Here is a 72,089-nt window from a genome sequence, read left to right as displayed (position 1 = left end):
AAGTTTCTTTACGTTGTTTAAATAAGAATAAAATATAATATTAAAATCTTGTCATCTGCTACTGATAATCCAAAATTATATAGTAATAATAATTTCTTTATACTATGAGCTTTTTGTAATTGCCGTTAACATGAATATACAGAACTGAAGTTTCCACATACATATTGCCGTGCTCTCAAGTCACATACATAGTTGGAAAACCAACAGCCAATCGACACTGATGTATTCTTTCTATAATATATCGACACTTCATACGCAATAAATGTTGGAGGAATATGCAATAAATGCACGAATAAAAAGGTAAAAATTAAAGCGAATTAATTAATGAGGTTTAATGCGCTTTTGGTCAGAAATTCCAACTTCAAGTATTTACGCGGACATATTTGTGAACTGTAATTTTATTTAACTTCGCTGAGTATAACGATGAAAACTGAAATCCGAGTGATCTGCTGCGTTTTCAATACTCGCATGTGTTTTTTTTTCGTTATTTTTCAAGCGAAATATATGTGCATATATTTATGTATGTATGTATATGTGTGCATGGATATACAAATTGTATTGACTGTATATACTATATATATACTACCCTTGCAGACGCAACATTGTTGCATCAACTGCTTTGAGTGAAGGCTTGCACAATTGCATAATTAATCACGCAGGCTTCACTGAAAAGTAGAAAATTAACAGTTAATAAGGCATGTCTACGAGGATAGTGCGATAAGTATCTACTTGTTATGTTTCATCTCTTGGAAGAAATTTCGTTAATATTCGTTCTTTATTGGATGCTGCTAAAACTTTGCATTCTTGCGCAATACTCAACTTATAATGAGCGCGAAGTTTTGTTGCTTAATAATGCTAGAATTGAATAATAAATGTTAAAAATATCTCACACTCATAAAGCACATTGTGTGCACTTAGGAGTTTTCTGATCACAAAAGAAGAAATGCATATGGTATAATCACCTCTAATTAGCTTGATTCTTCAAGTTCCTTGGAACTGATTTGAAAAGCTTTTACTGAGCAGCTTGATTCTTCAAGTTCTTTGGAACTGATTTCAAAAGCTTTTTCTGTTCTTTAGAACTGACACACATTCCTTTTACGGAGCTGATTAACAAGTTAAACTCGCATTGAATAAACGTTAACGTGGTTGTTGTAAGTTATGTATGAATTTATGAGCATGTATGTTGAGTACAAGAAAAAACTTAAACTGTAATACCCTTCACAAATACCAAGGTTACCATAAAAGAACTTCATTTTGATCAGTAAGTTTGTATGGCAGCTATATGTTATATTGATTCGATCTGAACAATTTCTTCAAATATTGTAAAGATACTTTACACAATTATGCATGCCAAATTTCGTGATGATATCTCAACAAATAAAAAAGTTTTTCATACAAGGATATGATTTTCATCAGTTAATTTGTATGGGAGCTATATGTTATTGTAGACCGATCTGAGCATTTTCTTCAGATATTGTAAAAATACCTTGGACAATAATGGATGCCAAATTTCGTGATGATATCTCAACAAATAGAAAAGTTGTTCATACAAGGATATGTCTTTGGTTAGTCAATTTGTATGGCAGCTATATGTTATATTGGTGCCATCTGGACAATTTCTTCAAATTTTGTAAAGAATCTTTGGTCAATACGGCACGTCAAATTTCGTAACGATATCTCAACAAATAAAAAAGTTTTTCATACAACAACATGATTTTCATCGGTCAGTTTGTATGGCAGCTATGTGCTATAGTAGTCCGATCTGCACAATTTCTTCATATATTATAGAGATACTTTGGACAATACTGCATGCCAAATTTCGTGATGATATCTCATCAAATTCAGGGTATAAAAGTTTGCATCATTTGTTGATATTGCAGTCAGCAAATACTCAACAATAAGTAAGCGGAGAATTTACACTACACACTCACATGCTCTCATATATACATATAAACTGTATGTGTTATTAATATTATAAAAAGATTTTCACGAAGTAAAAAACGAATAACAGCCGCCTTTAATCGTAACGGGCAATTGGGTTTCAACGCACCTGCAGGCATGCGCATATAATACACTGCCATGATATAATAATGTAAAAATAATAAGCTCAACGTGGCCAAAACGTGACTTTTGATACATACACGCACACACACACACACACACAGTTTTCATCCGCTAGAATGATAGCAGCATCAACGTGATACATTGTTTGTTTGTTAATAAATCCATTGGCGGCTGTAAATTGAAAAGAAGGAAGAATTAAAATTATAAAGTATTCACTCAATCACTACACACAAGCAATAATATATACATACATACATATATGCGCGCATGTTTTCATATCCACACATGCATCCAAACGCATCACGTTATGATATTTGGTAATTTTTTGTGAAATCCGCCATATGATGGATACCACCAAGCATTGATTACACATTTGCTCTGTATGCTCTGTTTGGTAAAACAAAATATATTTTCGCGTATAATTACAGCAAGAAAAAATGAAAAATGGCTATGCTTGAAAAAGCCGTTATACATTTGATATCCATGCGGAATAAATCAGTGCGTTGTGCATGCCAATATTTGGCTTTTAATTGGATTGGGGGCAACACGCATGCGATCACCCACACATAGATACGCTGACAAGTGGGCGCAAAAGCCGAAGTAAAAATGTGCATATACATACGTACATTTTGTGCATAAAAATTTGTGCTACAGCGATTTGTTTTTTTTTTTTCTTTTTTTACTTATTGGTTTCCGCTTTGCTACGATTTCACAATTAATGCTTTAAAAATGCCGATATTAAAACTCATAAACCACAAAGCTATAAGCTTTTCAACGCTGCCAATCGCTAGGCCTTGCTTACATATTGAGGACAACCTTTAAAAAAATCACTTTCAATTTATTTGTGCAGCAAATTTTCTTGCATTTTTACTTCAGTTTTAGATGCGCTTGAATAGAACTTGGCGCAAAAAACGCATCTGAATTAATTGTGGCCATGAAATTTGCACGAATTTAGGTAAATTGTTCGTTTTCTATTTTTACCACACGTTCAGAGAAGTGAAATCTTAGTAATTAAATGCTTAACATTAGAAACTGCTGAAATCGAAGCCCTTGTATAGAAAACTTTTTTATTTGACAAGATATTTTCACAAAATTTGGCATGGATTATTTTTCAAAGCAAGACTTTAAACTCCGAAGAATTTGTTTAGATTTAGATACTATAACATATAGCTGTCATACAAACTGAACGATCAAAAGCAAGTACTTGTATGGAAAACTTTTTCATTTGATAAGATATCTTTACAAGATTTGGCTTGGATTATTTTTTGAAGCAAGGCTTTAAACTCAGAAGAATTTGTTTAGATAGGACTACTATAACATATAGCTGCCATACAAACTGATCGATCAAAAGCAAGTACTTGTATGGAAAACTTTTTCATTTGATAAGATATCTTTACAAGATTTGGCTTGGATTATTGTTCAATAAAACGCTTTAAGCTCCGAAGAATTTGTTTAGGTAGGACTACTATTACATAAACTGGCTGATTAAAATCGTGTTTATGCCACAAGAAATGCACATGTGCAAGTATTATAGCTCCGATGCAGGCGAAGTAACAAATTTTTGTAGCTTTTATTTATTATAACTGTATTGTACAATTAAAAAACCTTATACATTTAATGCAAAACCTTCTTTTAATTGGATAGCAGTAGAACAATCGACCGACCTCTATTGATTAACAAAAGCTGACAAAGGCACACATTAAAACAATACAAACAGCTAAACACTCACACTAAACATATTTACAATATATCACATTTGAATGTGTGTGTGTATGTGCAAATACATGTGGCACACAAATAGCTGCACAAGGACATGCGCCACAAAAGGCTCATCAATTGTGGACTTTTGTGTACTTAGTATCGTGTCAAATGTAGCCCCTTTTATACCTGAGTTGTTGTTGTAGTTGCAACTCATTTGTTGTGTGGTGTCCCCAGTTGTTTGTGCTATTATTTAAATCAACTTGTTGTTGCATAGCATGGGCACACACCTGCAAGCACCACACCGCCACACACCTAGCAGGGGAGGGGGCGTATACGTGACATTTCAATATTGCATCGATTTTCCATCTACAAACCGCCCGCCGCTACTGCCATTACTTGACAATGAGCCACGCTCACACACATGTCCCTTGAAGTACATATAGTATATGAGCAAATGTAATTGCTGCTTGTTACAAAAATAACAAAAACAATGTAGATGTATGTGTGGAAGGTAAACAGCACGTAGCAATCTCTTTTAAAATGTTGTTGTTGTCGCTCCCAGTGTTGCACAGGCGACAATGCACAGCAAATGAGGATGTTGAACAAAGTCTATATGATACCTTCGTATATTTGTATGCATGTATGTATGTGTGTGAAATGCAAACAATGGCGTTAACAAACTCGCATACAAACATTTTTATACCTCTAGATGCGCCTCCATACATAGGTGCAAAAACGACACGCATATGTTCGTGTAACTGTATGTGCAGGTTATTAACTGTGTACAAAGTGCTTTTTCGACAATGGCTTATGACTTGTTGTCCAAAAGCTTGCTGCTTGTTTGTCAGCTTGTCCGTTTGTCTCTGTTGTTCTAATGACTGTGTAGCTGTAGCTGTCTTTTTGTTGTTTTTGTTGATGTGTAGGCACTTGCATCCTTGCGGTGCTGCTGCTATTAGTTGGCAATGCCACATAACCTTCTCATCGAGTTTGTACCTTCTTGTCGGTTATATTCCTTCGGTTGAAAAATGCTGTCGGGTCCTTTTTGTTGCACACACACATGGATATATATATGATAACTATTAAATGTTTGTGTGAGTGTGTGTGAAAAGCTGAGGTAACATTTTGACACCTACTTAACTGTATTAAACGGCATAACCTTGACATGACAACGTCACAGCAGCAACATTTTTGTCGTTATCTCACTCAACTTTATGCTCATTGGTGGCACTTTGATGCAAATGCATGAAAATGTGTGTATAAAACTTCCTACAATTCAAATACTAACCAAAAGGAAAAGTCGGAGACGCTAGAACACATATACATATATAATTCATCAGCATGACGCGCTGAGTCGATTTTGCCATCCCGTCTATATATATGTATATAAATGAAATAATCCCTTAATGTCTGAGATATCGACCAGAAATTTTTCACACGTCCTTTTCTCACCAAGACGCTGCTCATTTGTAGCTACCGCTGTTATCAGACCACGATAACATATAGCTGTCATATAAACTGAACGTTCGGATTCAAGTACTTGTATGGAAAACTTTGTCATTTGACGAGATATCTTCACGAAATTTGGTATGGTTTAGTGTTTAAGGCATTTATGCAATATTCGAAGAAATTGTTCAGATCGGACCACTATAACATGTAGCTGCCATACAAATTGACTGATCAAAATCATATCCTTATATGAAAATCGTTTCGATTTGTTGAGATATCATCACGAAATTTGGCATGCATTATTGTGCAAAGTATATTTATAATATCTGAAGAAATAGTTCAGATCGCACCACTGTAGCTTATAGCTCCCATACAAATTGACTGATCAAAATCATATCCTTGTATGAAATACTATTCTATTTGTTGAGATATCATCACGAAATTTGGCATGCATTATTGTGCAAAGTATCTCTATAATATCTAAATAAGTTGTTCAGATCGGAGTACTATAGCATATAGCTGCCATACAAACTAACTGATCAAAATCAAGATAAAGATCTTCTTATACTATATAAAAAATGCAGCTGTGTAGGGTATTATAGTATGTATAGTATTTTTCTTGTTTTTATTTTATTCATAATCATAATCATTACAATAAAGGTATGCTTTTTTTTCAAATTATCTCTAATTCTTATACATAATATTATGAATAGTCCACAATACCAATTTTTTTGTCTTTCTGAGAGAATATATGCGTTGTTTACACATTGTCTGCAATTGGCAATAGCTTACTTATAATTTAGTATATTTTCGAACACAAAAAAAAAATAAATTCTTCTACAGCGTATACCCGTGTATGCCATTGCTATTTACCGTCACGACCATCGTCTACCTCCAATAACCCTATTTCTCTGGTTTTATGCGTGTACAGTTGTTCATCTGTTAATATTTGCTTTGCGCATTCCTTGTTGCGCTAACACACAGCTACTTCGGCTGCAACACATTGCTAGATAATGCAGCACATGAGCGGTTGGCTACTGCTCTTGTCACGCCTGCAACGCATAGGCCAACATTCACTTGACTTATTTTCTTACTCACATGCAATTTTCCTCATTTTTTTTTTTTGTTTTTGCAATTCACAACTGCAATTGCATCCAAAGCTGCTACCAACACACCGCACAACAGCAATGATACCCGAAGTTACATGGACAATTACCATAACAGCAACAAGCAATTGCAACTCCCAAGCATTGCAATGTAAATACCAGAACGTGCGTCTTATAGTTATTTAAACATATGTCTGGCATCCTCATAGCAGCCTGTTGCCTGCCATCTGCTCCATCTGCTGCTTGTGCTGCACTTCTATGCGCACATAACTATTCCCCTGCTACATCCATGCCTACCCGTTAAGGGTGACGGGTGAAGAGTGCACTGTGCATATGCATATGCCTGCGCACTTGGCTCTAATTGTTCTGACACAAGCGACACTTTGAGCTTCTACAACCTTCACCTTCTCTCATCTACCTTTAGACTTTAACTATATATAGTACATACTCGTATATATGCTCCGTTAGCCTATTCGACTACACTTGCTTGTTTATGTTGAGGAGTATAGTCTCAGCCTCTCGCTACACTCACGCTACCGAAAGTGCGCATATCGCAAATTGCATGAATAATTCCCTTTAAATGCATTCATGCGACGTGACACTCAATCTACTGCCTTGATGGGTAGTATTTGCTCCTCCTGCACAGCGTAAACTTTATGATTTGTCGTCAGTTGACATCATAAAATGCAGCACTGCATACATAAATACGCGCATTTCTATAAAAAGGCCTATATATTGGGTAGTCGAAAAAGTCTTTTCGTATTCCTAATCAAATTTTTACTTATTTTTTATATTTATAGTAATAAATAAACAAATATGTATAATTTTGGTCAACAACTTTTTGCCATTTTTCCGCCAGAGACATTATTCCATCAGTGTAAATAGAAATCTCCAGAAGGGAAGCGAACCAACCATTGTTATATTACACGAAGCGAAGTACACGAAGTGGCTGGCGTGGTATTCTTCCACCTTTTTTTACAAAAATTTCAAAATATAGCGAATTTCTTTATTATTTTCACTCATTTTTGAACAGCTGTAACTTTTTTTCAACTTCCCCGAATTTAATTTTTTTTTTTTTCGTTAAATGAAGCCTAAAATCTCACCTTTCCAACGCTATATGACTGTATGACACAATGTGATTGGTAGCACTGGAGATATACGACTGTAACGACATCCACTAACAAAATACGAAAAGGCTTTTTCGACTACTATATATATGGTATATTAGGGTGACAAGCTACAACCTTGAAACATTTATATTCGAGCACCAAGAACTTTTTTTATATAAATCACTTTACATTTATACGCAGTTAAAGTTGTGCATAAATATGCCTACATAGAGGCTGGTGACTGAGCATTCATACAGTACACCGTGTCGTATGAGCAATACAGCATCTCTAAGGCTCTTGTACGAATGCACAGTACATTTGATGCATACTAAGTTTAACGGCGTATAACTTTTAAAAGAGTATTTTTAAGGAAAAAATCAATAAGAGCTTTTTTGTAGAGCGGAAATATTTGTATTAAAAAATGGCTTTTCCGCAGTCGTGTAGTTAAAAAATTGATTGTAAAATTTAAAAAAAAAAACATATTCAATATTGAGGAAAAGTAAAATTTTCCATTCACAATTTAAAATGAAAATAAAGTGTTTGGTTTCATTGGAGCTGGTTTTTACAGCAAAAACTGAAGTTTCAGGTTTGTATGCAAACCAGTTCAACTTGGAAATAATGAACACCCTAACGCATATGTATAAAAAATATATAAATCCCCTCTTTGATCACCTTATTTTTCACTGCAGAGAGAGCTAGTGTCTGTCTGTTATTGACAGCTTGCGTTACGCTCTCATAAACGCGCTAAATCGATTGCTTAATTAAGCATTGGCGCTTTAGAAGTGCACAACGTTGTAGTTTTTTTTTTACAGTTATTATTTTAATATATTACTAGTGACTTATGAGATGTCTGTCAATGAGCTGGAAGATTATAAAAAAAATAAAAAATAAAAATAAAAAATATAAAAAAAAGCTGAAGCATGCAAAAAATAATTTCCTATGATTGGATTTTTTTTTTTAATTATTGGTTCTGAAAGTAAATGTCTTCAATTATGTGGATATCATTTCTCATTCTCTATCATTCATACGCGGATATGCCTTCCATTTGAAATATCACATTATTCTATGTAGTTTCATGCTCTTTAATGTTTATAAGCTAAATTCATTACAAGTCCAGCATAAATATTTTATAAGTGTTATTAATTTATACACTAACTCAAATAAGTTTTATACATATGTATGTATGTATGTATATATTTATACAATCTGCTGCTATCTACATATGTGCCTGAGCAGCTGCTTGAGAATTTGCCACAAACGAGTGAATGCTGACATACTTATAAACATAAATTAATCTTATGTTATATGTATATAGCATGTAGATATTTCAGTAATTTTCATGTTCAAATTTCCATCTGAGTTCTTTGAGCGAAACCGCAGTGTTAGCTTAAATATGTATGTGTGTATAATAAATTATCCACTTATGTCTAATAATATCCGCTCCGAAGTACACAATAAAGCGTTTCGAATAAATATATTATTAGTTATCGGCTTTCCGGTCTAATAGTTTGACATTCTCGTTTGTCTATGCATGTATGTATGTGTGTGTATAAATTTATAAGTGCACGTTGATGCATCCTTTGAGATTTAATTTATGGGAATATGCTGGTTGGCTGGTCGTTGATTGCCATTGCAGGTTTTAATATTGAAATAATTTCCTACCAACATAAAGCAGGAAAAACAATTTTTGAAAGCAAGAGAAATCATTGAAACGAAAGACGAAATGACAGAAAAAAAGGAAAAATAATTTACGGCCGATCCGAGGTCAGAAAGAGTATGGGAGGGAGCGTGGTTGAATTTGTAAGTGATAAAAACGCTTTATCTCGATGCTTACGCCTATGCAACAGCGCCTACCACCAACGTCTGCTGTAGCCGCCAGTCTTTGGAGCTTTGGCATTGGCGCTTCGCATTCGTGTGTCATATAGCAGAATGCAAGGTGTAAAGACTCATCCTTGGCACCCTTCACTGCCAATAACGTCAGGTCAGCTGTGGAAAAACTGGAGTCAATATGGGATTTTAGACTTTTCTTCATTAATATCGCTGTTCTTACCTTTTTGATTACGCTCGGGGTGTATGTTATGTAGTATTGAGCCTTTAGCCCAGCGACCGCGTTACCCGATGCAATCCATGGTTCCTGGACTAAAGCCACGTCGTAGCCGCCCTTCTCTAAATTGAGAAGAAGCTCGGAAAAGGCGATCTTACTGTTGTGGAAGTTCATTTGGTGTACTCTCAGGTATTGGTTTTGGACCATCAGAATACTGACTGAGTTCTTTCCTTTACCTCCTGTAGGACAAGTGAAGTCGCCATGATTTCTTCTATGCCGAGATACTTTTCCACTTCACCCTTCTCCAACTTGTTTTTGTTGGCGTGCGCGGGGTGGCGCTTCTTAAGGCCAACGCACCACGCCATCTTCCCGAAACGCGCGTGCAGAATATCCTCTGCCGCCTTATTGCTCTGGAGGATGTAGCTTTGGCTTCCATCTTCTTTGACCGATTTAACACCATCCATCATATCTAGTCGGCACGTCCGGAGTCTGCCTAGGCACCGATGGAATATAAAAAATCTTACTACTTTTTGCACACTGTGGTATCTATTATAACAATAAACTTTTTTGGTTTTCGGATTTTAAATAATTTTAAGCTGAATCTTGCTCACCGCCATACATACATATATACATATATAATATTAATGTACAAACACTAAGGTTAGCTTAAAATTTACTGTACATATACTATTTACATATAACAAATTTGCTCATTGTTTTCTTCATTTCCTTCCTTTTCTTTCATACGCGCAGGACTCGCCTTGAACACCAACTCGCTGACCGGTCGCCGCGATTCGTTTGATCGCAATACATCCGCCTTCAGCCCATCGGCAGTTGATTACAATAACAGCAGCACCAGCACACTACAAGCCGCTGCTGCTGCAGCCGCCGCTGCCGCCGCCGCACGCGGCAAATGGCCCGCCGCTGTGACCAACAGTTATGGTACATTGGGCGCCACCGCCTCGGCTAGTCCGATCGGCACGGCCATTACACCACCACCGCCGCAATCATGCCTTGTTACAAATCGTGCACCTGGCGCCGAAACCAAATATCGCCAGCAAATGGCAGTTGGTGCTGTTGGCCTGCCACCATCCGCCGTTGCACAACAAGTCGCCGCTGCGGCTAGTAGTATGTTCAGTTCAAGTAGTTCACTCTTCTCAAAACTGGCTATGCCGGGTGGTCCTGCTGCTGCCGCAGCTGCAGCCGCCGCCGCTGCTTCCTCACGTCATGCAGCTGCTACTGCCGCTGGCCTCAGTGCATCTGCAGCTGTTGCTGCTGCAGCCGCCGCCGCTGCCGCTGCAGTAGCTGGCCCACTGCAACCGGGACGTTCACGTCTACTCGAAGACTTCCGTAATCAACGCTATCCAAATTTGCAGTTACGCGATTTGGCTAATCACATTGTCGAGTTCTCACAGGATCAGCATGGTTCACGCTTTATACAACAGAAATTGGAACGCGCCACAGCTGCAGAGAAACAATTGGTGTTCAGCGAGATATTAGGTTCAGCTTTTAGCTTGATGACCGACGTTTTTGGTAACTATGTCATACAGAAGTTCTTCGAGTTCGGCACACCAGAACAGAAGAATACATTGGGTATGCAAGTGAAGGGGCATGTTTTGCAACTAGCTTTGCAAATGTATGGTTGTCGTGTCATACAAAAGGCGCTGGAGAGCATCTCCGCCGAGCAGCAGCAAGAGATTGTGCGCGAATTGGATGGCAATGTTTTGAAATGTGTCAAGGACCAAAATGGTAATCATGTGGTACAAAAATGTATCGAATGCGTTGATCCATCGGCGCTGCAGTTCGTCATAAATGCATTCAAGGGACAAATATACACACTAAGCACACATCCATATGGCTGTCGTGTCATACAACGCATATTGGAGCATTGTACTGCCGAGCAGACGCAGCCAATACTCGATGAATTGCATGAGCACACCGAGCAGCTGATACAGGATCAATATGGCAACTATGTTATACAACATGTGTTGGGTGAGTATGGTGTTGTAGCAAAGAGATTTATCAAAGATTTATGTTGGTTGTGTTTTTTCCATTGTAGAACACGGCAAACCCGAGGACAAGTCAATACTGATCGCCAGCGTGCGTGGAAAGGTTTTGGTATTGTCGCAGCATAAATTCGCCTCGAATGTTGTGGAGAAGTGTGTTACACATGCCACACGCGGTGAGCGCACCGGACTTATCGATGAAGTGTGCACATTCAATGACAAGTAAGACACGAAATTCACTTTAACATCAGTAATGATATTGTCACTACGTTACAGTTTAATTGTCAAATTGTTAAAAACAATTAATATGTTTGTTTTTATGTCATATTTTCTTATGCTAAAACATTTGCTTTCCCCCCCTCTAGTGCTTTGCACGTCATGATGAAGGATCAGTATGCCAACTATGTGGTACAGAAAATGATCGATGTCTCGGAGCCGACACAACTTAAGAAACTCATGAATAAGATACGCCCACATATGGCCGCATTACGCAAGTACACCTATGGCAAGCACATCAATGCCAAGCTGGAAAAGTATTTCATGAAGACAGCCAATCCGATAACAACAACAGCCGCAAGCTCGTCAATCGTCGCTACCAGCATCGCACCCTTAACAACATCGGCTTGCAGCACAGCGTCTGGCCTAACCATTACCACGCCCACAAGCAGCGTGACTACCGGCCTCACAGTCGGCACACCCATAATGATACAAGAGAATGGCATTAATGTCACACCGGTGGGTCAGACATCGCCAGCAGCATCATCATGCACCGTCTCGACTAACAGCAGCAGCGCTACCTCTGTGGTGACTGCCGTCAATAGCGGCCTGGGACCCATTGGTCCACCCACCGCTAACGGTGTAGCGTTGTAAAGCGCGCTTTGTATGTTAAATAAAGCAATGTACTGAATGCTTGCTGTACAAGTGTAGCGGAATTTCGAAAGAAATATGTTGGAGCGTCATGCTGAAGGCACACAGTTTTATTAGTTTATAGCAATAAGTAGCAGCATTATAGAGCATAAAGCAGAAATTTATTATAATTTGAATGTGTAACTTAGTTTTAAGATATGCTGTGTTTTTCGCGATTTTATTTAGATTTTAAATTTTTCAAAAACCACACACACACACGCTCTTTAGAGTGCAACAAAGCAGAAGCGAAATGAAAAAGTATTTCGTATTGAAAAATAACAGTTTAAACGGTCGGTAATTGCAAAAAAACCAGTAAGATTAAACACAAGAATCTCGTTGAGTAAAAAAAGAGTAAAAAAGAGCATTGCGTTAGCTATGCAGCTCGTATTTTTATAATATATTGAAAGCTTAAAACGTTTCGTAAGTGTGAAAAGCATAACTAAGGCCAAATAAACATAAAGCTATATATATATAGCGCTCGATTTAAGAGGCGTACATAAACGCTATCAAAAGGCAACAAAATCGTTAAGCTAAATGCTAAATAAAACTTGATTTGTAAACATTTAAACACGCGCGAAAAAATAAAAGAAAAAGTGTACTAGCACACATGCAAAAATATTTTATGAAAAACTGAAAAATTTGAAGTTTTATAAAAAGAAAATTTAATTAAAGGCTTATAAAAAGAAAAGCGTTCGTTTAAGAATTTCGTTGCACACAAACTTTCTTAAATGCAACGGCGCATCTAACGGTTATAACTATGTGAAAAAGAAAACAAAGAATGAAATCATACGAAGAGAACACACACACAATTGAATCATAAAAACATAAAAAGTAAAAGGCGTAAATAATACATACAAGAAAGTGCTGAAATTTTTGTATAAGAGAAAAAAAACACAAAAGAGATAACATGAAAATAAGTTTAGTTTTAAAAACATTTTACTATATGTATATTAAAAAAAAAGTAATTTCTTAGCAGCGTGCCGTCATATAAACACGCTGGCAAACACACAAGTGCAGCACACGCGTGCCACTGCTCGTTGTCATAAAAGAGCCAACGTAGCAAGGCTGGTGGCAGCGCTTAATTATAGGCGTATGTGTGTGAAAAAAGGCGCTTCAATTTATTAAGCGTGTTGCTGCAACAATTTTTTGAACCGTAGGCATTTTAGTAGCTTTTCGTTTGTTATTTATTAGCAAATGCAAGCATATAAACACACAAACAACACACACTCACACACAACACATGCAAAGAAACAAAAGCAAAACGTGCAACGCAAGCATTTGCGGTAAGAACCAAACAGTTCGCCAGCAATGCTTAAAACAAAGGACTTTTATATATACAAAAATAAATTAATTAATTAACATAACCACAAACTAAACTCATTAAGGACTTGTTGCGCACAAATTGGCAGTTCGACGCGTTGAGCGTGCGTGCTACAATAGCTGAGGCGATATTTTACGTGAGCAGCAATTGGCATGTCTTGTATAAAATGCATGTAAAAATGTTCATAAAAATTCATGTACAAATTTCATAACACAAAATGGTAGTGTAAACAAAACAAAAAAAAACAATTTCATGCAAACATTTCTATGGAAACAAAATTAAGTTACATTCACAACAAAATTGTCAATAAGATTGATTTCGGAAACTTAACTGCATGCAGAAGTTAAATGTTTCTTTCAAAAGCATAATTATTTTAATTGTGGCACAGTTTCAAATAAAAGCAAGCCATAGCCAACAATAGATGTGTAATATATGATGTACTTCTGTGCTAGGTTTTGCTTATACATTTTTATATATTATTTTCTATTTGCTATATGCAGACAGTGAAAAAAATGTATTTGGCATAACAAACACAAGAAAAAGCAGCTGATGCTCTATATTTACATATTGAAATGTCACATAATTTTATGACGTTTCATGTCGTTTGTTACAATAACATTTCTTTAATGCCAGTGCAAGTAAGAAAACTGCATTCACTTAATATATAAATAATTTGCAACTGACAGCTACGCTTAATTTCCAAAAAAAACTCAAAAACTTAGCAACGCTTTTGTGACAGCAATGCCCAAACGTTTATAATATATCATTGCATGTAAATAACAACATCAAGCGAAGCGTTAAAATAACATAATTTCTCCATAAGCGTTGAAAATTCGTTTCCATATTAAAATATGAATTGAAATTATTTGTAAAATATGTAATATTTGTATTTGTAAAAAAAATGTAATATTGTGTAAAAATTTTAATAATTTGTAAAAAAACAAGGTATAAATAATTTGTAAATGCGCGCTTTAGTATTAATAAACACGAAAACTAAAACTTGTACAAACTATATTTACACTTTGGCTCGTGACTGCAGCGAGTTTCGACATGCAAAGCGCTCACAAAGAAATTCGCCAGACACACACGCACACACTACCATGAACGCCACCATTTTGTGCGCAAAATCGTAATCATTTGTGCGCTGCTGCAAGGCAAATGATTACCCAAACATATATTGTAATTTGTATTCGTGCGTTAACATACATACATAAATACATCTAATATATAAAGTACATAATACGTAAGCATTGTAAATGTAAGAGTAATATTAATAGTTTTTAGAGTGAAGCAACAACTAAAATACGCGACGCAAACAAGCAACTGTTTTTGTTTTTTAAAACCTAAAGCAAAGTAGGGTTTATACATATGTATGTAATGTAAAATTATTTTTCTGTATGTAATGTAAAATTATTTTTCTGCTGTTAGTATTCAAAAGCAAAAATTGTAAACTTTTGTAGTAATTGTAAGCGAAAAAAAGAGTTTGCTGCTAAACACAGCGCGAAAGACAGTTGAAAATTTTGAAAATTTTGCTAATTTTTTAAACACTTTTTTTAACATAATTTTTGTTCTTTAGTATTTGTAATAAAAAAGAATGTTTGTGTAATTTTTTTTGTAAAAAATACCACTTTAGCATACATATAAGCATAAGTTTCACTGATACATGCACTTTTTTCGACACGCTTACGCAAAAGTGACGCGAAAAATATTATGTGCTGATTTTAAAAATATAAAACTAATGAAATTCATGTATTAAAAATAAACCTATAATTAATAAATATGTAATATACGAAAAGGAAAATGTAAAATCAAATCATAAAACACATGCAACTTTGCAACGTGGAAAATATGTAAAATATTAGTTGAAAAACAACAAACAAACAATAATACAAAAAAAATACAAAATATTATATAATTTAAAATTAAACTCAAAACTGTAAGCATTGAATTTGTAAATCGTGTAAGTCAAATTAATTGTAACGTCAACGCCGGTCGCGCACGATCAGCGCATTGGTTTATGCATTTGTATGCGCGTACGCAACGGAACATCTGTATGTATGTACAATAAAATGTTTTATGTAAAATTTTGTAAAGAAAAAAATGCGAAAATAATTCCAAATATACCAGCAAAAGCGCATAAAAACATGCAAATGTTTAAGCAAATTAATTTTTAAGCCTGAAGACAATTGGAAGGAAGACAACAAAAGTTGTTGCATGCAAAATGAATTTAAATCAGCAACACACAGAAGAAGGCATGTTAACTTGAGGAAATGTTTTTAAAAATGAGGAAACTGCTATTGGCGCTTACACGCTGACAATAAGCGTACTTTGCGCTCAAACACACCGTTAAGCCCGAAATTTGGTGAAAGAAGCTAATTTGGCGTTTTTGTAGTTGTGCAGAAGAATTAAATGCTTGATTCATACGCCACACAAATTGTGGGCAACACAAATTTTAATAACTGAATTTCGGATAATTTCGAAAATATTTATAAATGCGCATATTGCACAATAATATTGATTTCACCGACATATTTTTGTGGTTGCAGCAGCATAAAGTGTTAGTTGCAAGTAAATTCAAGCAAAGCGGATTGTAAAATTTTATTTTAGACAGCAAAATCAGCTGACAAAATGTAATAAATTTGTCGAAAAAAAATACGCTGATGTGCAGTTATGCAAGGAATGCAATGTATAAAGCAAAAGCAAAAAAAAGTAAATAAAAATTATTTCTAAAAACCAACAGCCTGTCTGATTAGATTTCATATTGTAGCATCCAACTACTAAATACATATTAAAAAATAAATAAGTTAAAAGTATAATACATGAGCCACTTAATGGAAAAGAATTTTACATTTTACCACAAGCATATGCGAACTCTTATAAATACGCATACAAACATACTTTTCACTCTCTATGAATATATATATATATATATATAAATATAAAATATACTTATTACTGAACATGTAGTTATTATTAATACAATATAATAGTGTGTACCATTTATATAAAGGATTACAAGTAAAATCGTATAAATATGTAGTATTTGTAAAAGAATTTAAATATTATTAACTGTAGTGCATATGTTTATAAAATTCGTACATATAAATAAATAAATAAAAAAGAAATACAAGCAAAACAAAAATATTTACTTATGTAGCTTGTAAAAATACGAAAAGCAGCAAAGAAAAACAGACTTACTGAATATTCAAAGTAAAATGCATAAAATGTAGTAAAAGTAATAATGAAGCAAAAAACGCAAGTAAATGCTAATAAGCACACTTAAATAGACTAACTAGCAAGCGAGCAAGCAAATAGCTATATTGTAGCGAAAGTCTTTAATTATGTATACACATATGCATATATAAAGTACATACACACTTATGCAAGTAGCTACAACAACAATAAAATTGCAATTGCGTTTCAGATACAAAAGGTGCATAAGGTGCAGAAATTATATAAAAGTTTGCTTTATGTAGATAACAACAAAATAAATATGAAGAAAAGCATTTTTGAATTTTATTAAAAAAAAATTATTTTAAAAAATTTGCTTTCAAAAAATTTATTTAAGAAATTTTAATTTGAAAAAATTTTGTGTTAAAAATTATAAAAAACAAAGTATTTTAAAAATTTTAATTTAAAATTAATTAATTTAAAAAATTTATTTTGAAAATTTTATTTAAAAAAATATCTTATAAAACATATTAAAAAAAACATTGATATAAAAAATTTTATTTACAAAATTTTGTTTTAAAAAATTATTGAAAAAAGTATTTTAAAAAGTTTTATTTTAAAAAATTTTAATTTTAAAAATCTGATTTTGAAACAATTTATTTAAAAACATTTATTTTTAAAACTAAAAAAGCCTAAATTAACTGAAAAGCAAGCATTTAACTTTAAATTTTATTTTAAAAACAGCAATTAAAGCTTAAATTACGGTAAACTTCAAACTTTACAAATTGGTTACATATTCCTTTTTTTCTTTTTTATTTACCTATACTGAAACCCATTTAAAAAATGTCGAACATCATGTCTACAATATGTAATTTCTGCGCAAATTTACTGTTTTATGTGAAAAGAAAATGCCCCTCAATGAAACCAAACAGTTAAAAAATCGCCGAAAACAGTGGCTAATACACACACACACATTTTATTGACGTCGAAGTGAACACATTTCATAAAAAAAAATTAAAATGATAATATAAATGTTTATTTTTTTTTACTTTACAAAAAGTGTGAATTTTTATTTGAAAATTATTCTGAATTTAATAATAATACTTCTTCAGTGATCTTAATAATATGTATAATAAAAAGGCACGAATTGTCTATGTGTTTTATAAATGTAAAATTATGCTCGAGAAGTTATTCAATTTTCTATAATATAATTTATAATTGTTTTTTTTTTTGTACAAATATTCTTTTGTAATTGTATTAATATTTTTGTTTTTAGCAATAATATTTTTTTGTAACACTATTTTCATTTGTAAAAGTATTTCCTTTTTTGTAAATTTTTTTTGTATATTTTTTTTGTAAATTCTCTTTGAACCATTTTTTTTTGGAGTAAAATTTTTAATTGCAGCAATATGTACTTTATTTGTAAAAATATATTTTTATGTAATAATATCACTTTTTACATTTTTTTTTGTACATTTTTTTTTCAATTTTCTTTAACTATATTATGTTTTTATTTTTATTTTTTTATTATTATTATTTTGTACTATTTTTTGTAATAAAATTTTTATTTGCAACAAAACATATGTACTTTTTTTGTAAAAATATTTTTTTATAACCTTTTTTGTAATATTTTTTTTCTAATCAAATGCAATAATTTTTTTTTGTAAAAATATTTATTTTTTTAGTAATATTATTTTTGTAAATTTTTTTTTATTATCTGTTTTGTAATAGTTTTCGTAATATTTTTTTTTTTGTAATCAAATCTGTTTGCAAAAAAATTTTTTTGTAAAAATATTTAGTTTTTTGTAATATTTTTTTATAATGTAATATAAAATATTTTTTGTAGTATTGTTTTTAATAATATTTTTTTATAAACTCAAAATTTTCCTATACCTTTACTTGTGTGTATGTGCCAAATGCTCTGTGGTGATTTTTAAATTTTCATTACCTCGAAATTACTTAAGGAATGTTTACTGCTGCTTCAACAACAACTAAAACAACAACAACAACCTTTAAACATATTTAACTGCGTCTGTTGAATATAATACCCATAAAAATGTGTATGTACGTTTTAAGTAATAATTATTTCGTATTTCTAGTATTTTCGTAAAAATTTGTTTAGATATTTATAAAAAATAGTCGAAATTATTTGTAAATGTACAATTTTGTAACAAAGAACAACAACAAGTACCGCAAAATGTACGAAATTGTAAAATGTATTGTATTTGTATGTAATGTAATGTATATCTACCAATCCTAATTCACTTACTGTATTTGTATTTGTATAATATTTTTGTAATAAAGTGAAATTGTAATTTTTGCCTCAACTTGATTTGCATCGAAATGATCAAAGCCAAACAAAAAAGATAAGAAAAAACAAAAACGAAAACGAAAAATTATGTAAACAAGAAACGCTGTAAAAATTTGTATTTTAAGCTGCGCCGCAAAGCAGCGAAAATTGTGTTATTTGTAAAAAGGAAAAAAATGTAAAAAGCAACCATGCCCACAATCCACAAATGGCGAATTCATTCTGCTAATGAGCTTGTTTATATCTACATACACTGTGTGAGCCACCTTTATGGTACATACCTACACATACATATACATTGTACATCTACTTGCATACCAATTTGAGTTTTCATGAATAAAGTAAAAGCGAAATGCATTAGTAGTTTTAAATGCGTGCATAACGGCAAATATGTATATATATACATATGTACATGCACATGCGTACAATATTTTAAGCGAAACATAAGGTCAATTCATTATGAGTATCATTATTGTTTAATTCATTTTTTTTATTTACATACCTTTACATATACATACATATAAACAACGCAAAACACCTAGAAATGTGCAAGCGTAACTAAGTAAATATATCATTTAAATATTTGTATGTAAACTATGTCATTACTTTGTAGTATTTCTTCTTATATAACTTTATTTAACTAAGGAAAAACAAGCGAACATTTGACTTTTATGTAAACCAACCAACCAATGCAACCACCACGCCTATTTTTAGGTATTTCTAATTTTACGCATTTCATGTTTCTAAATATTTTAATTATTATTATTATTATTAATTATATTGCTGTTAAATTACTATTATGTTTATGTGCATAAGTTAGCGGTGTGACATTTATATATACATACATGCATATGTATGTATATAGACACGTCTACCAACCAAATCTACTACCGAACTACCTATCTACAAATGTCATACATACATACATACTTCGCTATGAAACTTGTTCATTCTTACACATGCATACATACATACATATTAATTATTTTTTTCCAAATACATATAAACAAAGAAATTGTAATTGTAATTTTATGTAAAACACAAATATATTTAAAAGAAATTTGAGAAAAAGAAAAAACTTGCAAATTTTTATTGTTTCCCATTGGATATCTTTCGCATTGGTGTTTTAGCCTTTATGATTTTTGCAGGATTAACACTTCTTTAGTGGCTACGAGCGACGCTTTGGGGGGCAGCGTTTGTATTTGGTTATTTTTAACAGGAAGTTGGTAACAGCCGAAAGGAAACGTCGGCGACGAGATGACTCGATTTAGTTATGCCTGTCTCTCTGTTCGTCCGCTGTATATATGTATGCTAATTAGGTCCGTATTTGTTGAGATATCGATTTGAAATTTTACAAAAGTGCTTTACTCACAAAAAAGCTGTTCATTTGTTGAAATAGCTGAAATTGGACCACTATATCATATATGTATGTAGCTGCCATACAAACTGAACGATCAAAATTGAGTTCTGGTATAGGAGAATTTTTTGGTTACCGATATATCTTTATGAAATTTGGCAGGGATTGTTCTTCAAAGCAATGATACAAAATGAAAATTTTTTCCAGATCGGACCACTATATCATATATGTATGTAGCTGCCATACAAACTGAACGATCGAAATTAATTAATCTTGTATGGGAAATTTTTTTGCTTGTGAAGGGTATTCTAGCTTCCGTGCAACCGAGGTTGACGTTGTTTCTTGTTACTGTTGTTTTTATACCCGTAGTACTTTTCTCGAAAGTGTGAAGGAATCGTTGCAATGTAAAATGATAGCAAATCAAACGTCTGCACGATTGAATAATGAATGAGGAGTTATCATGTGAAGTAGTGCGAGTACGTTTACCAGGCACCACTGCTGAAATTGTTTAGGGGACTAGTAGGAGACGATACAGAGAGTCCCTAAATAATGTTCCAACAAATTTGAACTGAGTGGTGTTATAAAAATCGATCGTAGCTTACGCCGTTGTAACAAATTTTTATACTTCGTGAAATGTCAAAACTGTAGAAATGAGCACTTAAATTGAAGTAAAATGTGTCAACTGTCATGAGTTTCAATGAATGAGAGCATTCTTTAAGTGAAGTACAGCTATTTTATGGCCACAGAAAACTGTGTTTCCCTGTTGAACCTATTCTTTTGTTAAGGTTGCCGGCAATAAAACCGATTATACTTAGTATTTTTAACCCTGTCCCAGCTTATCAATTGTAGGTAAACATTGGTAATTTCTTACTGAGAGTTTCTAATCAGATTCAGTGTTGCGATTAATATTCGAAAATTACTGTAACCTTTCGTAGTCACAGGTAAATACTCAAATTTAGCGGTGAGAAATTGGACATGGTTATTGGTCATAGCCTTACGGAAAAGCGCGAAAAAATACTAGAAGCGTCAAGTGACGGAATCTTTTGTATAAAATCTAAAATTACACAATTTATATAAATCAGCATTTTATAGCAAACAACCTGGACACATAACCTTAAAATGAAGTGTACATTAAATTCTAGAATGGAATTACATAGCATTTCAAGGACAGCTCATTTTTTTATTAAATATTTGTGGAAACATTTTACTTAAAATTTTAATTTAATAAATATAAGCATAGGTATGTATTTCATTATGGCAAATCAAATTCACGTAAAATTCTGTAACAGCAATTTCGTGGAAAGGCAACATATTGTCAAAAAGCAGTCGAGGACAAAGACAGCTACTGTTTCACTGTTTTTTGCAATTTCTGCAGAAAACATTGAATTCAAATTGTGTTAATTATACTTAGGTAATGAATTTTCTTGAAATGAAATTAAACCAATTTTAATTAACTTATTTCAAGAATTAAAATTAATGAATTAATTAAAAATTATTTTATTTAATTGATTTTACTTAAATCTTAATTAATTACTTAATAAATTAAACTAATTTTACTTAATTAGTTATTAAATTAATTAATTAAATTAATTAATGTAGTAGAATTATTAATTTAATTAAATAATTAAATACATTAATTTTACTTAATTAGTTTATTAACTAATTAGATTAATTACTGTAGTTAATTAAGAAATAAGTAAATAAATTAATTAATTCATTTATAGTATTAAGTAAGTAAATTTTCCTTATGTTAATTAAGATAGTAAAATTATTAATATATATACATTTTTAAGTAATAAGAAAATAAGTAAATTTATTTATTTAAATATAAAATTTTCACTTACTTAAAAAAATTTGTTTTGTTTTGTTAAAATTAATTAAAACTAATTTAATTGAATTAAAATTAAAAATATTTAATTAGTTAACTGTTTCATTATTAATTGTGACTTTTGCATTACATATTGTATTTAAATTGTGCTAATTAAATTTATATAATAAATATACTTTGTTACATTCTGTCAAATTAGTAACTTTTTTAATTAATTTACTAAAATGTAAACGTATTAAATAATTCGTAAATATTTTTTAATTATGATAACTAGTTTTACTTAATTAATTAAGTAAGTAATTAATAAATTCAATCCTTTATTTTAGTTGCTTAGTAAATTATTTAAAGAGAAAAAATTAATTTATTAAATAAATTGGTATAAGTAAAATTATTTAATATAATTTAAGCAAAACTCATTACAGTTAATAATTTGACTTACTTAATTAATTAAAAATATCATTCTTATACAAAGCCAAATGTTTCATTATTATTAACTGTTCCTGAATTATATATGGAATTCACGTTCTTTTTTCATATTTAAACAATGAAGTTTCTGTCTAAAATCCAATAAAATTAATTATTTTTAATTTCTACTTATTTTATTAATTATTTTTAATTAATTTAATTAAAAAAACTTAGATTAATTAATTAATAATTTTAAATAATTTAGGTAAAACTCATTACAATTCATAATTTTACTTACTTAATTAATCAATTATAACAAAAGCATTCTCATACAAAGTCAACTGCTTCATTATAATTAGCAAATACTGCAATAAATTTTGAACTCATATTGTGTTAGTTATTTAAATAATGAATTTTCTTAATAAAATCCAGTGAAATTAATTATTAAATAATTAGTTAAAAAATTAAGGTTAATTAATTCAAAACAATTCATTATAATTAACTTAGTTAATTAATTAATTGAATAAAATAATTAATTAGTTTTAATTAATTAATCATAATATAAGATTAATTACAAAAATATTTTTTTATTATAGTTAATTATAAAAAATATTTTAAATTAATTAATCTTAATTTTTTAACTAAACTAAATTAATTAAATAATAATTTTGTCTACTTTATTAATTTTAATCATAATTTTATTAAATTAATTAATTAACTAAGTTGATTTGACTTAATAAAATATATTTAATTAATTAAATTTACTTACTTAAATTATTAACTCTAAGTAGTCTTTTTAAATAAATAAACTAAATTTATATTATTTTTCTTTAATTATTTAATTCATACTACAATTTTATTTAATTAATCTAATCACTTCATCAACTTAATTATGAGTTTAAGCTAAATTAATTAAATAACATATGTAATGGATTTTATCGAAATTAGTAAATTATTATTTATTAATTTATTAAATGTTATTAATATAACTTTTACTTAAGAGGTTGATTTTTATTACATTTTTTTTTTTAATTTGACTTATTAAATTCATTAATTTTAGTTACTCAATTTACTTAAATAATAAATTACTTTTAGTGAGTTTTTAAATGAATTAATTAAATAAAATTTTATATAATTAGTATATTGTTTTTGTAAATTGATTAATTAAAATTAATCTTATTTAATAAGTAATTTTTTTATGAATTTTGCTTAAATTAATTAATTTAAATTACTTTTTTTAATTAGTAAATTTTTATTAATTTTCCTTAATTAATTCATTGAAACAAATTCATATAAAAATATAAAAAGTCAACTTAAATACAAACAGAAAATCAAAATTAAACTATTAAAGCCCTTATAAAAATTAGAGAAAAAAATGTACGACTACATAACGGACTTATGTATGTAGTATATTCAAATATTTATTTTATATAAAATGTAATAAATGATAAGAAGTAGTAAAAATGCGAGTTTAATGATATAACTGAGTATAATCATAATTGAAGATGCATTTGCATTGTAGCTATACATATACAGTTCATATGTAAATCAAGTATAGTATGTATTGTATGTACATATGCGTGCACAATAATGTACATACAGAGTACATAAATATTTTGTATGCAAACGCGTTACGTGAACATAAACGGAATCGCGATTTTTTTTTGTAAATTGTATAAAATGAAGGCATATACATACAAGTACATAAGCACTTACATAGAAATGATAGATAACAAAGATAATAAATAACGGTCTAGCTGAAAAATAATAATCAGAATAATATCACTTAAAGAAGATTTCGAGTTTTTCTACAAAGTCAAAGTTAATGAAGAGCTATTTTTTATAAAACACCAACAATTGGTAACGGTACTTTGTACTCGTAGGTTTTATGGAATGTGCAACATTTTTTCAAAACAACAAGCAGTTGGGGAAGTGGCGCAGGTTTTAAAAAACACACAACTTATAAATAACAGTTAAACTCATAGTAATCTAGAAACTGCCCAACAGTTGAAGACGCATACATACAGACATAAGTAAAACTTAAAAAAAAAAGAAATAATAAAAATATTATAAATCAAATAAGCTGATTGAAATAATCGCTGTAATAATGGCAAACAGGTTTTTATTGTAAAAATTGTCAAATTCAGAGCTTCCTTACCGGCAAGCGAAAATCCATTGAAGAAGAAAATAAATGTGTGATGGCTATACATACATACATACATGCATGAAATATACATTACGTAGTGGCGAGTGGACATTTTAAAGCAGTTTTTTAAAACATTGACAAGTAAGACAGAATTATTAAGAAAATTTCGCCATAAGAAACTAAATGTGTAAGCAGCAGACATACATACATACAAATATATTAACATAAATGGCATTATATACAGTTGCATTGCAGAAATAACCACATGAACACTAAACATAAGGATGATAAAAATATATGAGCTAAACTGTCACCGAACGTAAAATTCCGAAGTAAAAGAGGCGAAGCAGGCCTGTCACTAAAACAAGCTGGACTCGAAAGAAATTAGTTTAGGTTGCTGGATTATGCTGCCAAATTTTCTCAAGCTAATATTCAAGTTGAAATCTTCACATTTTTTCATAAATACTTTTCTTTTTTAAGCAAAACAATATGATTAACAATGACCCAAGATTAAGGATAACAACATAAATACTTATTTCCTATTTGTACAAATAGAGCGTTTTCCAAAAATGGTGATATGATGTCTTCAAAAAAAAAAACTTATTTTTAATGTGTTTATTTAATGTGCAGTACAATCGATACAATTAAGTTCTGGATATAACATCATAACAATCTTCCTTTTTATGAACGAATTCGATGAATATTTTTCCTCTAAATCAAGTCGCAGTCATGAATAGCACGTTCAATATTGACTACTAAAGCTTGAAGGGAGTCTGGTTTATTGCCAAATACCCATGACATCAAATAACCTCACAAGAAGTTGACTAATGGTGTTAAATCACAACTTTTGGAGACCATGCAATGTCACGAATCTCCAAACTTTTCTCGCAATAATTCGGTTGTTTTACGTGCTGTGTGGTACGAAGAACCGTCTTGTTTGAACCAGATGTTCTCAAGAGATCAACTTCTTCCAATTGCGGCCACAAAAAGTTGGTTATCACCGATCTAAACCGCTCTCTATTGTTAGTAACGATGTCACAAGCTTCATTTAGAAAGAAGTATGGACCGATGACTACACCAGACCAAAAACCACCCCAAGCTGTCAATTTTGGTGAAGGTAAGGTTTGTTCATGAATAATGTGTGGATTTTCTTCGCGCCAGAATCGACAGTTTTGTTTCTTTACCGCACCACGCAGATGAAAATGAGCCTCATTGGAGAAGATGATTTTCTTAAAAAAATCGTTATCATTTTCAAGTTATTCCAAGGCAAAATCAGTAAATTCACGACGTTTACGGTCGTCGAATGGCTTTAGTTCTTGAGTGAGAACAATTTCTTGCGGATGAAAGCCCAAAATCTTTCTCAAAATCCGCCAGGTTGTGATTTGAGACGGTCCCAATTCTTACGAACGTCTTTTAACCGACAAATTGCGATCATCAGCAACACTTGCCTGAACGGCAGCAATATTTTCAATACTTCGAGCGGTTCTTTGTCTTATTGGCACTTGAACATTAGGTATAGAAAATGTACACTTGAAATGTTCAGCAATTCGATGAATAGCGAGGACTGGTGGACGATTATTACGATCGAAAATGGCAAAACCGCACGAAAAGTTGCAATTGGAGTACGATTATTTTGATATTAATATCTCTCCATAGTGAAAATGAAGATGTTACTGAATACAATGAAAAAAAAAATTACACAACATGGCGACACTTAGATATCATATCATCCCTATTGGAAAACCCGATACATTCCTCAGCACACTGTATGGCTGCTCCACCCTAAATAAGTGCAGATTCCCTTAATTTTCGTTTTCGTTAATTATCGTCAAACAACAACTCTAAATTTGTTTAACGGCACTATTCAAAAACGCATAGGATTAATTTTGAAACTTCACATAAGAGTTCTTCATGTTCTCACAGAAAGAAGTTTGCTTCGCCGCATCAAAGATTATGATGGGTTTATCAGACGTAACCAACTTGAACCCGCTTTTTGTTTGCAAGAATCAAAAACTATCGGGGTTTTTCAATAAGAGCGCTGCAAAAGTAAAGAAAAAGGGTTTGGAATTTCAATGAAATTCTTTAATCCTGTGAAAGTACATTCGATGCCATTATGTATGGAACTGGATTTCTTTTGCATGGCCACTAGGGACACGATTGCAGAAGTCCAGACGCTGAGCCCAATATTCGACGGTTTTCAAGCATAAATCGGCCGATACTGCTGCAATTTCACGTTCGATATCCGTACGAAGTTCATCAATCGTCGCTGGCTTGTTGGCTTAGACCATAGACTTGACGTAGCCCCACAGGAAATAGTCTAACGGCGTCAAATCGTCTGACCGAGCGGTAGCGATTCCCATTCACAGTAACGTGACGGTCTTGATCTTTACGGAAGAAGTACGGCCCAATTACGCCGCTGGCCCATAAATCGCACCAAACCGTAATTTTTTCGGGATGCAACGGTGACTCAAGGAGTACATGTGAATTTCTGCCTGAACGATAACGCATATTTTGCTTATTGACGGAACCATTCAGCCAAAACAAAAGCCTCATCGAGGAACATGATCTTTCGATGAAAATTCGGATCATTTTTAACAACTTGACTCAGCCCAATTCACAAACATACTACGATTCTGGTGATCAAGCGGTTTCAGTTCTTGTGCCAATTTGATCTTGTAAGGATGTAGACCAAGAACTTTTCGCAAAATTCGCCACAACGTCATCACAGAGATGCTCAACGCTTGAGAACGACGTGTGAGAGATTGATTTGGGTCTTCCTCAATTGATGCGCTAGCCGCAGCAATATTCCGGAAACTACGTGCATTTCTTTTCAAATTTTTCCACTAGGCGCTCCATTGTTGATCTGATAGGACGATTATGACGACAATAAATTGATATAAATTAATTTTATTTTGCAAACTTACTTTTTTCTTTAACAAAACGTGTAAAGATGTGTTTTATAAATTTTCAGTAAATTTCTATGGTAATAACTAGTAATTTTTTAACCATTTCCACGTAAGGTCTGCTTTCGTCAGTTTTTCAGAATCATACATACATATATGGCATAAGCCACATAAAGAGCAAAGAAAACAAAGTTTAAATCTTAATTAGAGGAAACGAAAATTTTTAATGAAAATCGAGAAAAGTAAATCGCTGCGCAAGCCAAATATATATACACACATATACATACATATATAATGATATATGAAATAACACTCATAATAAATAATAAAAACTATTTAAAAGAAATTATTAATGAGTCCGAAAAAATTAAAAGCTAAAATACAGCACATACAGACACAGATGCGTAAATATATATTATATTAAATACAAATATGTAAAAGTAAACTAACTAATAAAATATTTTAAACTGCTAAAACTAAAAATAAATTCAATAAACACCGTAACAACTTTTGTAATTACCTATTAAACACACCCTAATGTGTTGATGGAGCACCAACGAATTATGAATTGTATATTTTGTAGTCATAAAAACGTGCTTACTTACCCATGTAGTAAGTATGTACATATGTATCATTGTATTTATGTATATTTGTAATTTAAAACAACGTAAATTTCATTTCTAAAACTAATTTCTATAATTTCACCAATTTCATTGTTGTTGTTAGAAATGCCACTTTAGTGTAATATTACGTTAGAAAAATTCACAATTTCCTGAAACAAATGAAAATAGTATGAAGGGCAAACGCTGATTGCAATTTATGTAAAATTAAATAAATAAATTCCGTTAATTTTACCGTATTAGCAATCAGTGCAGATTTCGACTGATGTATGTAGCTCATTTGTGCTGAAATAAAATCACTCGTAAATATATAAATAAGCTTACTAATGCTCTTACATATACATATATATATACAGACACACAGAAACAACTATTATATATATATATAAATATATGTATATAAACATATATATACATATGTACATACATATACATGTACATATATTATATATGTTTATATATATACATATATATAATAATTCCGTATAAACTAATTGTATGTATGTAACACGGTAGTTATAAATATGAAATAAATACAGATAAACGGCGTGTAAGCAAGCAGCAGGAGAACTAAATTTATATACCCTACAAGTAAATTATACTCTAATAAAAAAATAAATAAAAATAAATATAAAATTACATGCGAGTGCAAAGTTCACGATGATCAATTCAGTTAGAGCGCATAAAGATCGCATTGAAATTCAAATACAGTAAATCTAAAAAGGTCGAATGAAAAAAAGAAATTAAAAGAAAATAAATTGTATACAAAATGACTTGTGTAACTAACTATTTCAATATTGAATAATAATAAAATTATTAGAAAAGAAAAAATAGGTGCATTTTCATTTTGGCAATAATACGTGGGTTGCTTTTTATATTTCGGGATTTGAGAGCAAAAACAATTTTAAATCCTCGAAAATCGCTTTATTGTTTTCCAAAATATACTCCATTAAGTTCCGAAACACGTTTGCTACTCCGATTGAGGTGCTTCCAAAACATGCCTTTTGAACGCTTCAACCGATGTCGAAAAACATTGACCTCTGAGTATATTTGTGAAATTTTTTTATCAGTAAAAATGGTATACCGATGGTATCTGTTCAGCTTGATTTGCTTCAAGTGAGTTGCCAGGAGATGACCAGTTGATCCACTGTATGCTTTCATGTGGAGATTATATCGAATAAGCTTTGCCATTGATTGTTGTTGTTGTTTTAGCGGATAACTACTCCCCGTTAGGATGGTAAGGATTAGCTAAGTTGCCGTCGACGTCATCCAACGGAAGGCCCAAGAAACGTGCTTTGGGACCAAAGGGAGAGGAGTGTCAGATGAGTGGGGTTGGGGAAGGCATGCAAAGAGGAATGCGGAGACTCATTTCAGGCAGGACATATCGCACTTGTTACGTTAAAGTGTAACAACTCAAAATTTGAACATTTTCAGTAGAGACGAAAAACTGTTGAGTCGAAAGAAGTCATTCTGAAAACAAAGAGAGAGTCATAACGGTTTTTTTTTAACGAAAGACTAGACAAATCACTGAACGATTTTTACAGTGGGTAAAGATGATCACTGCACATTATTTTCTTGCAAAAAACTAAAATTTGGAAATTTTGAGTTGTTACACTTTAACGTAACAAGTGCGATATATTGGATATGTCGGGGTCTACTCTGAATAGGTAGAAGTTTAACATGCTGCAGTATCCAGAACGGAGCTGCGCAAGGCTAACTCGAGCTCTTCGTTTGCAATGGGTGGTGGTTTGACTCCGAGTACGCCATTCACTGGAAGGAAGTCGTTGAAGGTGCTGATGGCTCCACTGTGAATGGCGGTCAGTGCGGAAGTTTGTTGTGTCCGAAGTCTGGTCGACATATTGTCTGATGTCGTCAACGTAGTTGAGGAATGACCTCATGATCTTCCTAGGACACGGTTCGGCTCCAAGCAGGTGACTTCAAGTATGATTTCTGCAGAGGCATTGCAGCAGGAACTGCCTGGAGAGGATTTCATTATGCAGTTGTTGGATAGGAAACATCAAGATGCATTCTGTTGGAGTCCAAAGTGCAATATTTTGATAGGTTTGAAGCTTCCTCGCCTGCATTTCACTACATTCAGGCGACCATATTGGTGCGACGTAGTTAAGGACCGCCCGGCTTATAGCCTTGTATGTTGCCAAAAAGGACTTTTTTAGCGACTCTATACTTTTGCGATAATAGCGGTCGTGTGAGGAGTGAAGGAGCACAGTCTGTCAAAAGTTACATCTATAATCGTATGCAATATTAAGGTTAAGTCTGTACTTCTTCGCCCAGTTTGCAAATATAGTCGCTGTGGATTTAGTGTGGGAGAGAGTTAAGTACCGAGCATAGAGGCAGCGAGAAAGGAAAGATAGCCGTTTATCTTTGAACACATGCAATCGATTACATTGCCCGACGTCAATATCGTGCAATCATCAGCGTACGCGGTTATAGAAACTCCCTCAGGTAGCTGTGGGAGTTTCGAGATATAGAAGTTAAGCAATAGTGGGGAGAGGACACCACCCTGCGGAACAACTTTTTTAATTCTGCTCAATTTAGTGATTTTTCCTTGAAATAGTAGTTCATAGTCTGCCTCTTCAGTCCTGGAAGGATTGCCTTTGATCTGGCCCCTTGATATTCTAAGGAGATTTCTGCATATGCAATCGCGAGTATTTTTATAGCTGATTTAGTTCGACAACTTCTCCTTCTATCATCAACCGTGGACGCAAAGGAATTTCGCGTGTAGCCTTTTGAAGGGAATAACTAAAGTTAAAGCAAAAACTTGGCTTGATGACGAATTTCCAGATACTGCAGCGGGATTGATGTGTCAGTCAACCCCCAAAAGAGGTTTTTATCGACGAAAACATCAAAAAAGTCCAAAAAAAAATTTTAGATGCCCATTAAGTAAAGTTGTTCGAGATAGCAGGAACTCTAAAGATATCAACTGAACGTATAAATCATTCACGAATATTTGGGTATAAGAACGCTCTGTACAAAGTGGGTGCCGCACGAGCTCACTTTTGACCAAAAAAAAACGACGAGTTCATGATTCGGAGCAGAGTTTGGAAGTGTTCAACCGTAATAAACCCGAGTTTTCCGTCGATATATGACATTGAATCAAACATGGCTGCAACATTTCACTCCGAAGTTCAATCGACGAGCACCCGATTGAACTACATACACGATGAACCCGCTCCAAAGCGTCGAAAAACGCATCAGTCGGATGGCAAGGTTATGGTTTAGGATGCACATGGAATAATTTTTATTGACTATCTTGAAAAAGAAAGGAAGAGCGACTATGAGATAGCATTATTGGAGCGTTTGGAGGAAGAAAGCGGCAAAAAACGACCGTGTCACAAGTCAGTACAAACGATGGCAACAATCCATGAACTTAACTTCGAATTGCTTTCGTATTCACCATATTTTCCAGATCTAGCTTCCAGCGACTATTTGCTGTTGCTAAAATCTCAAAAGAATGCTCGCTGAAAAGAAATTTGCGTCGAATGAAGTGATCACCGAAACTGAGGCCTACTTTGAAGCGAAGAGCAAATCGTACCACAAAAATGGTATCGAAAAGTTGGAGATTCGCCGTAATCAGTGTATCGCCCGTGAAGGGTACTATGAAAAAAGAAGCGAATTTTGCCAAAAAATATACTTTACTATGGCAGGCCGTAGACTTTTCAATTGATCTCTTATATTTAATTTGGCAAGCCTAAATATATGGTTGAACTAAAAAATTGAAAGTTCAAAATATCTTTATTTTAACAGTTTTATGAAGTTTATTTTAAACTCATAATGATAAATGCTCATTTAGTAAAAAAGCTCTAGGCGTCAAACTTATAAATATTTAAACTTAAAATCTAAAAAACTATTTACATGAAAACATTTTCAAAGATTAATAGGCGATAAGTCTGCAGTAAAAATTTAATGGTTACCAATACCATAATTATGTGCAAATATGGAGATAAGATATGGGTGAGTTGTACGAGTATTTTTGTAATTTGCAGGTGTTGTATTAAGCTTTCCGCTAAGCAATGATTTTCTCGAGCATCAATGCTAATGCTAATGCGGTATCGAGGCCGAATTTGGCTAATACTAGACGTTTTATAAGAGACATCCGTTGAACTGGTGTAAGTTATGGTTTGTATTACTAATTTTACTGCAAAGACAGTACAGAATCACAACAACTTTAGTCCACATAGAATAAGTCCTTGGGCACGTTCTTCAGCAGTTGATTAGCGAGTTTGCCAAACTCTTGCGCCAGTTTCTTTTGCAGCTGCGTTTGCATGGCCTCCAAAACGACACGAGAGTTCTCACGCAGGAACAAGTTTGTGGCCTCAACTGCATAAAAGGTTGAAAACATAAAAGTTCGGTGAAATGGAATTCAAAAATGCTGAGCAATACTTACGCAAAATTCGATTGTTATTGAAGGCGCCCGAAATGTTCATGTTCACATCCTTCACATTTAACACCAGACTAAGCGAATCCACATGCAGATATGAGCGACCGGCCTTTTCATTTGACGACACTTTGCCGGTGATGTCAGCAACAACACCCTCTGCATAATACAAAAACAAAAATTACATAATTTTTTTGTTATAGTTCTTTTATGGCATATTTTTCCTTACCAAAAGTGGCATGGAAATCGCCACCACCGGACGCTGGTATGATAAGCAACACACCCGAGCTAGTGTACTTCGCTTCGATATTCAATTTGGGCATGGCAATGCGCGCTTTGAACGGTTCATCGCCTTCACTTAGCTTCATCGATTTCACCTGAAAGTTACTGGCGCCCAATACTTCGAGATTCTTCAATGTAATTTTATAGCCTTGTGGTCCGTCGGTGAGTTGTAAAGCAAGCGCATCCATTTTGAAGGGCTCGACTGAAGGTAGCTGCAATTTAGAGGTAAAATATAATATTTAAGCTTTAGTTTTTGTATTTTTAATAGATCTCTTAGAAGCTACTTTATACAAGGCAACACATGGCCGGATTATATAAAACTGAATTTTTTTCGATAAAATTATTTTCAAATACCGAATTAAGGTGCTTTGGTGTAGTACACAGCTGCCAGAAGAACGTAGAACAACAGCACTTACTCAACCTGCAACCACTTGACATCGCAATCGACATCGCAAACATAATCGGCCTACTGAGCGTACTATTCGCAACACCATAACCCATCTTGAGACCCAGCATTCATTCAGGATAATATTCGACCGAATAGGCCAGCTCCAGTACCCAGTGAAGAAAATATATCAGCCGTAACTGAGAGTGTACACGAAGACCGTAAAGAGTCGAGTCGGCGCCGCTCGCAGTAACTCGGATTGACGAATGGTGCATTTTAAGTCAAGATCTTAAATTGAAAGCATACTAAATACAGCTTGTGCAAGAACTGGAGCCTTTTGACCTCCCCATGCGACAACACTTAGCTCTATGGGCTCTTGAAAAATTGCAAGAAGATCCGATGTTTTCGAAACAAAATTTATTCAGCGATGAGGCCCATTTCTGGCTAAATGGGTTTGTAAACAAGCAAACTTGTCACATTTGGAACGAAGAGCAACCAAAAGAGATCCAAGAGCTGCCATTTCATGTAGAAAAAAAAAAACGGTTTGGTGTGGTTTGTGGGGCGGTGGAATCAACGGTCGATATTTCTTCAAAAATGATACCGGTGAGAACGAAACCGTCAATGGCGACCGTTATTGCGTCATGATAACCGACTATTTGACGTCTTAAGTTGAAGCTAGTGATCTCGGCTACATTTGGTTTCAACAAGACAACACCACTTCCCCAACACATCGCTGCAATCAATGGATTTATTGAGGGAGCACTTCGGTGTGCAGATAATTTCACGTTTTGGGCCAGTCGAGTGGTCACCAAGATCGTGTGATATCACACCATTACACACCGGACAATCCCGCATAGATTCAAGCCTTGGAGCGAAACATCACGCGTGTCATTCGACAGTTATCAGTCGAAATGCTCGAACGAGTCATCGAAAATTGAACTCAATTGATGGATCATCTGAAACATATCCGTGACCAACATTTGAAAGAAGTAATCTTCAAAAAATAAATGCCAACGAATGTTCTTTCGAATAATTATAAACATTTCCCATTAAATTTGAAGTTTGTGTTTTTTCTTTAAAAAAGTAGTGAACCACGAAATGGAATTGTATAAATAGTTGTGTAATATATTTAACAACAAAATTACCGTTACTCAAATCCGAGTACACCGTACAATACCATTTCCCTGCGCGACACAAGAGTGACAATTCACTGGCATGATTTTCATGACCGACGGCGGTGCAAAAAAAGCCGATGTGCAACAAAAAAACTGCAACTAAAGAAATTGCGCTTGCAACATTGCAAGCGTGCAAGCGTGTAAATTGCATAGCTGCGAACGGTGTTACTGGAAAAACCGGTATTATGAAAGCAAACGAAATCACTCAACAATTTCTGGAAAAAGGTGCAGTGTGCGAATGCGATGATTTAGTGTAGAAAAAAAAATGGCATCAAAGTAAGTAAATGAAATATCGCTTGCGATGACGATGACGCCACCATAAACGACGTTCAAGTGTGCAATCGTCTGTGCAAACAGGCAGCCAGTTGCATTTGCTGGCTTTAGCCCACAGTCAGCAATTACTTAGTCACTTTGCTTGTGTGTTGTTGTTTTTTTGCATTTCCCTAGCCACTCAAGAGAGTTGCATAATTTCCTTTCCGCCTGACGGGGCGAGCGGAATAAGTTGTTTGCGTTTGTGTGTCAATAATACAAACGGCAGTGTGCACACACAATTTTACTTTATAGCTTTTTTAAATTTTTGCTTGCTGGAAGGCATGTGTATATGTGCCACGGATGTGCAACTGCCGTTAGTGGCATACAAAACTTTGATGCATTAAAATGTATGGATTTTTTTTCCAAACAAAAAAAATTAATATTGCAAGAGTTTTGCATAATAATCGATATTTGAATGAAACTCGAAGAAAATTTATTGTAAGTTTGAATTTTATTTTTTGCATTAAATAAAAATAATGGAACGTTGCTATAAAACGTACTTTATTTTTTTTCAGAATTCTTTTTTAAAATTTTTTTTTGGAATTTTTTTTAGAATTTTTTTTTAGAATTTTTTTAGAATTTTTTTTTTAGAATTTTTTTAGATTTTTTTTTTATGTAATACTAGAATTTTTTTTTTAATTTTTTCTTATTCCTATTTAATAAAGCACAGTTTTACGCACCTCGATTTCAGGAATGCCTCGCGACAAATACGGCCTCAAATGCTCCAATGAACCTTTAAAGCACTCGATTAATTGCGGGTCACCTCGTCGACATTGTTTGATATACTCGGCTGTGAATAAATGCAAAAGAATTATCTTTAAATTATGCTAATACAACAACAAAAATAATTAATGTAAGTCAGCTTAAAAGTTGAATGTAGTCCGAGTATGGTATTAAGCGCTATTATCGCCATAAAAACGCACACATACATAAGTACATAACTTTTTTATGTGACCAAAGTCTAATAATTCGCAGAAAAAAGTCAAGCACAAAATATTAGTTGCTTTATGGTAAAAATATAGTAGTTTTAGTATGTGGCATTAAGGTACATATTAAATGCAAAATAATACAATACTTTATTTAAGTACTAGTTTCGTTCATATCAGAATAATTATATGTATTCAGTTATGTAATAATGACAGGTAGGTCAAAAGTTGATCAAAAAACTTGTTTGCTTAAATTGAAATAATTCGGTTACCCCCAGGCTATAGCAAATTATAGCAAATTTTTACATATAAAAAATTTTTTTAATTTTTATTCTGGTCACTTTGTATGGCAGCTACATATGTATATGATTTAGTAGTCCGATTTGAACAATTTGTTCGGAGATTATAGCGTTGCTTTGAAGAATAGCATATACCAACTTTCGTGAAAATATCCTGTAAAATAAAAAAGTTTTCATACAAGTACTTGATTTTGACCGATCAATTTGTATGGCAGCTGTGCACTAGAGTGGTCCGATCTGAATAATGTATTCACAGATCATAGCAATATCTTATACAATAATCTCTGTTAGATTTCTTGGAGATATCTTGTCAAATGAAAAAGTTTTCCATACAAGAAATAAATTTTGACCGATGGGTTTGTATGGCAGCTATATGCTATAGTGGTCCGATCTGAACAAACTTTTCAGAGACTGTAGAGCTATATTATACAATAATCTCTGTTAGATTTTTTGAAGATATCTTGTCAAATAAACAAGTTTTTCATACAAAGGCTTGATTTTGGCCGATCAGTTTGTATGGCAGCTACATGCTATAGAGGTCCGATCTGAACAAAATTTTCAGAGGCTGTAGCGCAATATTATAGAATAATCTGTACTAGATTTCTTGAAGATATCTCGTTAAATAAAAAAGTTTTCCATACAAAGACTTGATTTTGGCCGATCAGTTTGTATGGCAGCTATATGCTATAGAGCTCCGATCTAAACGATATACTCAGAATTTGTAGCGCTATATTATGCAATAAACTATACAAAATTTCGAGATCGAGATCTCAATAACTAGTAGACTAGTAGTAATATAAAGCTCGTCACGCTTATCATTTATGTACCATATACTTTTTAGGGTCTCCGATGTTTCCTGCTGTTTTTTACAAACTTGATGCCAAACTTAATATAAGCAGAGTATAAAAACACCGCTCCACCAGCCAACATGCAAAAGGTTCGTTGTACTTTCGTGCAAACATAACGACTACATTTTTTTAACAGGCAAACACTAAATGCTTATAGTTGCGTACACATATCAGAAATACATATACACATACATGAATGTGTCCACTAATTGTTAAACTGTCCACTTTGGCCGTTGATTATGCTAATTACGATCTGCAAGCTTCAGCTGACGCTAAGCGACAACGCATGCGCAGCAGACAAAATTAATATAGCATTGAATCTATTTCGCTGCGCTATATTGCCGAGTGTCTGGCAAACAAATCACTTAACGGCATTGTATTTAAATTTTATTTATTATGCGTGCTTTTGTTTCCGGTCTTCTAGTGGTAAAAAAAAAAAAAACTAAATATGGATTTCGGTACAAATACATTAATTAAGTTGTGGTGTTTCTTTTCCTTGTGTACATATCTATTTAGCTAGCGGCGTTTGGAAGCAGCCACCGTTAAAAGACCTTCAACTTGAAATTTTGTTTTGTTTATACATATATGTATTTACATATTTATATACGTATATAAATATGTCTTTATACTTATAGATTTGTCTTCACCATTTGAATTGTATCAATTAGTATGAATCACAAATTGATATTTTTGTTTTCGAAGCTATAATTGATTTGTTTTGTGATTTTTTCACATTTGTTTCAAATTTAAATTTCTATTGAAGTAATTATATTGTTAGTGTAATCTAAGTGAGGTTAGATTAAGTCAAGTAAGGTCAAGTAAAGTTAGGTTAGGTTAATGCAGACGTATTCTAACGATATGTCCTTCGTGCCATTTTTTTTTAAGTAACCAATGTTTTCTTCTAACATTTTACTAGGTCAACATATACTTAATTTTATTTTTATTTCATATTCGCATATATTAAAATCTTAAATAAAAATATTCATAGCAATTTCACAAATTCTGTTTTTTTTAAATAATATATCTTGAAGTAACAATTAACCGTCTCTGTTTATGCTGCGAGCCTACATATACGTAAGTATTTCTAACCGCCACAAACCTTGTGAGAATGAAGATATGAATATTCATATCTTTACAATAAATAATTAAAAGTGAATTCATGCACCGCTTGTTGTTGTAGTAAATAAATGCTGTTTTTGAAATACGAAAAAAGATCGGACAAGAATTGAGTTTTCTGAAAGTAGTATTTCTATTATGCATGTATGTGTTGGTCCACAATGCATAATAGAACCAGAATTAGGCAAGCAACCATATATTATACAAAAATGTATTTTATCAAGGTTGCATTTCACACATACTTGCAAACGCATTGCAGCCAATTTTGGAAACCTTGTTCTCGGTATATTCGTATAAATTTCGAAATTTTCAGTTATAATTTTTTTCCAACTATTTCATACATATGTATGTACATGCAACAGCAATACATATGAACATATTTATTGCAACAGAAGCGTTTATGCATACATATTTGTTACACACACTTGCGCAATATACTGGATATCCATGGAATGAACATATGCGGGTATTTTGAAGATACGAAGTAAGCTTAGACTGATCAACATTTCTTATATCCTGATATACATACAATTTGCCAGTTGTAAAACTGAAATTTTGCACATGACGTTTTCTGCCCAAGAAGCTTCTCATTTGTCGGAATCGTCGATATCGGCCCACTATAGCATATTTTTGCCATACAAACTGACTAATCCGAAGCAAGTTTTTGTGTGGAAAAATTTTTTATTTCATAAGGTATCTTCACGAAATTTGGCAGAGATTATTTCCTAAGACAACTTCAAAATCTCTGAATATATCGTTCAGATCGGATCCCAATAGCACAAACTTGCCATACAAACTGACCGATCAAACTCAAGTCTTCGTATGGAAAATTTTCTTATATTACAAAGTATCTTCACGAAGATCGGAACACTATAACACTATACAAACTCGATAAAAATCTTTTTATGCGATGCGCTTTAACATCTGAATATATTTTATTGACGCATTTAGTACCGAGGGTTGGTTTAAATTCTCTCTAAACTCTTGTTATTATCTCCTGAAGTTTAAAGCAGTTAACATCTCCCTTTAGAGAGAAAAAATATACGTTGAACCTATTCCGCTTAAATGGCTCTGTGAAAACTGCATCTCTGCAACTAACAGCGACACGATTTTTTCTTCCATCGAGCAACATTACGTATTTTTGCCCAAAAAAAAAAACTTTTCATAAAATCAATCAGATTGGCAGAGCTATTGTAGACACTATTTTTTTGATCTAAATTAATCTAAATAACTGATAGACTACTGGTTTTAAGGTCTCGTTTTCCTATATACAAGTAACTACTATAAAAAATCCTCTTCATCCGGTTCCTTCGTAACTAAAACCTAATAATAAAATATATTTTTAAAAGAGGTAGGTAGGCGGTTTATTATTTAATTTCTTAATCATATTTTCCGACATTTCGAAAAATTAATATTATCAAACATATGTATATATCGTCAGATAAAATATAAAACAGCGTATCATCTAAAAAAATTTTAAATTTTTATAATAACCAATACATAACCATTTTGTAACCGAAACTCAAATTTTGCTTCAGTATGAGTGATTTCTATTAAATAGTTTTACCTTCGCCTGTAAACTTATGAAAAGTAATGTTAAGCTTTTTGCATTTTAGGTGACAATATACACATACATACATAGGTGCCAATGTTTGATATATATGTAAATTCTACTTCTACTTTTAGGTTGGATATTAAATGACAATTTTCGTCATTTTTCAGATACAAAGAACCACTTGTGCCGTGTTTTCATATTGTCCTTTTGTAAATCACTTAATTAGTAAAATCTGCTGTCCATGCTCACACACACAAACATTACAACTTACGTATATCACTTTTCTGTGCGAATATTAATTGAAATGCGGCGAAGTAAATTGCTAATTTCCACATCTTCACTTGCTTAATAAACGAAAAATCACAGCAAAAAATATTTATGCTCTCTTTTATCTTCAGTGCGAGTTTCCTTTTGGTATTTTTTCTTTTTTTTACTTGCTATTTTACGAGGCCGCCGTATAAATTACACAACAATCACAAATTTTTTCTTCCACAATGAACAGTTTCGTAGAATTTTTTTTTTTTTTAAATCGATAACTATTTAGTTTTCGCAAGGCAACTACTACTGAAGGCGTCAACGCACGACGAGATGAGAATTTCATCTGATGGTTGGCTTGTAGACGGCACGAGATTTAAAACTTCGCAACGATCTCAATGACTCGATTTGCGGCTGTTTGCTTGGTTAGATCTAGCCACCAAACCTGGTTGGCACATGCTAAGCAACATTCATGCGTACATTTGGTGAATCAACAACAATAGCGGTATTCACTCGACGAGTACGAGTGCAACGAGTGCGTACAAATAAACGAACTGGTTGACAAAAGAACAAAAAAAAGCAAAAAAAAAAATGAAACACTAAAAAGCACACAGCAAGACCGCGACAAATCAGGATGAATCGCAGTAAGAGATTGAAAGCTGAGATATTTTTATGATAGGGTTATAAAGTTTGATTGTTTTATAGTATTATTTGCATATGTGAATATTACATTAATATTAGCAGAGTAAAGTTCTTGAAGATTGTTTTGCTATTTGTAATGTAATGAGCGAAAATAAATAATAAATAAGAAACAAGAAAAAACTTCAATAGCCATCACAGATACAAAAGTTTTCCATATAAGAAGTATATAAGTATATTTTGATTGGTATAACAGCTATATGCTATAGTAGTCCGATCTAAACAATTTCTTTGGAGATTGAAGCGTTGCTTTAGACACTAATCCATGCCGAATTTCATGAAGATATCTGGTCAAATAACAAAGGTTGCCATACAAGTACTTGATTCCGATCGTTCAGTTTGTGTGGCAGCTATATGCCATAGTGATCTGATATCAGCCGTAGCAACAAATGAGAAGCGTCTGGGTGAGAAGAGGACATGTGAAAAATTTTCGATCGATATCTCAAAAACTGAGGCATGCGACTCAGCTCTTTATGCTTTTATGCTTCTTTCCTGGGTATTACAAACTCCGCGGCAAACTTTGTAGTATGCCCCGTTCACGCTATAATATTTCACATATAGAATATGTTAAGGGATTCTTTATTGATATGTCAAAAGTATGCGAACTAACAATGTTTACAAATAGCGCTGACTTTTACCATATACATACAAGTATATGTAATATTATTAAATATTTACACAACTTAAAATTCTGTGTAAAACGTTTCAAAATGTAAAAATCCATAACGATATATAATATAAAATGTTACTCAGTTAAGTGACTCACATTGTATTGATTCCGCACCATAAATAGCTCGCCTAAATGGCAATTATTGTTATTTTTACTACTTCGAACTAAGTATACTGAGATATCTTTTAATTTATTTGCAGTGTTTTTAACAGATTTTTCTGCCGAAATAAGTCGGAGAAGCTCAGTAGTTCAAAACAGCCGACAAAAAAACTGAATTTTCACTTGATTTTGAGGTAAATCTTTATTATCACCTGCGAAAGAGATCCCTGAACCAAGGCAAGCATGCCAACGCTTCATCAAATATTCAATACATTTGTTATACCTGTAAGCCTCGATTAGGATTTAGAAGGTTATCAGACTCATTTTTGGAGCGCCTTACGTTAGATTGTTACACAGTTTCGACGTAATTTTCATAAACCCACGTCTGATCTCAAGTAATGTTGCGTTTGAGGAATACTCAACTATGTTGTCTGAGCTCCACTCGACGTCGTTGGCAAAGATTCAGGTATTTTGGTTCGAGTCTAGTATTGAAATTCGTCTTGGTGTGTTCTATGATCTCGATTGAATTCACCGCATCATCGATAAACATTAGTCCTCGATGAAGCTTTATCGATAAAAACTGAATTAAGCTCATTAATGCGCTGTTGCTGAGTTAACCCACGTCGAAAGTTGTGAAAAATAATCGCGCGAAACTTTTCGCGATTTAATTCCATTTTTTGGCGAAAATGAATATTTTAAGTTACTATAAAATTTTTTTTTTGTTCTAATAGGTATCCGCATCAAGCCGCTGAAAACCGTGGTTATCCACGCAAGCAAGGAGGCCACGTGAAGGTTGACTCAAGTCCTAATGGGAGCTTATGTTCGATGCCAGGTTCGGACACGATTCAGGAACTCGTCTCAACTGGACCTGTAAGGCCAAAAATTTATGGCGACGTGCATTGAACGTACTTGAAGAGCTGCCAGGGTTTTAACGAGACGGAGGTGTGAACAGTATTAGCCTGCCAGCCATTTCGGTAAGATGTCTCTCTTACCCACTGAAATGATAGAATACTGCCCTCACCAGCACCTTTATCAAACTAATCCTTTCCTGGCTTCCAGTACTCCATAATCAGAATCTTACTGACATCGATTCTGATGGGCGCTTGCCAGTGATTTCGTCCACGTCTGTGCTTTTTTGGTGATGCTCGATGTATTGTTTCCTCGTGGGTAGATTCTCCCTCAGTGCAACCCTGGTGTGGGTTGTGGACGCTTATTTAAAGGTGGCATATTTTCGCCTCTTCGCCGGAGGTTCATTGGACGCATGGTCGTTTTGAGCCAAGCCTTCCTCTACTGCAGCTCTTGGTCGGGGGCTGCGTATTACTATTCGCAGCTAACCTACTTAGCGTGGGTCGTCCACAATCCGCCAGCTTTGACCCCGGTAGTAGCCCAAGCTCAGCCTTACTTACTCTGCTGAGAAAACATAGTTTATGGAACTTGATTCAACAGAAATTCTATATTTAATACACTATATATATTTTTCTTGAAGTAATACTTCATTACTTCTTTTTTCAGTAACTTATCAACTTCTATTTAAGTAAAAAAATAAATCAAAACTGGAAATTACGAGTCAACTTTACGATTTAAATTCTCTTCTCTCTATATACATATAGTGATTCAAGCGAAGCAAATATAATATTTAGTGTGTCGCAGTTTAACACTTGCACACGGGGTACTTAAATTTATGGCACCAGACAGTACGAAACATGTTCGTATACTAGTAATAAAACGTACATATGTATGTAATTGTGAGCGCACTCAGTTTTTAGGCATTATGTAAGCCTTTACAATATTAAAAAATTAAAAAAAATAATAATAATAATAAAAACACCACCTGCAAAGAAACGAAAAACTAGAATATGTAATGGTATTGAAAAACGAGCCGAAACCAGCCAACAAAAAACGATTGAAATGAAATTCTTGTTGGCGATTCCGGCATTCGGTGAAGCGGCCAGAACGCGGAGTTCAAGTACCCATTCAGCAGGGCGCTCAAGAAGTTGACGTTTTAGTGAGAGATTTTGCGGCGCTTATATTAAGTGCTTTAAAGCACACCAGTGACCATTGAAATAGTGACACGAATATTAATTTACTATAAAAACAAGCATAAAGTTCACCCATACTCTAGCCTTTTTACAGGTCAAAGAAACCGTTGCACCAAAGGAGGGTAAGGTCCAGGGTTCTTCTCCACCGGGTTTTTCCAACGGAGTGGAGGACTTACTCTTCGCCCGGAGGGTACTGCGCCGTATACTCACAGGGCTGGAGGGTTTTCATTCATTCGGACGACATGCCCTAACCAGCGTAGGTGCTGTCTCTTTATTCGCTGAACTATAGCAATTTCGTCGCATATCTCGCACAGCTAATCGTTCCATCAACTGCGGTATTCGTCGTTACCAATGCACAAAGAACTATGTATAACCTCTAAAACTCGCAGCGCCTACTCATCAGATGTTGTCTTCGACCATGCCTTTGCAACATCTACCATCCCCGATGAGTAATTCGGTCTTTGTTCATCGAAAGAGGGCTTTACCTCTCAATTGCCTGCTCCGTACGAAGTACCACCTGTTGGCAAGAGTTATTCTGCGTTGGATTTCGAGGCTGATATTGTTGTTGGTGTTAATACTTGTTCCAAGATAGACGTAATTATCTATTACTTCGAAGTTATGACTGTCAACAGTGACGTGGAAGCCAAGTGGCGAGAGCGACGACTTTTTGTTTGGTGACTGGAGTTATTTCGTCTTGCCCTCGTTCACTACCAGACACATTTGTCTTGCTTCGTTATCTAGTCTGGAGAAAACAGAACTAACGATATAATGATATCAATATCATCGGCCAGCTGTAGACTCTTATAGAAGATTGTACCTTCTCTATTCAGATCTGCAGCTCGAATTATTTTCTCCAATAGTACATTGAAGAAGTCGTAAGATAGGGTGTCGCCTAGACTGAAAGCTTGTTTGGTATCGAGCAGCTCGATGAGGTCTTTCCCGATCCTGACGGAGCTTTTCGTGTTGTTCAACGTCAGTTTACGCAGCCGCATTAATTTTGCGGGGATACCAAATTCAGACAGAGCGGTATAAAGGCAACTCCTTTTCATGCTGTCAAGAACAGATTTGAAATCAACGAAGAGGTGCGTGTGTTGGTCTTCTTTTAGCGGACTTGGCACATGGAGAATACCTAGTGAGTTGTTAATTTTCTAGGCCTGAAGCCACACGGTCAAGCGTCTCTGACGTTTCCTTCAGAGAATGTTGCTACCTCTATTCTCTATTAATCAAAAAATACTAATATCAACTTGATGATCATTAAATACATATGTACCTATTTCATGGCGTACGGCTGTACTAAGCAAATATGAGTATCTCAAGGATATGCGCTGCGATATGAATGCAGCCATTCAAGTGGTCACTTGGAAAGCTTTACTTTACAACACATACAAAGGTCGGCATATATAAATAAAGTTGTATATAATTTATATTATTAACTAAACAGAACTGTGAGAAAACTGCGGATATATGTATATATATTACTCATATGTAAGAACATAAATACGATGAATTATTGAAACCACAATATAACCTTTAAATAAATAAATTTGCATAAATTTTAAATTATAAACAGAATAAGAAAATCAATCACAATTAACGCAATAAAACAGAATTTTGCTGCATTAAAGTTTTGTATTTACATAAATACGTTAAGCAATGGCAACTCATATCATATCAGCATGCGCCTATATACGCAGTCTACTAATATTGAAATGGTCTACTGACGCATTACCAAATTCAACTTGTTGAGCTCAAAAGACAACGGTTGCTTAAACTAACAACGTAAAGACAACGCTAGTTTTATTATAGGGTAAGAAGGTATTAAGTCATACCAAGTAGTGAAGCAACAAATAACACATTCACGTACTAACTAAACCTAGAAGCAAACTATGTGAGAACACACTAATACACACACATGCATTTGCGGCTTCGAAAACCTTTAGATTTATCATTGTTTTGTGCCCAACAAAGTTTCTGTGCCAAAGTCGTCTGCTTTGAAGCGCTTTCCGTTTCTGTTTCTGTTTTCGTTTCATTGCCTTTTTCTTATTTTTATACCCTGAACAGCGTATATTAAGTTTGGCACGAAGTTGGTACAACATTTCTTTTTCAAATTATTCATTCACACTTAATATGTTTCCGCTTTGGATTAACAAAAAATGTACATGACCCATTTCGTAAATCAGAACAAATGGGTGACATAGATTTGTATGTACAAACATTTGTGCTATTACATAAATAAGAGAATTCGCTGAAAGCATTAAAGACTTCCGGTTAGCATATTGTTGTTTATTATAACTGCAGCATCTCGCCGAGGGGTATAGTTTTTCGAAAAGCTTTTGTAAAGGCTGAACAATACGCACGCGATTCATTTCATTTCATACAAAAATTTGTACTTCAAGGTTTTTGACACTCATTAAAGTGGAACTTTCTGAACATTGACATGCAGCATACCGCGCAGTTTATTGTTAAGTGCCACCCTTCCAAATTAAAGTCGTTAAGTGCTTAAGCGTTTCGAACACCAAGTCGACTTCAATATTTCAAATATTATTGAGGCTCACACTTCCCAAATTGGCGGTAGATCCGGAACTTTAATTAAAATTAAAAACATTCTAGATACTCTTTCGGCTTCAATTCTTGCACGAGTTGAATTTAGTAAGCCCGCAAACCAGGAAACTTCCGCTAAATTTTCCATAAAGTATATAGACAAAACTCCAATTGTTGGACGCGATGACGGATGGCCTTAATCGGGTCTTATTCGATATGCTACTCTAAAGCTCCAAAGTACCACTCCAGCTCAGCACCAATAGCGTGTTCGGTGCGCATTATACTCTAGACTAAATGCGGCTTCGCACGATCCATGACTGCTCGAATTATCGACTTTGCAGAGCGATTATGTGGACGGAAAACGTTGTTCTGAAGTAAATCTATTCATTATGAAATGGCGAACCAAACTGAGTATAAATCGAGGACCAGCTGACAAAAATAACAACTTCCAAAATGTTTTGCCCCACTAAACACTTCTTATTTGGCGTAGACACCGCTTACGCGCCTATAGCCGTGTTTACGATAGCACGCCAGTCGTTCTTCCTTTTTGCTGTTTTGGTCTTTCGAAGGAAGTGGAGGTCTTCCTCTTGCTCTCCTTCCGTCGGCGGATACTGCATCGAATACTTTCAGAGCTGGAGTTTTTCGTCCATTCGGACGACATGATATAGTCAGCGCAGCTGCTGTCTTTTATTTCACTGAACTATGTCAATCTCATACAGCTCATCGATACATCGAATGCGATATTCGCCGAAGCCAATGCGCAAAGAACCATAAATCTTTCGGGAATAACGAGTGACTTATAGGGTTTAGTCTTCGTTCGTCGAGGAGAGAACTTTACTTCTCAATTGCCTACTCAGTCCGAAGTAGCACCTGTTGGCAAGAGTTATTCTGCATTTGCAGCTTTGAAATCGACGAAGAGGTGGTGTGTGTCCATCCTCTTTTCACGGATCTTTTCCAAGATTTGGCGTGTAAGGATTAAACCGTTCGATTTTCTAGACCTAAAAATACACTGATAAGGCCCAATCAGTTTGTTAATGGTGGGCTTTAATTTTTCACTGAATACGCGCGGTAAAATGGTATATGCGATGTTGAGGAGGCATTGAATACTACACATCTAATAAAATACCCATTAGCAGTAAGACCGTTGATCGAAAACAACTGGTTATGTGTCAGAAAAAAGATTACCAAATTAAATATGACAGATAAAGAAATATTTTAGGAGGTCTTCACAAACAAAAAAAAAATTATTAAGAAGGAAAGGAGCTTGAGCTTCCAGAGATTAAAGAGCAATTACCATTATTGTAAAGACTTTATATTGCTAGGCTTATTGATTTCCAAAGTTCACTTCCTCTAATTGCAAATAAATAAATTTGTTCATTTATTGTTCATATTGGTTCATAAACCAGAAATTAATTTCAATTATCCCATTATTTTTTGTTCTCATCTTCAGCTTATCGTCACCTGAAATGCAAAACCACGTATCATCAAAAAAATAAAAATTGAGTTTTAATCGCTTACGATTCATGACAGCATATTATAAATGTAATACCGTAAAATTTCAAGCTTCCGCTCTCAGATAGAACGAAAATATAACCAATATGTAACCATTTAATAACCAAAACCCAAATTTTCTTTCAATATGAGTGGTTTCATTATATCGTTCTTCCTTCGCCTGTAAACTTATGAAAAGTGATGTTATGTTATTTTGCATTTTAAGTGCGAATATGTAAACAATAATTCAATCAAACAGCAATCGAGATAAAATAGAGTTCAATAGTGCCGCAAATATATACGCTTCCAGAATAACAATTACCTAGAAGTAATCGATATGACAATTACAGCTTTGTAAGAGCTTTTCCACGTTACTCAACATGCGACACTTCAACAACTTAAACTTCAAACTGCTTGTGTTCTAAGTATTCAACTCCATTCATCGCGTTCTATATACCTACAATAGCAACACGTGCCCAGCTCATCCATCTCCGAGAGAACTTTAGAATATATGCAGATATACACATACATATGTATATACAAACATGTCTGCCTATTATATCTTTATATCTTTATGTGTTTATCGGTATTATTAACAAAATACTTTGACAAACAATTGCGACCGATTGCTATTATACGAAATGACTTTTTTGTCTGCCTCTTTTCAAGCGCATGTACTTTGACTCGCAGACTCATTCTCATTTTCATGCCATTCGCGTTCGGTTCCTTACAACTGCACAAGGTAATCGTAAAAAATGTTCAAAAACAAATTTAAATGAGAAAAAAACACAGTTTGAATGACATAAAATAAATACAGAGATAATCACAGGGGCACAATATTAATTGCAAGAACGAAACCATTAGGTGCATTCCGACTAAAGTCGTTAATGTGGAGTCGTTATGAGTATACCCTCATTATCATATTTAACGACTTGCTAAATTGGTTGTACATCAAGTGTATTTGGTGGTTTGAAAGCAAAACGCATTGGAGAAATTTGTAAAATCTTAATTGCTATTAGTTAGGTCACAAGGTTAATGCATATACTACTGTGCCCAAAAAATAAGGTGACATTGTATTTATTTTGAAAATTCTTTATTTATTCTTCCAAATCAATTTCATCCCCTTCAAAGTAATCCCCTCCCGATGCAATGCACTTATGCCAACAGATTTTCCAATCTTCGAAACACTGGTTGTAGTCACTTTCCGGGATGGCCTTCAGTTCCGTCTTCGCTGCGGCTTGAATCTCCTCTATCGTATAAAAACGGTGTCCCCGGAGCGGTCTTTTGAGCTTGGTGAAACTTCGCCAGTTGCCTCTAGGTCACAGGAAATATACATCCCAAGTGCAGTCCGATCCCCATGCACTTGGCCAGTCCATTAGATGCATGGAAGACGCTGCTCCAGCGAAAAGTTGGGAACAAGCTTCCATTGCCTACATATTTGTCTCGAATTGAAAGATATTTTCGCCAGAACATCTTCATCCAAGCGCACGACATGTGCGTTGGATTTTTATGAACTTAACTACATCCATCTCGTAGAACTCATACAGTTTATGGTTCCATCTTCATCGGTACTCAATGCTCATACGGATGGCTCCAATGCGTAATTTTCGTTCGTCGAGCGAGGGATCTACTTCTTACTTGCTTACCGATCGTATAGTATCACCTGTTGGCAAGAGTTATTCTGCGCCTGATTTCCAGGTTTTGATTGTTGGTGAAATGTATGCTGATTCCGATATAAACTCTTTCACAAAAGTGACGTAATTCGCACCTCGCGAGGAATCTTTGTTGGTGACCTCCAAATTCTTTATCTCGCCCTTCTTTGCTACAAGACAAATATCTTTTCATTATTTTTATACGATTGCCCATCCGTTAAGTTCAATTTTCGATGACTCGTTCCAGCATTTCGACTGCCAATTGGCGAATAACACGCGTGATGTTTTTCTCCAAAGCCTGAATCGAAGCAGGATTGTCTGCATAGAATTTAGACTTTATATATCGCCACAGGAGAAAGTCTAACGGTGTGAAATGATACGATCTTGGTTGTCAATCGACCGGCACAAAACATAAAATTATCTGGTCTACCGAAGTGTTCTCTCAATAAATCCTTTGACTGGCGCTGTCTTGTTGAAACCAAATGTCGCCGAGATCACGAGCATCAATGTCAGGCATAGTCGGTTATCATGGCGCGATAACGACCGCCATTGACGGTTACGTTCTCACCGGCATCATTTTTTGAAGAAATATGGACCGATGACTCCACCGGCCCACAAACCACACTAAACCGTTGTTTTTTCTTAATCAAATGGCAGCTCTTTAATTTCTTCAGATTGCTATTCGTCCCAAAAACGAAAATTTCGCTTTTTACATACATATTGAGTCAAAAATGGGCTTCAACGCTGAACAAAATTTGGTTCGAGAACCTCGGAACTTCTTGGAACTTTTCAAGCGTCCATAGACCGAAGCGATGTCGTTTGGGAAGGTCGAGCGGTTTCAGCTCTTGCACAAGCTGTATTTTGTACGCTTTCAATTAAAGATCTCGACATAAAATGAGCCAAGTCGTTCCATACGTTGGTCCGAGTTGCTGCGAACGGCGCCTATGGCTGCTATATTTTCTTCACTGCGTACTGGACGTGGTACATTCTGTCTAATATTATCCAATAATGAATGCTGGGTCTCAAGATGTTTGATGGTGTAGCGAATAGTACACTCAGTAGGCCAATTATGTTGACCATAAGTTGAGCGAAACGCGCGAAACAAATTCTTTACAAAACGTGAATTTTCGAAATAAAGTTGAAATATTTGTAAAGTTTATTCGGGCGTAAGCCTCTCCATGATGAAATGCCAAACAATACTGAACAAAAATCAGATAACAACTTGAGACGACTCACGCTTGAGCTATCAAAAAGAGGTTATTGAAAAAAGCACCTCTACTTGGATCACCCGTTATTATGAACTGCAATTTTCTGCAGCAAAATCTTTCTCATCGACTTTTGCCGAAGTCATTCTACTTTTCACATATAAAATATATGAAATAGTAACGGCATTAAGAAGTTAAAGGAACACAGTTCATTGTAATTTTCCACTGTTCGTCATTACCATGGCATAATTGCCTTCATTTACTCATTCAACTTTTATTTTAATCCTTATTAACAGCATCACTTATCACAGGAAAAATACAAGTGAGAATGGACAGGGTGAATATGGTCTTAAAATGTTGTTTACAAAATAAAATCACCGATATCCAACACTCAAATGGGAGTGCTGTAATATGTAATGTAATGAATAAATTAAGTTCACATAAAACCGGACCGCAAATAAATTTTTTTTCACTTACAATAACATTGACCTTGCTGAAGCGAATAAGATGCGTAAATATTTGGCAATCTTATGTGACTGTGGGAGCCGTCGCAACATTTCAAGTGATTTAATAATATCAGATAGCGAGCTGGTCCTGCCAGAAAGTGCAGTGATACATAAAAATAAAAAGTTCAATAAAAAATTACAGTGGTCAATTACAGATATATTACAATGAATACAATTCAACTTACAACTTAACTTACTTCACAAGCTAGTAGCTGCTAGACATAACAGGTCAAGAGAAAAGTCCTCGGGCTGATACATAGATGACGCTGCTAGAATTAAATCCGTATGATTTTTAGTAAACGCTAACCTTCAAAAGGCGTATGTATAAATTTGGCAGCTGTCGGATCATTAGTTTGTGAGTTATAAGATTTGGAGTCAAGCAACTCTTGTCATTGTGGAAAAAATGGACAAAAAGATAAATTAATAAAATATTGCTTTTTGAAGATAAAAATACAGTTGAAGCAAAAACTTGGCTGAATGACGAGTTTCCGGACAGTGCCCTAGGCAACTCAACCATCAAGGATTGGTAGTGATAAGTTTAGACGCGATGAAATGAGCATCGAAGACGGTGGACGTCCAAAAGAGGTTGCTACCGAGAAATACATAAAGAAGTTCACAAAAAATTTTTAATGACGGTAAATTGAAGTTGTTCGAGATAACAGGTACTCTAAAGATATCAACTAAAAGTATACATTATATCATTCACGAATATTTGGGTATGAAAAGCTCTATTCAAAGTGGGTACCACGCGAACTAACCAGAAGCATCGACGAGTTGATTATTAGGTGCAGTACTTGGAGTTGTTCAAGCGTAATAAAACCAAACTTTTGCTTTGATATGTGACGCCGGATGAAACATGGCCTCGTCATTTGACTCCGAAGACCAATCGACAGTCACCCGAGCGGACTGCACATGATGAATCCGCTCCAAAGTGTCTAAACACACTCGAAAAAGTGCAGTCAAGACAATGCAGCGTATCACAAGTCAGTAAAAGCGATGACAAAATCCATGCAATGGACTTTGAATCGCTACTACATTCACCGCATACTCCAGATCTGGCCCCCAGCGACTATTTCCTGTTTTCAGATCTCATCAGAAGTCTCACTAGGAAGCAATTTACATTAAAGGAAGAGATGATCGATAAATGAATCGAATGCGGAATAGTTGCAAATTTTACGATAGAAAAAGCTTACAGTGATTCAAAAACACAAGCCTACGAGTGGTACAAAGCCTTTAAAGGCGGTCGAGAGGTCGTTGAGGACATACCTCTTTCTGGACGCCCTTTGACCTCTTCATTTGATGAAAATATAAAAAAGTGAAGGTTGTGGTGCTTTAAAATCGTCAAACAAGTGTTAGAAAGATAGCAAAAGAGCTCCACATCTCTCACGAGTCCATTCAAATGATTTTGGTGGATATTGTGGGTATGAAACGCGTTCCTGCTCGACCCGTTCCGATAAAACTGAATTTTTTTCAAGTAGATTAACGTAAACAGGTTTCTTTGGACATGCTAGAACGTGCGAATTCCGATCCCACATAAATGGAGAGCATTATAAATGCCAATGAGAAGGGGTTTATGAATTTGACATGCAAAGAAGACAACAATCATCGGAATGGAGGGAAAAAAGAGTTAAAACCAAAAATCCACGCCAAACTGCTCAAAAATCAAGGTGATGCTCATTGTTTTTTTCGATATTCGTGATTTGGTGCATCATGAATTTGTGCCGGAGGGACTGACGGTCAATAAGGAGCTCAATTTGGTCGTATTGAAGCATTTGCGTGAGAGCATCTGTCGAAAACGGGCGGAATTATGGAAGAACAATTTATGGATTTTACACGATGGTAATGCACCATTGGATCGAGCCACGATTGTGACCGAATTTAAAGCCGAAAACGCAATGAATACCAGCAATCAACCAGCGTATTCAACAGATTTGGTAGGATTTCGGATGTTTTTTCTTGTTCCCCAAACTGAATCCGTGGCAATATGCATTAATATATATATATATTATTAAAACATTTACTTTAACCCCTACTGTGGAATCAGTATTGCAGCCTAAATGTAGGCAACAAATCTTAAATCACACAAAGCACAGTAGTGGCCATGCAATTAGGCAGCAAGTTAGGTATGTACATAAATATGTTATTAAATATGCAATACAAACGCCAACATAACTTTGGAATTTTCGAACAATTACCTTTTGTATTTACTTTTCAAGAGACAATTTGTAATATCTTATACAAAATGTCACAATTAAGAGTACATTGACATGTGGCAGCGTCAAACTGAGTTGCAAAATGGTAAATAAATTATTTGCACGTAAATGTTTATGACAAATGTAACAATAACAATAGCAATAACAATTTCAAGTTCATTGTAACCAAAGTTGCATATTTTCAATTGTAAAGAAAGCACACTCACACAAATCCATTTGAGCATATGTGTATGTGATTGCTGAAAACGCTTGCTTAACATTAACAAAAAATAATTCTTTAATTTCAAATTTTTAAAGATTCTTAAAGTACTAATCTTCGCTGCTTTTTAAAGTAAGGCCTGAGTTGCATGACTTCTTCGTGTGAAATTAATCGCGTGTGTCTTTCATATAGCCGATTTGTGTAAAGGTCATTTAGCTACAGCCAAGCACTTGTGCGTAGATATGCAAGTAGAGGTGTACTTGGGTAAGGTTATTACTATTTCTGTATTTGCAAAGGTAATTATGACCGCATTGGGGGCAGTGGCAGTGGCAGGGCTGCGGAAGAAAGCGACGAAAGGTAAGTGCCCTGCCACAACGAGTGACATTGAATTCATGTGCAAAGCAGTCAACACGAAGACCGTCATTAAAATTACTACTGTGGGACATACATACATATGTATATGCAAAACATGAATTTATACCGTAAAACGCTCTGCACTTTATTGCTGGTATATTTGTGTAGCTTTACTAAAACATTTACCTTTTGCATATTAGGAAATGATGCGAAAACTTTACCCAGATCTCATTGAGCGCAAGTGACTAGTTTCGAGTGTATATTTGGAATTTTAGAAAATTATCTCAACATTTTTCAACTGGGATGTCGGTTGCGCCTCACCAATAATATTGGTAAAGAAGAACGTACTTGACAACTTACTCAAATCAAACTCACAAGTTCCCTATCAAGAGTGCTTTATTTGCGCAACTCTAAGAAGGACCTTGGTATTCACGAAATAAGCTAAAAAAAACTACTTTAATCATGCTTTTAAACTCAAAATTGCTAGCATATATGTAAATATAATTTTTTATAAAAACGCTGAAAGATCATATAAAAAAATCAAATTAGTCACGTCCGTCTGGCCCTATATGGGCGAACTAGTCACTCAGTTTTTGAGATAACGATCTGAAACTTTGCACACAGCCTTTTCTAAGCAAGAGGCTGCTTACTTGTCAGAACCTCCGACATCGGACCACTATAGCGTATAGCTGCCGTACAAACTGAACGATCAAAACCAAGTCCTTATATGGAATTTTTTTTTAATTGATGAGATATTTTCACGAAATTTGGCACTGAATATACCTCATACTAACTCTACAACTTTTGAATAAATTGATCAAATTGGATCACTATAGCTTATAGCTGTCACATAAACTGATCGATTAAAATCATGTTTCAGTATGGAAAACTTTTTTACATGACGAGATATCTTCACGAAATTTGGCACATATTATTCTTTAACGCAATACTAAAATCTTCGAAGAAATTGTTTAGATCCGGTCACTGTAGCATATAGCTGTCATACAAACTAAGCGATCAAAATCAAGTCCTTATATGGAAAACTTTTTTATTTGATGAGATATCTTCACGAAATTTTGCACTGAATATACCTCATACTAACTCTATGATCTCTGAATAAATTGATCAGATTGGATCACTATAGCATATAGCTGTCATATAAACTGATCGATTAAAATGAAGTTTCTGTATGGAAAACTTTTTTATATGACGAGATATCTTCACGAAATTTGGTACAAATTATTCTCCAAGCCCACACTATAAACTCTGAATAAATTGAACAGATTGGATAACTATAGCATATAGCTGCCATATAAACTGATCGTCAAAATCAAGTTCTTATGTGGAAAACTTCTGTATTCTAAATAAAATTAATGATAGTTTTATATCCTTTCATCAAATCATAGCTTCTTTGTGTGTGCCGAAGTTACCTTTTTTATGTATATATTTAAAATATCCTTCCATACTTTAACTAAGTAAGAAAATGCAAGCAGTAATGCTGTCAAAGTACTACCACTGACGGTATAACGTATTTTGTACTTGTAGTTATTATTTTAATGTTCTGTTGACATCACTGCTTATACATACATATATGTATTTTTTGTTGCCATAACATACGCTTAATTATTATAGCATGAATACTGAGAAGGAACTCCCATTCCATGGGTCTTTGTCGCGAACCAAGTTAATGGGTTTGCGCCTCTGCATGTACATATGTATGTATGTATGTAAGCATAAATATGTGCTTTTTATGCAAACATTTTTCATTTCCAACTTTATGCACCGAGAGAACCTGGGAGACAGAGACGTGGCATAAAAGGTAAATTGTGCATACAAGTTAAGAATCGCATGCGTTGTTGTTATTTGTGTGCTGCTGCAGACTTTTTTTGAGCTTTTTTAACGAACACCGCTGCCGCTGTCATTGTTGTGCCCAAAGATGCGCTCAGCTATGATATGGTTCGGCTGAAGGTTTTATTAATATTTTTTTTGTTGTTTTGGTACAAAAGTGGTCAAACAGCCATACCATATACTATACAGGCATGCGTAAATATGTATATGCACGCACATACACTCACTCCTACATATGCATGTTTGCGCCTAGCCATTCTTTGCTTACTTTCAACATTTTTGTGCTCTACACGTTCGGCTCTTCTGGCTTAATTCTAACTTGTTGGTAAAGGCTGTTGGTCACATAGACACAGGTACATGTGTGTGCGTAAGCTCTTGCTTATGTATTGTGCCATTGTGCCCCACTGCAGCATACAAATTTGCTTTCTCTGCTCGCGCACTTTTATTGCCTTTTCTTTTTTGGCTTTCTTCATTTCTTTTGCTGCAGTCGTCCGCACACATAATGGATGGACACTTTTGCCTCGGCACTTCTGGCAACACAACCTGGTTAAAACACCTTGGCCGACAAAGTTTGAGCTCATTTGTGGCCGAAACCGCGTGAAAGTTGTACGCTGCCGCGAATCTCCGACGAAGAAAGGAAAAATTTAAGAAAATACAAAAAAATAATAAAAAAATATAAAAAAAGTTCAAAGTAAAAGATTCGAATAGGAGTAGCCGCACGTGTGTGTGTTTCTTTACATAAATTCTTGCGTTCGCCTAACGAACGTTGTGAGCACTTGAAGCCTATATATGGTATATAAATACCTCTATATTATATAAATACATGCGTACTAATTTATGTTTTATTGTGTGTTACGCGTTTTGCTTTGAGTCTTGACCTAATTTTCCTGCTGCTGGCATTCCAGTGATATTTTGTTTGTTTTGTTGTTGTCAATATTGGCCCTTGTAGAAAGGCCGCGATATCGTGTCTCAAAGTGAAATTATTGTTTATTACTTAAGTTCTGTTAAACCGAACGCCAGCTGCGTTTTATTGCACTTTCGCTGGCAACGATCGCTCAAGAGACACCTTAACGACACTAATATCAGTGAAGACGTTACACTTTGAAGCGGTGCTAATTGGAATCACTCTTCAAGAGGTGTTAACTAGTTTTGTGCGTTTTTTTCTCCGCTGACAAAGCCAACACTTTTACTTTCCGCACGTTGAAAATAAAGTCTATAAATATGTTTAAACTCGGTTTGATTTCGATTTTAACACTAATCAGCTGGATTGCAACAAATGCTCAGGACGATGTGCAACGTAAGTGTTAAACTTATTTTTTACTTAAAAAATGGCTCCGAAGTGTTGCCTCAAAAAAAAAATCATATTTTTTGCATGAAGGAAGTATTTTTGGAGCAGTTATGTATTTATATATATATAATAGGGTGTTTGTTTTTTTTAACTATTCATTTTTTTCAATCCCATCATGAAATTTTCTTGGAAATACCCCAAAAAAATTCTTGAAAATTTGAGCTCTTAATATTAACATTAAGGACTGGACCAGGGCACGTAAAAATTTTCCATTGAAAATACACCACAGTCGTGATTTTTTATCTTTAAATTTCTATAGCTCAGAGGCATTTTATGGCATCGCTTTGACTTTAGACACATATTCCTCAGAATTGAACACTCTACAAAAGTGCTCAGTGCGACGAAGTAAAAACGTTATAATAGAAACCACCCATTTTGAAACAAAATTTTAGGTTTTGGTTATAAAATGGTTATATATTGGTTATATACTTGGTTATATATTGGTTATATCATAAGTGGTGTTTCGAGTCAAATTTTAACAAATATGTAAAAAATATATACATACTATACTAGGGCTCTTAAAATTTTTCGTATAACCTAAAAGCCAATTATTCGTATATCCGGTTTGTAACCGTTCATATTAATATTAACTGATTAAAACTATTCGAATATTAGCCTAGAGCTCTAATACATACAGTATTTCAGAAATTTCATAACGATAATAGTTCATCAAATCTACCAAATACATTACTTCAAATTTGACCCGGACTGACATAAAACATACACTTTCCGGTGTTTCAATAATTATTTATTATCGCATTCAAAAAATGCTCTTTAGCCAATACAAGCATACCAACTTACAATTGAATTTTTCATACACTCGTTACTCGACTCGGCTGGCATAACCTTCCGTGCCATCAGTGAATTTCAGTTTTTGATTCTTTTTTGAACTAACATTCCGTAGATTGTTGCACAGTTTCAACGACATGTTCATAAACCCATGTCTCGTCACCAGTAATGATAAGTTCGATGAATACATACATATATGGTACTCAGCTTCATTATCAAGCATCTCTTGTGCGAAACTTACTTAACGTCGTTTTGGCAGATTCAGGTCTTTTGTTACGAGTCTAGCATTGACAGGTTTCATACCCGAAAGCTTAACCAATATGTGTTGAGTTGATAAATAAGAAATATGGAGATCCAACACGAAGATTTTCAAGCACTGTGTCTTCAACTTTATTGATTTAATCGTCCTTAACAGAGATGGATGAACGAATCGCATAAGGTTTTCATGGTTTCCTCGTGTAAAAAACGGCCCAGTTTCAGTATTTTTCCAACACGAAGATTTTCAAGCACTGTGTCGTCAACTTTATTGATTTAATCGTCCTTAACAGAGATGGATGGACGAATCGCATAAGGTTTTCATGGTTTCCTTGTGTAAAAAACGGCCCAGTTTCAATATTTTTTTCTTATAAAAAATTAAATATTTTATTAAAACTCTTTATTATTCAGAAGACAAAAATCTTAAAATGATTTTGTGAAATTTTCAAAACAAAATATTGAAAAATGTGTCATTACGAGGTCATTTCCTGCAGTCTCTCGAAAAAAATGTGCCTTCGCGTTGACAGCAGCACTTGATACCGGTTTATACGGAGTAAAAAAGAGAAAATATATGTTTTAATTAAGACCACAAACTAGGTATGGTACGAAGAAAAGACAAAAATCAAAAAAGAAAATTGTATTTTTGGCAGACATTGAATGAACATTTCTCAACGTGTTTTGTTTTTGAAATATTTTTCACTGCACACAAAAATCCTTCGTTCCACATCTCATAAATTATATCTCAAAGACAAGTGTAAATTTTCTTTTAAATCGGTTGAACAGTTCGTGAGGAATCTTAGGAATCGGCATTGAAAACACAGTTTCGAGAGAAACGCGTATCCATAAAGCTTTTCAAGGCTGTATCTCCAAAACGATTACTCGCATCAACTTGAGAATTTAGTTCAATGTTCTAGAGTTATTATAAAATTTGATAAGACAATAAAAAAGTCGAGTTTTTGAAGTCGGTAAAGCTATGTAAGGCGAGTTTTCGATGCCGTCACGAGCTTCAGTGTACGCATTGCGTCACTCAAATACTTGTGTTCGTGATAAAGTAGACTCCTCAAAACACTACTGTAACATATCACTCATAAACATAAACACTAATTGTTTAATGGAGAACAAACAGTACACTATGTATCTATAATAAAGGAAGGTTCTTGTCAAAGACAACATTTTTATCGTTTAATAGTGTAAGTCTTTAAACTTTTTGCTGCAGAGAAACGTTGTGTCATTATTCTGAATACAAGTAGTTTTACATACAAATGAACATGCAATAACAGTGGCAACTGTCAAATACCCAGAATTAAAGTCAAAGCTCATTCTATGCGCACAAATTACTTAATTAAACGAAACTGCTTGCAAGCTTAAAAAAAACAACGCAAAGAGCCAATAATGTTATGAAGTACTTAATATTTGTGGGCATTAAATTATTGCTTTATTGCGCTTTTCTATTAATCGTTTTTCAATTAAGCGCATATATGATTTTAAGTTTTTACTATTATGGAACAGCAAATCTTGTTGTTTGTCGCATTCGTTTTTCATCGTATGCAAATTTATGCCGTGTGCATTGTTAGTGTATGAGTAATTTGCGACCGTGTTTGCGTTTTAGTGCTCATAACCGTTATTTTGTGCAGTCAAAACATCAATTAAGTGGTGCAGCAGTTTATTATATTTTTATACCCTGAACAGGGTATATTGAATTTGTCACGAAGTCCCTATGAAATGTATATAAAAGGTGATTTCGAGGTTCCCTATTTAAAAAAAAAAAAACACAAAAGCTTCAAATTTATTGAGGAACGTTTATTATCATTCGAAAGAACATTCTTTAGCATTTATTTTTTGAAGATTATCTCTTTCAAATGTTGGTTGCGGCTACGTCTCAGATGGTCCATCCGTTGAGTCTAATTTTTGATGACTCATTTCGACTGGTCACTGGCGAATAGCACGCGTGATAGTTTTGATGTTTTGCTCCATGACCTGATTCGAAGCAGGATCCGCATAGACTTTAGACTTAACATATCCTAAGGGGAAAAAGTCTAACTGTAAGATATTAAACGATCTGGGTGGTCAATCGACCGGGCCAAAACGTGAAATTATCTTCTCACCGAAGTGTTCTTTCAATAAATTCATTGATTGATGCGTTGTGTGGGAAGTGGCGCCGTCTTGTTGCAACCAAAAGTCGCCGAGATCACGAGCTACAATTTCAGGCATCAAATAGTCGGTTAACATGGCGGTTATGTTCTTACCGACATCATTTTTGTAGAAATATGAACCGACGATTAATCGGCTCACAAACCACATGATATCGTTGTTTTTTTTGTATAAAATGACAGCTCTTGAATCGATTTTGTTTGCTCTTCGTCCCAAAAAAAAGAGGGGACGGAAACTTTGCTTGTTTACATACCCATTGAGCCAGAAATGTAGCTCATCGCTGAACAAAATAAATGGTCTGCATGACGAGCTGAGTCGATTTAGTTAGGCATAGTCGTCAGTCTTTTGCCCTCGGTTTTCGAGATATCAAACTGAAATTTTGCTCACGTACTTTTCTCCTCAATAAGCTGCTCACTCGTCTGAACCGCCAATATCGGACCACTATAGCATAACGCTATCAAGCAAATGCACCAGACCAAATCAAGTTATTTCATGAAAAAATTTTTTATTTCACATGATATCTTCAAGAAATTCCACTTAGATTATTATCATAGACAGCGCTACAATCTTTGAACATATTTCTCAGACTGAACACTATAACTTATAACTTTTTTGACGAGATATCTTTAAGAAATTTGGCATAAATTATTAGCCGAGACCACCTTGCAATCCTTGAGCAAATTGTGCAGATCGGACCACTATAGCATATAGCTGTCATATAAACCGATCGTTCAAATCAAAATAAACATCTTTTGATACCTTTTTATGCTACAAGAAATGCAACTGTGTAGGGTATATTAATTTCATATAACGCTTTTCTTGTTCTTACTGAATTTTCTACTAGAACTTGTTTTCTTTTTCGATTTTCAGCCTATTTCCTTCAACAGTGCCCGCGCGATGAGGAATACATTAACGAATGCCTGCGTGACAGTGGCAATAAATTGGTGCATTATTTGCGCCAGGGCGTACCTGAGCTGGATATTTATGATGTAAGTATCGGGCAGTTGCAAGCACCAAAATAATGCTTCATCATCAGTTGTGTACTATTTGTGTTTATATAATCTTAGATCGAACCGGTTATCATTGATGAGATTGGTATTGTGCTGGGCAGCGGACCGGACGGTTATCGAGCCCTCTTCCGTAATATACAAGCATATGGTGTTAGTAATATAACTGTAACAAATGTGCGGTGAGTATCATAGAATATTTAAAACTACAAACTCGCCAGGCTTGCAAATATATGCTGGCAGGCAAATATTTAGTTTATAATTGTTTATATATACAAGTAGGTTATACTTTATTTCACAATAAACTTGCTATTGGTTCCAGGACATAGTGAAAACTTTGGTAACTGTGAAGCAGATGAACTAGTTAGAAAAAGCATCACCCAGCAATTAGACTCCGAAAAATAGAAAAATTACCACTTTTCCTCTAGTTTAATATCCAAAATATCCACCTAAATAATTAGTCCAGACTCGTGAGAGATATCGAGCTCTCTTGCCACTCTCTAACACTTGCCTGACGATTTTCAAGCACCATATTCTTTACTTTTGTAATATTTTCATCAGTTGAAGAAGTCGAAGGTCGTCCAGAACGAGGCATATCTTCAGCAATCTCTCAACCGTTTTTGAAACCAATATCTAAATTCTCTCTACGTACATATATATAAACTTCAGATATTAAAATATATGTGCTAGGATGACAGAAGAAAACGATAGTGAACTATTGTCAAAATTTCCAACAGGAAAGACTGTAGCTGTTAGTTTTTCTTTACTGTTATTACTAGCAGCAAAAACGTAGCGCAGTTCTCGCTAACATTATTTTTAATTAATTATTTCGTTTTTTTTTGTTCAAAGTGTATATTAAATTTCGCCTAACATGTCATCAACAATGTGTTATTTGCAGGGAGAAGTATGAATTAATGCATTACCTAACATTTAATTCCTGACCAGATGTAATATTTTGTTTTTTCTGCATTTTATGTAAAAGTTAATTGCCAATGCCTTGAATGTAGTATTTTGCGTGCTCTCAATGAATATACACCTAATATCATTTCAATACGGCAAAAAGTTGCTAAATCGATTTCAAATATTAGGGAGTTGAGATTATGTAGTTAGCGAAAAAGATTTGTAAAGAAAAGTTGTTGTAGAGAAAAGTCTTAAATAATAATCGCACTTTTGTAGAACTCAATGACGGGAACATTGAACCAGAATTATGAATCCCAATTCCCACATCTAACAAAATACACATAGAACTTTAAAGTATGCACAGTGACGCATAACAATATTACAATATTACTTAGATGCATTATGGGTTAGGTGTAGTCAGAGCCATGAAGAAATTACAATTTCAAATAAGTTATGTTTCTTTAGCCAGTAAATTATTTTATTTTACAAAATTTTATAAAACAAAAAACATGGCATCATTACTTAAGGGTTCGACTTGACTTTTTAGAAATTTGAAAAAAAAAAAAATTTTTAAAGTAATAGCTCTTTGTCTTGAATCAGTTTCAACCGAAGCTACCTGCGATGACCATCATTAATTCTTGTTGGATCAACCAAAATCAATTGGATAAAAAATTCGTTTTACTAACAGATCATCTAGTGCTTAATTGCAGATTTCTTTCTTAAAACAACAAAATAGTGATCTAAAATTTTTTCCAGAGTTTCGAGGAAAAACAAGTGGTTAATTGTTAATAAAAAATCAAAATTAAGAAATATTCTTCGATCAAGTACTATTTTTCATGTTTTCAAAAAAAGCTATATAAATTTCATTGAAATCTACCGAGCGGTTTTCGAGTTACATTGGTCTCCAGTTCAAAAAAAAAATAGTTTTGAGAGAAACGCGTTTGAAGTTTTAGATTTACGTTCCAAAGCGGTTCTCGGCCTTTGCTAATTATCGAATAACTCGAAAAATATTTATTGGCTTAACTTACGTTGGATAAAACAGTTTTGCTTATTTTCGCTAATATTTATAGAAACAGGTATTTAAAATATTTAACATTTTTATTAAAATTTTTTCTACAATACTACTTTGTAGAATTTTATATACTTAATCTTGTCTTAAAATTGCGGCTTTAAAAACCTTCCGAACACCACATTCCCTAGAAAAAAGCATCAATAATCATTTCAGAAATGGAAAGTGAATCTCGAGGCCAAATAATATCCCTCTTTATACATATATCTATACATACATATAAATATGTATACAATGAAATCCATTCAAATATCAAATCGGCGTAAAAGTAGATTTTAAAGCCGCAGAGAGATCAGGAAAGCGCTTGAACCTATTAGTCAAATGTACGTTTAATATGACAATCAAATATAAATGATATTGAATATGAAACAACGCTAATATAAATAATACGTAATGAAAATTAGAGGGTTAGTAATTTGAAAATAATGTACATTAATAGTATACATTAACTTCCTACTTACTCCGACCCACGAACAACGAGTAATAATTGGCAATTTTTATAATATTTTGCTGAAATGCTCAAACCCTTTAATTTTATATCGAACATTTGTGAACTTTTTAATTAACTCGGTAATGTTATGAGGCTATTCGGACTTTGTCGGCTTGTCATTAACTCTACGGTCAAGCATGAGGCAAGGTCAAGTGAATTGCAGTCACTTACTTTCTATACTGTTATGGCTAAAACCATCGAAAACATTTTAAAAGCTGATCAAACAAACTTTAACAATCCGTTTCGCTCACATAATCTATGTATCTTCTTCTTGGTTGGCATAGACACCGTTTAATCGGTTGTGGCCGAGTCAGTCGTTCTTCTTTTTCGCTATTTGGGCCAGTTGGAGATTCCAAGTGTAGCCATATCCTTCTCCACCTGGTCTTTCCAACGGAGTGGAAGTCTTCCTCTTCCTCTGCTTCCCACGACGGGTACTGAGTTGAATACTTTCAGAGCTGAAGTGTTTTCAACCACTCGGACGACATGACCGAACTTTGCTCTCGAAAACTCGCAACGCTGACTCATCAGCTGCTGTCATTTTACTTGCCTCTGTACCATAAAGCAGGACGGGAATAATGAGTGACTTATAGAGTTTTGTTTTTGTTCATCGAGAGAGAAACTTACTTCACAATAGCCTCCTAAGTACAAAGTATCACCTGTTGACCAGCGATATTCTGCGTTGGATTTCGAGACTGACGTTGTTGTTGGTGTTGATGCTGGTTCCAAGATAGACGAAATTATCTACAGCTTCGAAGTTATGACTTCTTAGTTAGGTTAGGTTAGATTAAGTTAGGTTAAGTTAGGTTAGGTTAAGTTAGGTTAGGTTAGGTTAGGTTAAGTTAGGTTAAGTTAGGTTAAGTTAGGTTGGATTAAGTTAGGTTAGGTTAGGTTAGGTTAAGTTAGGTTAAGTTAGGTTGGATTAAGTTAGGTTAAATCGTAAGGTTGTGCTAAAATTATTAATCTCATTTAGACAGATGGGACATGAAACTTGTTAAGCTTATCACAAATTTGTTAAGAGGGTTAGCTTCTACAGAGATATTTCAATTGCAATCTGGTAAAAGCCGGACAATAGCGAAGGAAGTGACAAAATGATTCCATCTGGCCTTCCTCCATACAGCTTTGGAAAATAGCGTCCGAATTTTAGGCATAGGTGAACTTATTAATTAGTAGTCAGAATACATACAATTGCGGCGATATTGACTTGGTTAAGAGCCAATAGTTGGGAGTATGCCATAAAGTTCATTCTAGCTTAAAAAGATGTCGGATGAACCCTAAATTTCATTCTAGCTTAAAAAGATATCGGAGTCTCATAAGTTCAGGTTGTTGACCAGCGCTTGCTGAGCTCACTGGAGGTCCAATAACAGAACCCAAGCAGACATCGGAAAACCGACTCGTTTCTAGTTGGCTGAAATTGGGGAAAATGTGTCCTCTGCAGAGGCTTTGCAGTTTCCGGCGATTGCGCTGTGATCGGACTTACAAGTCTAATATGGAAAAGGCTTGAAGCTATTGCTAATGTGGTGATACACTTTCTGACTGGTGCAATATCTTAATCAATGCAATTACTGAGCGGTAAAGCTACAGTTTCTTCCATTTCAGCCTCTGAATGAGTGAAGATTTTATACTACACACATATATATTTATTCAAAAAAATCTTCAACTCAAATACATATCATAATTACTCGTAAGCTCGCCGTAAGAAACTCAAACCTAGTCACACTTGTGCTGGACCACTGTGCCGACTTCGCTAATAAACTATACGTTTTCCTTATTGCTGGTTTACTTATCAAACTACATACATAAGCAAATGTACAGAACTTGCATACGTAGATATGCAGTCGTGTGGCTAAAAATGTGGTAGCCAGTTTGATGCATACATACGAGTATAGTGGTGCTTATGGCGGCGTATGAATGTTTATCATACGCCATCGCAAACTGAAGCTCAGCGGCCAAATTTTGTTTACGCTGCGCCTGCTGCCATTAACGAGCGTCGCGTGTAGTAAATTAGACATTAAAATGATTTGTGAGCACAAACCAGTACATTTACACATGTTCGCATGCAAACTAGAAATCGGACAACACATACATAAACGCTTTGGTATATACATACACATATGTATTTAAGTGTGTAAATGTGCATAGAATCTAAAGATGTTGCTTGGAAATTACATAAATGCTGATTGCTACTTCGTGTGGACTTTGAGTAAAAACACAGAATGTAAACACACACAAAAACACATGAGAATAGGAATACCAAAAACACATATCAACAAAAAGCAACACTTGCAACGCCGGTGTTGCGCTGCATTCAAGGTTAAAAGCGTTAAATGTTTAACTCGTTTACGCCTTTAGCTGCAACGGCGTCGTCGACTGACTGCAGCCAATTGAGAAATTTGCTAAATTGTCATTTGGTAAGCACTTTTTGGTGCGACTTGAAGTTGCATGCAACCGTTTATTGCGCCCATCAGTTGGTATGTCTACTTTACACAGTGTTTGTTGTATGGAAACAGCTACTTTGCCAATTTATATCAAGGTGAAGAGTACAGCGCCGACAAATTTGGCCAGCGTCGCTTCTTTTGTTGGCATGCGTTTGTTTATATTTATGTATGTACGGTTGATAAACATTGACATGCCAAATGAAATTGTTATGTACGACTGCCATTCACTAGGCCAAGTCAATATGGCTTAGGTCATGGTATACGGTGAAGCTCAAGTCTTCGCAACTGGACTTGAATAGTGCAAATAAGTGGGCCACTGTTAGTTGTATGCAAATAAGTATTATATATTTTGACATCAAGCATCGATATTTGAGCAAGAGATTTATGATTTTAGCGTTTATTATAAGTAGTGTGTTTTGGACTAAATTAATTGGTTTATATCTAGGTACTATAGTATGCAGAAGATAAATCATTAAAATCACCGATTCAAGAACGTAACAAATCAGAAGAAGGGTGCTGGAGAGCAATAGCAAGCTATAATAAGCATTATTTTTGACTGCACAGATGTTTTAATACCCTTTACTGCACAAAAAAAAATATTTATCTAGAGTTTGACCGATAAGTTTGTATGGCAGCTATATGCTATAGTGGTCTGATTTGCATAATTTTTTCGGAGATTGAAGGATTGTCTTGGCAAATAATATGTGCCAAATTGCGTCAAGATAGTTTGACTAATAAAAAAGTTTTCCATATAGGGACTTGAGTTTAATCAATCAGTTTGTAAGGCAGCTATATGCTATATTGGTCCGATCTGAACAATATTTTCGTGGATTTTAGTGTAGTGTTTGATATTAATCTGTGCCAAATTTCTTGATGATACTTTGGCAAATAAAAAAGTTTTCCATATAGGGGTTTGAGTTTGATCGATCAGTTCATATTGCAGCTATATGCTATAGTGGTCCGATTTCGGCGATTCCGACAAATGAGAAGTTTTTAAAGGAGAAAAGTACGCGTGTAAGATTTCAGATCGATTCAGTAGCATATTGGACTTTTATCACTTTGCTGGATTGAGGAGAGCGCACAATACACCTAAGGCCGCAGTGCATTCCTCGTTTCTCAATCAATATACTGCATAGGGTCTCCGAAGTTTCCTTCTGGGTGTTACAAACTTCATGTGAAGCTTGTTATAGCTATAAAAACTAGTCTCATTGGAGTCCGTTAGACGCATCCTTTCAGGAATGGATCGCGAAAGAGTATAACCGACGGCTATTGTCATATCCCATGAATAAGTAAAGTGTATTTTGACTCTAGAACTATATTTTTGATAAAAAGTTCATCTAGTCGAAGCTTTTAAGTTATGCTTACCTATAAAACCCGCATATAATCAAAATTCAGCCACCTTATTAGCCACTTTGTCTGTGGTCAAAGAAATATTCATTACAGAAAGCACTCTAACACTGTTAGAATATACTGGTACTTATCGTACGAGTTAGAAGAACAACGAATTTTCGTGTATGGCAAGCCTTTCGAAACACCATTTGACATTTAGCCCCTTTCTACTGAGTTCTTTCGCTCCAGCATCTTTTCACCAGCAAAAGTTGAACGCAAATATTAATAAATATTTATTTCAATCCAACAATATTCTCAATATTTCATGCCATAAACATATCTTTCTCTCTCTATTTTTATATTTTTTATTATTTATAAATATTACGCCATTCTCCTCTCTAACAGTTCCGATTTGGAGACTCTACAATTTCAGTTGACTTGCGAAATTCCACACATTAAAGTGCGTTCGCAATACCGCTCGACAGGCGTCTTGATTTTGGTGAAAGCCTCAGGTGCTGGTGATTATTGGGGCGAATATGGTGAGCGTCACATTGTATACTTTTCAATTTTATATTTATGTTATTTTTACATTTTCATAATTATAAAAAAAAAGAAAACATATTAATTTATTATATTGATTTTTACCTTAGATGGCGTCAAAGCAAAAATTTACTTCAAAGCCATACCCAATTTGGCTGACGATGGACGCACATACCTAACAGCCGATCAGGTTAAAATGGATTTCAATGTAAAGGAAATAAAAATGGGTGTGGATAATATTGCTAATGGCAACACAGTGATACGTGAGTATAGCCCGAGTCGTCGTTGTTAAACTATACTGTCAATATGTATTTGTGTGAAGTGTGTGTTAACACGTCTGCCATATTTCTCTTTACAGAGGCCGCATTGAATCTCTTCATCAATTCCAATGCACAGGAGCTGCTGAAGGAAATGAAACCGGCGCTACGCACGAAACTCACGCTTGTCATACGCAACTTCATGGATCGAATATTCGCTAAAATACCGCTCGACCAATGGATCAATTTGAATTAGTAGTAGCGTTGGCAGTAACGCATATTCTCTTAAAGTAAAAAAAAAAGGTCCAACACTTACCAGTTAATTAGCTTAGCGGTAATTTAATGTATTCTTATACTATTAGCAATTAGTCACACCTATTTATTTCAATAAATTATTTAAGATATTTAAAGGTAAACGTTTAGAACTAAAGTTGGCACTAAGCGACAAAATAAAATAACCGAAACAAATATTCAGCGTTCGCACGATTATAAGAAAATTGCAGTTCTACAAATAAATGTAATTTACTACTTATAAATTAGATACGAGTTTTTTATTCGCACATACTACTTATTAGAAATAAATACATAAATTATTTAGAAAAACCGTAAGCTCGTTGAAAACCGTTCAGTTGCACGAGAATCGGACTTTTCAAGAATTCATGAATATGTGGTAAAGCTTAGTTAAACCTAACAGATTTCACAATTTCTTTGCGGCAAGTTATACAAACATACATATAAACAAGTACATAGTAGATACAACTGATACATACATACATATATTGAAATGAATGGCACATAACGCATTAGGCAAGTCGTTACTGAGAAGTGTATGGTAAGTATGCGGGTTAAAGAGAGAAAAAAATGAAAAATAGCGTAGTAATCTCTGTCATATTTTGGGCATGTGGTGATATTTTCAACTAGATTACAGTACGTGTGCCATTCTGTGTGTGATCTGAACCGAAATTACCATAATTTCATATCAACTGTCAACGCATAATCTTCGAAATTCGAGTAAACAATCGAGTTCACGAATAAAAGTGTGCATTGTATTGGCACGAAGGCGTTGCTGAATGTAGCGAATAATGATCGTCGACTGTTGCGCGCTCACACACGCACACACCCAGCACACTTGACATAAAAGCTGATCACTGAGTCGTTGAGGTTTGTACTTTTAATATAATTTTTAATAATGCACTAAAAATGTATTTTACGACTCGCAGCACTGACCACACACATTGTTATTGTTATAAAGGATATACATATGTGCAGTGAAACGCTCTTTATGGCAATGAGTTTTTAAAATTGCATGTGCTTTTCGTAAACCTCGTTGCTTTATGGCACTTTTTTTTCAATCAAAAGTGGACTATCATTTTTTAAGAGTGGTTATAACTCTTTTATCTGTTCGATTGGTCACTTCAAAACAAATTTGCAATTATAGCGTCGCATATTTCATAATTGGCCGCTGACCGAGAGTGATTTTAAGAATGAAGAAAGCACAAATGTCAATTAAAAATATATTTAACGATGAAGTTTTCGTCCACATTACAATATAATTAGAAGAAAAAATATATTTTTCGAACATGATGAAACGCGGAAAAGTTAGATCACAGAAAATACAATTTTTTCAAACTTATTCAAATACTTACAGACTTTAATCCCATAGTTGAGCGTAGAAGTTTCGCAAGGAGCATAGTATTAAGGGTTTGGTTCACGGCTTACAAAAAAAAAAATTAAGTCTTATTTAATTTTATAATAACTCTAGAATATTGCCCTTACTTCTCAAGTTGAGCCGACTAATAAATTAGGAGATATAACCTTGAAAAGTTATACCCTCGAGATCAGCTATAGGTTAGGTTATAGTAAACTGGTAGGCCAATAAATCACGCATAGACCAGTTTTGGTCTTTTGCGATTCCACATGGCGTTCAGTTCCTAGGACCAAGAGAAATAGTGTGTGCGGCCCCACTATCGGTACCTCCGCCAGTGTATCATACCGTGGGGACCAACATGCTTACAGCGTAGTCTTGTCAATGCGGAACAAGTGCACAAGAGATGCTCCATTGTTTCCCTGGTGCCCTTCTCTAAACATTTCCTGCAGTCTTCTTGATCTTTCAGCCCCATTCTGCTAGCGTATGACAGTGACTAGTTAGTATTCCGACCATGTTTCTAAAGTCTCTTCTATCGAGAACCAATAGGATTATTGTTTACTTCCGATCCAACGTTATGCATCTGACTCTTGCAGTCGTGCACCCAGGTAGCTCGTTCCATCGAGTTTTGATTTTCTTTACGACTCTTCTGTCAAGATCGTCGTATAGACAATGAATGAATTTCCCAACGTTTAGCACGTTTTCGGATGTTAGCCGTACATCATTCTTGGTAATCTCGTCCTCTACTTCATTGCCCTCGTTGCCTTTGTGGCCTGGCACCCAGTAAAAGTGAAGTTGATAACTTCCGGCTACACTTTCCACTGCTGCCCTGCTTCCCAAGACACTTCTGGTCGAAATGCGATACGAGTTTACTGCCTTGATTGCTGCCTGGCTACCTATGTAGTTGTTGACTCTGGATTTGGCTGTAGTTGCATTAGAGGCCAGCTCTGCGGCTTTCGCAATAGCAAAGACATCAGCTTGAAATATACTGCAGTGTTCCGGCAACTTAAAAGGTTGCCTTATACCCAACTCTGGAGTATATTTCCGCACTAACTCCGTCGTCAATTTTCGAGCCATCAGTATAGATGTTTAGAGTGTTGCGCGTAGCTAACATACCTTTACTTTTAACCTTATTTAACAGTTGAAAAGTGGGATCATGTAGTCGGTGCTTGCCCAACCGCCATTACCCACCGAGCTATGCCTGAAGATCAGCTTTATAGTCACTTAAAAATTAAACGCCTTTCTCTCGAAAGTGTGTGTTTCAAAGTCGTTTGTCAAGATTTATCGCGCAATATTCAATAGATCCTATAGAAATTCCGCACATGTCTTCAAGCTACTTTCACAAAATCTTTGTTAAATATGTATGTATCTTTGGAATAATATTAACTTTTAATACAATTTTTCATTTTTATATGAAAGAAAAATTCAAAATAGGCCATGTTTTGCTGAAGAAAAACCATATAAACATTAAGATATCAACCTGAAACGTTGCACACGTCCTTTTCCCACCAAGAAGCTGCTCATTTGTCGGAACTGCCGGATCGGACAACTAAAGCTTATAGCTTCGATACAAACTCACCGATTAAACTCAAGTCTTTGTATGTAAAACCTCTTTGTTTGACAAAGTATCGTCACAAAATTTTAAATAGGGGAATATCTTAGGCTACACCATAATCTCCATATTGTTCAGATTGGACCACTAAAGTATATATGTAGCTGTCATACAAACTTACCGATCAAAATCAAATTACAGGTCTTTTTGTACACCGTGTAAGCGGTTTCTACGGCAGTAAAGAAGAAGAAGAAGGGTATTGTAGCTATGGTGCGGCCGAAATTAACGGTTTTCTTAGTTACATATATGTCAATGTTATGGAAACATAAGTATAGCACGAATGCAATGCAATGCATATTATTTGTATACTCCTAAAACAAATTGCATAAACAGTAATACCTTTTTTAGAGTTATATATGCTCAATAAATGACAATCAGCTTTTTTCGTAAATAAAAACAGTAATTTTCAGCTACACTGCTACATATTTAAAATTGTGTGTTTCTTTTATAACACATTTTGTAATATTAGTCACAAAAAAATTAATTTCGTACTTAATTATTCGGAGAAGCACTGAAATTGTCGTATTTAATATGTGTGTTGACAAGCAAATAATAGCAGTCATCGTGTGCGGCACTAAGCACCCTTTCATCAATTCGGACATAGAACATGCAATTGCATCATTGCATGAAAACTCCAGGAAATATATAGTATTATATACATATATATGTATGCATATATGATTAGTTTTCATTCAGAGTTTGCGATGAAATGGAGAAACTATGGGTTTGCGTTACATGAATTCTTGTGTTATGTCA

The 72,089-nt window shown here is 34.3% G+C and overlaps 3 protein-coding genes across 3 annotated transcripts in view; 2 read left to right on the top strand and 1 right to left on the bottom strand.

Annotated features, from left to right (window-relative positions):
- The window catches only part of LOC120771243 (maternal protein pumilio), a 436,886-nt gene extending 423,917 nt beyond the window's left edge, over nt 1–12,969 (top strand). Inside the window, exons 8-10 of the mRNA XM_040099163.1 lie at nt 10,224–11,462; nt 11,530–11,698; nt 11,842–12,969. Coding sequence (XP_039955097.1) covers nt 10,224–11,462; nt 11,530–11,698; nt 11,842–12,346 — 1,913 coding nt within the window. The 3' untranslated portion in view covers nt 12,347–12,969. The remainder of the gene's footprint in view (nt 1–10,223; nt 11,463–11,529; nt 11,699–11,841) is intronic.
- A 19,257-nt stretch (nt 12,970–32,226) lies between these two features.
- Nucleotides 32,227–40,351, bottom strand: LOC120766509. The gene is made up of 5 exons (XM_040092072.1): nt 40,007–40,351; nt 35,672–35,781; nt 33,067–33,331; nt 32,847–32,996; nt 32,227–32,779 (listed from the first exon to the last, which is right to left on the bottom strand). The coding sequence occupies exons 1-5, from the start codon at nt 40,068–40,070 to the stop codon at nt 32,628–32,630; spliced, it is 741 nt and encodes a 246-aa protein (XP_039948006.1). The 5' UTR covers nt 40,071–40,351; the 3' UTR covers nt 32,227–32,627.
- A 15,671-nt stretch (nt 40,352–56,022) lies between these two features.
- On the top strand, nt 56,023–68,617 carry LOC120782272 (protein takeout). Its single transcript, XM_040114463.1, has 6 exons — nt 56,023–56,803; nt 60,920–61,038; nt 61,117–61,238; nt 67,685–67,818; nt 67,930–68,082; nt 68,178–68,617. The coding sequence occupies exons 1-6, from the start codon at nt 56,728–56,730 to the stop codon at nt 68,330–68,332; spliced, it is 759 nt and encodes a 252-aa protein (XP_039970397.1). The 5' UTR covers nt 56,023–56,727; the 3' UTR covers nt 68,333–68,617.
- The last annotated feature ends 3,472 nt before the right edge of the window (nt 68,618–72,089 follow it).

This window comes from Bactrocera tryoni, chromosome 1, assembly GCF_016617805.1.
Source record: "Bactrocera tryoni isolate S06 chromosome 1, CSIRO_BtryS06_freeze2, whole genome shotgun sequence".
NCBI lineage: Eukaryota > Metazoa > Arthropoda > Insecta > Diptera > Tephritidae > Bactrocera > Bactrocera tryoni.
This window is presented reverse-complemented; position numbering and strand designations above follow the sequence as displayed.

Bases quoted from the DNA above. Each gene is read 5' to 3' on its own strand.
- LOC120782272 (XM_040114463.1), top strand. From the start codon at position 56,728: ATGTTTAAACTCGGTTTGATTTCGATTTTAACACTAATCAGCTGGATT. The intron at 56,804-60,919 runs GTAAGTGTTAAA...TTCGATTTTCAG, and splicing joins TGCTCAGGACGATGTGCAAC to CCTATTTCCTTCAACAGTGC. The intron at 67,819-67,929 runs GTGAGCGTCACA...TTTTTACCTTAG, and splicing joins TGATTATTGGGGCGAATATG to ATGGCGTCAAAGCAAAAATT.
- LOC120766509 (XM_040092072.1), bottom strand. From the start codon at position 40,070: ATGTGGAAATTAGCAATTTACTTCGCCGCATTTCAATTAATATTCGCA. The intron at 32,997-33,066 runs GTAAGGAAAAAT...TGTATTATGCAG, and splicing joins CGATTTCCATGCCACTTTTG to AGGGTGTTGTTGCTGACATC. The intron at 32,780-32,846 runs GTAAGTATTGCT...CCTTTTATGCAG, and splicing joins CAATAACAATCGAATTTTGC to TTGAGGCCACAAACTTGTTC.